At 37.4% G+C, this 72,089-nt stretch overlaps 1 protein-coding gene and 1 long non-coding RNA gene across 2 annotated transcripts; both read right to left on the bottom strand.

Moving 5' to 3' along the window:
- Positions 1-20,558: 20,558 nt before the first annotated feature.
- LOC149186698 (uncharacterized) lies at positions 20,559-23,263 on the bottom strand. Its single transcript, XR_016255709.1, has 3 exons — positions 22,704-23,263; positions 21,080-22,587; positions 20,559-20,939 (listed from the first exon to the last, which is right to left on the bottom strand). It is a non-coding gene; the product is annotated as an uncharacterized LOC149186698 (long non-coding RNA).
- A 16,983-nt stretch (positions 23,264-40,246) lies between these two features.
- LOC149186697 (uncharacterized) lies at positions 40,247-41,097 on the bottom strand. The gene has a single exon (XM_089412664.1). The coding sequence runs from the start codon at positions 40,858-40,860 to the stop codon at positions 40,408-40,410; it is 453 nt and encodes a 150-aa protein (XP_089268790.1). The 5' UTR covers positions 40,861-41,097; the 3' UTR covers positions 40,247-40,407.
- Between the last annotated feature and the right edge of the window lie 30,992 nt (positions 41,098-72,089).

Below are 72,089 nucleotides of genomic sequence, written 5' to 3'. Positions count from 1 at the left end.
CGAGGAAGATCCACCTCTTGAGGAACCGAAGGCGATCGAAGAAGAAAACCAAAAGGAGATTGTATCTGACGAACCCGTTATTTCGCTCAATGCGTTGGCAGGAATCTCTTCCCCTCAAACTCTCAAAATCAGGGGTTTTCTTAAACATCGCCCAGTTATAGTCTTGAATGATAGTGGAAGTACCCATAATTTCATCCATCAAAAAATTGCCGAAGCAGCGCATTGTTTTGTACGGGCAGTTTCTAACTTCCAAGTCCAAATTGCAGATGGGGGCACAATGAAATGTGAAGGCCGCTGTGAAAATGTCAAACTTCAAATGGGGGATTATCAGTTGAAAACCCACATGTTTGCCATACACATGGGGGATGCGACATTGTCCTAGGCGCTGAATGGCTCCACACCCTTGGGCCAATCACAATGGATTTCCAGGAGTTATATATGAGTTTTAAGCAGAACAACTCCACACATACCCTCCGTGGCCTCCAGGCGGGAGCCCCCTCTGTCGTCAGCTCGCATTGAATGGAAAAATTGTTAAAAAAGGGCCATCATGGAGTGGTAGCTCAATTTAATGCCATCCAGGTAGTGGAAACCAGGTCTCTGCCAATTCATCTTGAGATGCAGCAGATTTTAAATAACCATCGGACGGTCTTTGAAAAGCCTCATGAGCTTCACCCTCGCGAGGGGAACATGATCATAGCATCACCTTGGTTCCAGGGGCCCAACCCCCAAATGTGCAGCCATACAGATATCCATTCACTCAAAAGAATGAAATAGAAAAAATCATCAAGGAATTGTTGGAAGCAGGTGTCATTCGTCCCAGCATTAGTCCTTATTCATCCCCAGTGGTCATGGTCCTCAAGAAAGATGGGGAGTGGCGGATGTGTCCCGACTTCAGGGCCCTCAACAAGTTGACAATCAAAGATAAATTTCCCATTCCGGTGGTTGACGATTTGCTGGACGAACTCAATGGGGCTCAATTCTTCACTAAGTTGGATCTTCACTCCGGCTACCACCAAATTCGCATGAAGGAAGTCGACATTCCCAAGACGGCTTTCAGAACTCATGAAGGCCATTATGAGTTCCTAGTCATGCCATTTGGTCTCTGTAATGCCCCTTGTACTTTTCAGAGTCTTATGAATCACATCCCCAAACCATATCTCAGAAAATTTGTCCTTGTCTTCTTCGATGACATTCTCATCTATAGTGGCACTTGGGCAGCACATCTTCAGCATGTAGATCTACTCTTGCAACTGCTCCGCAAGCACAAATTATTTTTCAAGATGTCTAAGTGTTCGTTTGGCATGGAAGAAGTTGAGTATTTGGGCCACATTGTGGGGCGTGAAGGTGTCAAGGTGGACCCCAAAAAGATCGAGGCAATGCAAGAATGGCCTCAACATAAGACTTTGAAGAGCTTGAGAGGATTTTTGGGTCTCACAGGCTATTATCGTAAATTTGTCTGCAACTATGGCCGCATAGCGAAGCCCCTCACTCAACTCCTAAGGAAAAATTCCTTCTTCTGGACCGAGGAAGCACAACAGGCATTTACCGCTCTCAAAAACGCCATGTGTACCACTCCAGTCTTAGCACTACCTGACTTCACCAAATCCTTTGTCATTGAATGTGATGCTTCGGGTACAGGTATTAGGGTGGTCTTAATGTAGGAAGGGCGACCATTGGCCTTCACAAGCCAACAACTCAGTGGGAGGAATCTGGGCCAATCTACCTACGAGAAGGAGATGATGGACATCTTACATGCAGTCGAGACCTGGCGACCTTACTTATTGGGGCGACGTTTCCAAATCTGCACAGATCATCACAGTCTTAAATATTTTTTGGAGCAACGCCTATCCTCCCCACAACAAAATAAATGGTTAGCCAAAATGCTGGGATATGATTATGAGATCATTTACAAGAAAGGGAAAGACAATAGTGTAGCAGATGCATTATCGCGCCAATTTGAGGAGGAGAGTACTCTGCTCGCAATTTCCCTTCCCATTCCAGACTGGATTGAAGAGGCTCGCAGGGAATGGTTTTCACACCCAGGGCTCTCCCAACTCATTTCTCAATTGCAGGTAGATCCTAATTCCAGCAAGGGCTACTCATGGCAGAATGATATTCTTCGCTACAAGGACAGAGTCGTAATATCACCAACATCTACCCTCAAAAGTCGCCTTTTGGCAGATATGCACTCATCTCCCATTGCAGGACATTTGAGCTTTCAGAAGATGTATGCTCGCACCAGAAGATCATTCTTTTGGACAGGCATGAAAAAGGACGTCCTTACTTTCGTAGCCGAATGTGATGTCTGTCAATGCCACAAAGGGGAAACCGTCAACACACCAGGCACCTTACAACCATTGCCCATTCTGGCCTCAATTTGGACGGAGGTTTCTATGGATTTCATTACAGGTCTTCCAAAGTCAGGGAACAAGTCAGTCATCATGGTGGTTGTGGACCGACTGTCGAAGTATGCTCATTTCTGTGCCCTACCCCACCCGTTTACACCAACCTTGGTTGCTCAAACTTTCATGGATCAGATCTTCAAATTACATGGCATGCCCACTTCTATAGTGTCCGACCGCGACCCGATCTTCACCAGCAATTTTTGGCAGGAACTCTCCAGAATACAAGGCACTCAACTCAAACTCGGTACTTCATATCATCTGCAAACAGATGGTCAAACCGAAGCCGTCAACAAATGTCCAGAAACCTACCTTAGGTGTTTCACTTCAGAAAAGCAACACCTTTGGGCACAGTGGTTACCTCTGGCTGAATGGTGGTATCACACCAACTATCATGCCACCACCAAAATGACTCCCTATGAAGCAGTCTATGGTCAACTTCCGCCTTCCCCTACTTCTTATCTCAAGGGATGCTCCAAAGTACAAGCAGTGGATCAACTCCTACAACACCGCGCAATCATGCTCGCCCATCTTCACGAGAATCTTCATCAAGGTCAGAACCGCATGAAGCAACAGGCCGACCAACATCTCTCAGAGCGCCAATTTCAAGAAGGGGATCAGGTCTTTTTGAGGCTGCAACCATATAAGCAAACATCACTCAAAGATAAGGGTTGTCAAAAGCTCTCTCCAAAATTCTACAGACAATACCAAGTACTTCAGCGCATTGGAGAAGTGGCTTACAAGTTGGCTTTGCCACCTACGGCAAAAATCCATCCAGTTTTCCATGTATCGTGCCTCAAGAAAGTGATTGGGAACAATTGCCGAGTTCAAACCAGCCTACCTGAATTAGATGAAGAAGGGTCAATCTGGCTTCAACCCGAACAGGTTCTAGACACACGAGACAAGCACCTGCGCAGCCGCATGATTAAGGAGGTCCTCGTCAAATGGAAAGACACCTCTCCGGAATATGCAACTTGGGAACCAGCCACTATTCTTTAACAGTTTCCGCAGCTTCAGCCTTGAGGACAAGGCTAGTCTTAAGGGGGAGGGCATGTTAGGGTCCCACCATAACCCCCTTATTTATGTCATGGGATCACGTCATAGTCAAGAGTCAATAAAGCCCATATTAATATTTGTAAGTGGTTAACCCGCAATTAATGACGGGACCACAGTTAGTTGCAAATGGGCGATAGTATTAGATAGATGGTATTAATAAAACCCACGGTATTGACCCGTGGTATTGCATGTATGAGTCATATATAAAGGATAGAGACTCCCTGCGAGGAGTATCGTGTCGTGTTTTTGTAATCGAGCTCTGCTCTATTGGAGGTTGCCCCCTCGAAGAGGCCTGTGAACATTTCTCTCTGAATAATAAAATCATTGCTATTCTGTGTTCTGGGTATCTTTTCTTCGCATATTCTGTGTTCTGGGTATCTTTTCTTCGCATATTCTGTGCTTGGGTATTACTTTGCAGGTTAAGAGCATAACACTGTTGAAGATAAAGCAATGGTAGTTTTGTTTCTTTCTTGACCAACAAATGTGGTCATATCCCAAACTAAGTACATAACCGGAGGTGGACTTGGGATCAAGGTTGTCACTAGCCCAATATGAATTTGTGAACCCAATGAGATCCAAAGAAAATTTTATTGCATAATGAATCCTATAGGTGGTTGTCCCCTGGACATATTGAAGGATGCACTTTGCAGCTTTGCAATGTAAGTCATGTGGCTCCTACATGTATTTGGAAATTTCTCCTACGACATATGAGAGATCAAGATGGGAGTGAGTGAGATCAGTAAGACTCCCCACAAACTGATGCTACAATGTACAATCAACCAATGATGTGTCTTTTCCATTCTCAAACGTTATCCCTGATAAGAAGGGTGTGGTTGATGGTTTGCAATAACTCATTTGAAATCATGCAAAAATATCTCTAGCATACTGTGGCTCAGAAATTGTATTCCCATAACCATTTTGATTGATCTCTATTCCAAGGAATAAATCTAGCAAGCCCATATTCATCATAGAAAACCACTTATGAAATGAAATTTCAATACTAGTAATGGAAAAAGTTGAACTACTTGTTATGAAAATATCATCTACGTAGAGTACTATGATCAACAAGGAGTCAATTTTCTTCAACAAATAAACATTTCAATTAGATTTGCAACATACAAAATTTTGAGATAACAAATAGGAATCCATCTTTGCATACCATGGTCTAGGTGCCTACTTGAGGCCATAGAGAGACTTCTTTAGTTTGCATAACAAAGATGAATTTTGCACATATCCCCGGGGCTGCTCCATGTAGATTTCCTCCTTAAGCTCACTGTGAAGAAAGGCATTATTCACATCTATATGATGCACCTCCCATCCTATTTTTGCTACAATGGAGAGATCTAGTTGAATGGAATCTATTTTTGCCACTAGATCAAATGTCTAGTCATAGTCAACACCATGTACCTTCTAAAAACCTTTTTCCAATGTAACACCCTCCTCCCACACTTACCCAAGATTACGAGTCCACTTGGGTAAATATGTGATAAAGAGTTACTATGATATGATTCAACCTCATAGATCACCTAAAGGAACTGGAATGGACCAAATTCAAAAACCTTACTGACCTCCCTCAGGTGCTACAAGACCCCCAAGGGCTAAACCACCCTTATGAGTTCCCGGAATCTGAGTTTAACTTCTATTTTTGTGTCTCGGACTCCCAGACACTTGCATATCACTGCTAGAATTCGACTATAACCTTCCATTCACATGCACAAGGAAGCAATGTAGTGACTGCAGCCTTTTTAACTCAATTCTATGGTGGTTCTATGCGTGTGACCATGAGATTTGAGGCACTTTTTCAATTCTAGTCTCCAAAACACTATCTAGAACCGAATGAAACTCTTAGAAATGATAAATGATATAGCGAAGAATCCTTCTATACAAAACATAGACAATAAATTGACCTAACCAGGCCTAACCATGACAGACATTCCGTCAAACACGTCATAAATATGAAATCCACTGGTCATAAATACACATCTGAACATAGGGGTCTCATATTTATATCAGAATCATCAGGAAAGTCTGATGCCTTCTCACCGTAGCTGCAATATCATTTATTAGGTCATTCATTCATTAGCATTTCATTTACTAACCAAATAATGATGAGATCCATAACTCAAGTCTGTCATAAAACCATGATTATAACCCGCATATAGCTAGAATAGTATCAAGGATAGAACAACCATCAAAGCCACATAATAAAAAATACATTTACTCATGAAATATAAGAGAAAAGAGCTCTTATACCATATACAAAATCGAACCAAGTGAGTGACTTCCACGTAACACTCGACCATAGATTGGGCTGAACAAAATATTTCTTTCAACCAATCACCCCCATGCCATATTCCAAGCATGAATGTGGAACTAAAAAAAAAACCAACAAGGGCTTCCTCATGCTTTACCATGTATCTTGCCATTACTGGTCAAGGGATTCGTAGGCCTAAACAATAAACATACACTACCAAGATTTACCACAATCCCGCCATATACCGGTAAAGGGATCACTAGGCCCTAAACAAGCATGGATGCCTTAAGATCTCTCCACCTAAGCCATGAGGAATTTTTATGTCTCCACCCATAGGATTTATTGTGCATCCCACCATTTACCAGTCAAGGGATTCCTAGACCTTTGGGAATTTTATTGAGACCACCCTACTCAGTTTCAAAACCATCTCACAATCCATCTCAACTAAGTAAAATAACCCCATCACACCATGGCTATCTAGAAATGGAAAGGAAATGCTAAAAATCATTGTCACACATGTAAAAACCCATGCTAATTACAACAAGAGAACCAAGTATAGACAAGCATATACCATGCATGCCAAAACTAGCAAGGAAATCATACATGCAACTGGATAGCTAGAAGTAATCTCTTTGTAGCCTCTTGATCCAACTGTTCCTTACTTGATCTTTTCTTCCCCTTTCCTCCTTGTCCTCTATTTGCCTTTCTTTCTCTGATGCTAGAGTTCTCCAAGATTACTCTAAGTGTATGAGAGTATTAGAGAATAGAGAGGGAACTCCAAAATTAAACTAACAAAAGTCCATGAACTGATCCTCGAAATCCTTTTTACAATTGAGGCCTTTATTTTCTTCAATTTCAACTAATTTTCCTTCAATTTCCTCCTCACATGAAACCTGTGATCTTTCACCTTCCTTTTCTCCTATTCTCCATTATTTTCATAATAAAATGCTAATTAATGCCTCTTGCCTTTCCAAAGCCTTTGTCATTGCCTTTTCCAATTTCCATTATCCATAATAAACCAAATGAACATCCGCCTAGATAACTTTGCCAACATTCAGCTTGGATATGTATCCCATGACCTTGGTCTTATTTTTCCTTTATCAACTTTTATTAAATGAACTGTTATCTCAAGGTTGCTACAGACCTCTCCTCCTTAGGGGAACACTGTTCTCAGCATTTAATGGCACCTACAACCACAAAAACCACTGAAAACAAAACATAGTTCCCATGGAGGTTTATAACACAGCTCGTTGCAGTATTTGCAATAACCACTAAGGAAATAATGACCAATCATGACAAACATATTGCTTACTAGACCTTTATAACACAACCTATTACAGTATTTAAAATAACAACGACATATACACTCATGCACATTTTCTTTGACCAACAAATAACCATACTGGAGCTCTATAAACACGACATGACATAGTATTTACAATAATATACACATATACACATATGCACATTTGATCAACCAAAAAATAAAAGGATATGATACCCACATCAGTAAGAAGGGCATCCAACGGCTCATACTTGTACCCTCAAAGGTAATACCAAGATGCACCTCCTTCCCAAGAACTCCAAAATCCACTGTCAAAGTCAAATTTGCATCTAATCTCTAGCGCTACAATCTTGTGCCACTTGTCCTATGAGTGAACAATTATTGGCTCATGGTTCCATGGCACACTCCCAATGTGCTTATGATTCCATCTAGCAATTCTAATGACCAAAAGCAATGTATTCCCCACCCTTCCCTCTTTGCAACACAGTGCCTCGGGCAATATGGTTACCCTTTCTATGTAGTCAGTCACCTTCCAAGTTCCTCAACATCTCTTTCCCAGGATCCATCCCTTGGAAAGGTTTCCTCACATTGAAATGTCCAAAAAATAAGCCATATACCTGCCTCAAAATCATCATATTGGTAATAGCATTCTCATGTGAATCAATGGACACTATTGGGTACCAGTGTCCCACAATGGCCCTGTTCGTGAATGCTTTGCAAACATATTGCTTCCCGTTCCAATTCCTTTCGCTATTATTACTAATCCTTCCAGTCAGTTTTAACTACCCAAACTAGGTATTTCCATGCTTTCCTGTACCAAGCACATAATTTCTATTAGATTAAAAAAAATTGAAATAAATTCACATCATACCTCATCTGTAGCTTGTCAATAAGGCACACCTATAACCCTGTTTACTTCTTGTCACAACAAGTCAAACCAGATATTTGACCAAATGATCATGTATTAATATATCACATCTGGTTAGCTCAAAACACAACCATCATAAATTAAAATCATACATCACGTGTAGGCATCATTAATCAAAATCATAGATCATGTGCATAATAAAACTGAAATGAAATATCGATACTTATGCTTCAATTGGTACTTTTTCTTCTACCTTTTTTCTTTTTGTACACAGACTGAATTAGTTGCCACAGCCCACAATCACCCAATGCCTTTTATTCTCTTCAATAATGTACACAACACACAGTGTACATTACAACACATATACCCACACACGGCATACAATGCCATACAATACATGCACCTACACCCGGAGTAAAAGATATACACCTAAGCCTGACTTACAACACTTATCGAGGTGGATATTGCTGGTCACCCACCTATTCCACCTAGACCTCCAGTCATTCTCATTAGTTTCATTGATTATAGTAATATTTACTATTTTTAGCAGTTTTTTGGGTCCTAAACTTCCAAAGTTGTTCTTACCTCCTAAACAGAATTTTTTTAAGGTGTTCCGCAAACACATAGACATATCAAAGGACTTTCCACAAATACAATAGTACTCGGATATATATTTATGATGAGGTATATTATGCACCAAACAGAGATCACGTGACCAAGTTATGACCCCAAGAAGTTGGTTGGCCAACTAACCCCAACAGGGCCCACAAGCTCTTGGTGTTCCATCTCATATAGTTATATTTTTGGTTGTTTATGATTCCCTTTGATGTTCAATTATAAAAAATCCCTTGAACCTCATTGTAACACAGTTCAAAGGCATGTAGCCAACACATATCTTATCAGATACAAGCTACCATCACCGGAGCTTGTTTATTTCCATTTTGTATGTAAGCATATTTCAGTTCTTTGATGTTAATGAAGTGAAGTTTTATTTCTGCTGCATCTCTGTGTTTAAGTTTATATTTATTTTCTATTGCATTCCTCCATAAATTTGGATTTGCGGTATCAGAGGAGTCTGTTATTTCTCTATTTTTCTTTGAATGTCCCAAAAAAGGTCAGGGTATAAGGAATTAGGGCTTGAACTTGTTGAACCATTGCAAGGCCATCCTCACAAACACCGACGGACTCCCATGGTGGAAGAAAAGAACAATGAGGAAGCAATATATCCTTTCATATTTCTCAAAGAAGCCCTCGAGCAATAAAGGAATGCGATGATGAACAACTTTTCCCAGATCCATCAACGACAAGGCTAGATAGATGCAGACATCAAAGATAGATAGTTAAATCTATTGGAAGGATATTTTTCAGTTCATGAATTTTCCAATCTGGAAAATATTACGTTTCCACTCCTCAATGATGCCTGCCATGTCAAGGATTGGTGGGAAACCTACTGTGAACCCTCACTGTTTCCAACCGCACCCAGTTGGAATTCTTTCCAAGACACCATCAAGGAACAATATTACCCTATCAAGAGTTATGAAGATATATCCATAAAGGGAACCATGCTATAGTAGGGAATGGACGAAGATGTACCAGAGTTCAAAAATATTTTTCATACCCTTCGCACAAAGTTGGGTATCATGGATTCTAAGTGAAATTTGGTACTCAAGTACTACAGTTGTCTACACAAATACATCCAAGATGAGATGAAGTTCTCAGACATCTCCTCACATCGCGCCGCCTATCGATACACTATCAAGATCAAGTAGAAGTTTAAATAGAAGAAACAAGACATTTGATTTGTGAATCTGAAACAAGGGAAAGGCACCCCCAAACCACAAAACAAAGGAAAAATCTAAGGCAGAGTGACCCAAGACAACCTACCGAAGCCAGAAGAAAAGAACAAAACCATGAAAAAAAATAAAGACATAAGAAAATGTTGTGAGTTCCATAAGGGACCCACTCATAACACAAGTGAGTGTTGAGTCAGGCAATCCCTCGTGGTTGAGCTAAACGCTTCTGAATCGTATGCATGTTCTAACTCTAAGTCAAAACTTGACAAGTGGAAAGACAAAGAGAAGAAGATTATTTATGTAGATCCCAATGCCATTGTTTCCACCAACAAGATTTAGAAGATTGAGCTCGAAGATCCAAGGAGGGGGGGCATTTCTTCCACTCACAGTTGTGGGTGAAGAGTTATGCGTTGCAGTTCATTGTTGACAATGTGATCCAGAAGAAACTCATTTTAGCATAGGTCATGAAGTGGTTGGGCCTACCGACCACACCACACCCACAGTTGTACACCATCGGGTGGCTTCACCAAGGATGAGATATTTGTGTCATCCAAGAGTGTCACCTTCCCTACAACATCAAGCCCTTCATATATGAGGTACGTTGTGATGTTTCTCCTCTTGAATTATTTGATGTATTATTAGGCCAACCATACTTATGGAAGCGTCATGTTGTGTATGAGTCTAGGCTTCACATTGCTATTATTACTTTTTGCAATAAGTTATACAGGATATTAGAGGTAGCACCGCCTACTACCATCTCTTTGATATCTATGAAGCAATGCAGTAAGATCATTTCCCAGACTGGGAAATTTGTCATCCTTATGATTCACCCTTGAGGCAAGAAGAATATTTTGACCACATCCATGACCTCTAGAAAGGGCTCCTTCGCATGGTAGCAGTGGATGGACAAGGTCATGGAGGAGTACATGGAAATATTCACCTCACCCACAAGGGTACCCATACACTTTGAAGTCAGACACTCCATCGATCTGACCCTGGGCATGCCACTACCCAATGAAACAATCTATAAATGCCTTGTTCTTAAGAACAATGAAATCAAGAGGTAGATTCATGATTTGTTGTAGAAAGGGAACATCACGCGAAGTTCATCACCCCGTGGGAGCCTGATTATGTTGGTATAGAAGAATGATGGGACTTAGAGAGTTTGTATTGACTATCGAGCAGTGAATAAGATCAATGTATGGAATATGTATCAAATCCCATGGATTGATGACCTTCTATGCCAGCTCAAAGGGGCCAAATATTTCAATAATATTGACTTGAAGTCTAGTTATCAGCAGGTACCAATCAAAACCCTTCTTGTGTGGAATATTGCCTTCAAATCTAAGGAGGGCTTTCTCGAATCTTTAGTCATGCCTTTCGGGTGGACGAATGCCCCCAAAAACTTCATGAAGTTGATGGACGATATCTTTTGGCCCTTCAACAACTCATTCATGGTAGTTTATTTGTATGACATCCTGATCTTCAACTAGAGTTTGGATGAGCATCTTCACCATATTCAATAAGTCTTCCAAGCCCTATGTCAACAGAAATTTCATGTTAGTTTCGAGAAATGTGCTTTAATATAACCCAGGTTCGATATCTGAGGTATATCATTGATGGGCGAGGTGTGCATGTGGACCCAGCCAAGATACAAGTTATTCAGGATTGGCTAACCCCAACCACAATAACAGAGCTCAACCCCAGTTGTATTGAATGGGCCACAAATGATAGGATCATGGATAGACAAATCAAGAACACTCATGAGCAAAGGATCCAACTATTTCGAGTTTTCAAAGTAGGAAAACTCCTTCACCAAGGAAAGTGGCTCACGAGGGACTAGGTTCAACAAAAATTTCCTCACCTCATGGAGGCTCTACATGCAATGGAGACCATTGCTTCCTAAGGGGGGAGGACTGATCTAGGGGGATATTGGTGGACACCCACATATTCCACCAAAACCTACAACTGGTCTCATCAGTTTCCTTAATTATAGTAGCATTTACTATTTTTAGTAGTTTTTCTAGTCCTAATATTCGAGAGTTGTTTTGACCCCCTAAACGGTTTTTTTTAGATCTTCCACTTGCCCTTGTAGTTAGATAAAATACTATAGTACTTGGAGAGATATCTCTAATGAGGTGTCATATGCTCCAAAAAAAGACCATATGGCCAAGTTATGACCTCAGGAAGTTGGCTGCCTAACAAACCCCAACAGGGCCCACAAACTCTTGGCATTCCATCTCCTAAGGTTAGGTTTTTGGTTGTTTAGGGTTTCCCTTTGTTGTTTAATTATAAAAAAGGCCCTTTAGCCTCATTGTAACAAAATTAAAAGACATGTAGACACCACATCTCTTCTCAAAGATAAGCTACCATCACTCGAGCTAGTTTATTTCCATTCTGTATGTAAACATATTTCGGTTCCTTTATGTTAATGAAATGAAGTTTTATTTCTATTGCATCTTTGTGTTTATGTTTATATCTAGTTTCTGTTGCATTCTTGCATAAGTTTGGATCAATGGTATTAGAGTGGTCTTCTCAGTTCTTTGCTTTTCTTTGCATGTCCCCAACGAGGTCAGGGTTGAAGGAGTTAGTGATCGAATTGGTTGAACCTTTGCATGAGTAGCCTCACTAACTCCAAAGGCCTACTATGGCGAAGGAAAAGAAATATGAGGGTGTAAGATATCCTTTCAAAATATTGCTCAAAGAAACCCTCGAGTGACAAATGAATGCGATGATGGACAAATTTTCCCAAATCCTTCAATGGCTACCCACAAGCGATGCATCGCCATCCAGAAACCACTGTGGGGGCGCCATTCCCTTTAAGGTACAAGTCAAATTTTACATTCCCATATTTGAAGTCTAGCTTAAGGTAGACGTTATAGATAGATGGTTAAATCTATTGGAAGGATATTTTTTGATTCATGACTTTTTTAATTGGGAAAAGATTACTTTTGCACTCCTCAAAGTCGCGCCCCATGTCAAGGACTGATGGTAAACCTACTGTGAATAGAAGGATGAGACAAAACCCTCATTGTATTCAGATGCACCCCCTTGGAATTCTTTCCAAGATGTGTTCAAGGAACAATATGACCCTATCAGGATCTATGAAGATAAATACAAAAATTGGACCACGCTGCTGTAGGGAAGGGACCAAGACATGCTAAAGTTCACAAATATTTTTCATACCCTTCGTACGAAGCTAGGTATTAAATATTCTGAGCTAAATTTTGTACTCAAGTATCACGATTTTCTACACAAGTACATTCGGGACGAGATGGAGTTTTTGGACATTGCCTAGCTTAGTACTGCATATCTATACACTATCAAGATCAAGAAAGATTTAAACAGAATAAGTGAGAATTTTTATCTACGAATCCAAAGCAAGGGAAAGTCACCCCCAAACCACAAAACAAAGGACAAATCCAAGATGGGGTGACCTGGAATAACCCATCAAAGTTGCAAGCAAATAACAACACCACGAAGAAAAAGAAGGGCACATGAAAATTGTGTTAGCTCTATAAGAGCCCCACTCATAACACAATTGAGTGTCGAGCCAAGAAGTCACTAGTGGCTGAGCTGAAGGCTTCTGAATCAAATGCATGTCCCGACTCTGTGTAAGAATCCTATAAGGGGAATGACAAAGTGAAGAAAATTATTTATGTGAATCGCAATTCCACTATTGCAACCACCAACAACCATAAGATTGAGACCAGATCCGCAGGAGGAGGAGCATCTCTTTCACCCACAGATGTGAGTGAAGGGTTCTTTGCTGCAATTCATTGTTGACAACGGGATTCAAAATAACCTCATTTTGGTAGAGGTTATGAAGTGGTTTGGCCTACCCACCACACCACAGCCACAGTCATACACCATCAGGTGGCTCCACTAAGGACGAGATCTTGCTGTCAGCCAGTAGTGTCACCTTCCCTACAACATCAACCCCTTCATAGATGAGGTATTGTGTGATGTTTCTCCTCTTGAAGTGTGTGATGTATTATTATTCCAAACATACTTGTGGAATCCTCAAGCTGTGTATAAGTCTAGGCCTCACACTTTTATTATTACTTCGGGCAATAAGTTATTAGGTTACTGTAGGTAGCACCGAATACTGCTATCCCTTTGATCTTTGCAAAGAAATGTAGTAAGATCATTTCCCAAAATGGGAAATTTGTCTTCCTTATAATTCTCCCTCAAGGCAAGAGTAAGATTGTGGCCACATCCATATCCTCCATGCAAGTCTCCTCTGCACAGTAGAAACAAATGAACAAGGTCATGGAAGAGTATAGGGACATCTTCACCTCACCCACATGGGTGCCCCTACACTATTAGGTCATGCACTCCATTAGTATAAACTCAGGCACTTTGCTACCCAATGGACTGATCTATTGACTCTATGTTCTCGAGAACGATGAAATTAGGAGGAAAATTTGGTAGTTGTTCTTAAAAGGGCACATCAAGCCAATTTCATCACTCTATGAGAGACTAGTCATATTTGCACAGAATAAGGATAGGACTTGGAGACTGTGTATTGACTATTGGGAACAAAATAAGATCATTGTCCGAATTAGGTATCCAATCCCACAAATTGATGACCTTTTGGACCAGCTCAAGGGGGCCAAATATTTTTCCAAGATTGACTTGAAGTCCATTTATCACCAGGCACCAATCAAACCCTCCGACGTGTGAAAGACAACCTTCAAATCCAAGGAGGTCCTTTTCAAATGGTTGGTCATGTATTTCGAGTTGACGAATGCCCCCACAACCTTCATTCGGTTGATGGACGACATCTTACATCCCTTCACTAACTCATTCATGGTAGTGTATTTGGATGACATCCTAATCTTCAACCAGAGTTAGGAAGGGCACCTTCACCACATTTGAGAGGTCCTGTAAACCTCGTGTCAACATAAATTATGTGCTAATTTGGATAAATTCACTTTTGGTATAACCCAAGTTCATTATCTGGGGTATATCATTCATGAAGGGGGTGTGTGTGGGGACCTAACCAAGATACAAGTTATTCAGGATTGCCTAGCCCCAACCACACCAAGAGAGCTCAACCCAATTTGTATCGAATAGGCCACAACTAATAGGATAATGGACACATAAATCAAGAACACTTGCCAACAGAGGATTCAGGTATATCAAGTTGTCAAATTAGGTCAACTCCTTCACTAGGGAAAGTGGCTCACCACGGACCAAGTTCAATAGAAATTTCCTCACCTCATGAAGGATCTGCTCACAATAGGGACCATTGCTTCTTAAGGGAGGAGGGCTAATCTAGGTGGATATTGGTGGCCACCCGCCTATTTCACGTAGACCTACAATCGGGCTCAATAGTTTAATTTCATATGTGTAACTTATGTGTACATAATTATGTGGCAACAAACAACACAATTTACACTCATGATTGATTAATAAGCTGGATAAATAAGAAAAATAAGAGAAAAGAGAAGGAAAAGAATAATAAGAATGTGTGTTATAGGAAAATAAAGAATGTGAGAGTCAACACATGAATTACTTGAGGAACTAGAAAATGTTTACTTGTATATGTACTCTTCTTAGGGAAAACCATATTTTCTCTAATGTATGTAGAATAAATTATGTTGTAGTTTGGTTAGTATTTATGCAATTTATTTTGTATTCTAGTTATTATTCATTTATGTTAGTGGATTTTCCAAGTATTCCATATCTAAGCCATCACATTTCAATGAAATTAGAAAGTTCAACAAGTCGACTAAATATTTTATAACCAATGTAGATTCATATTAACTCTAGATCCATCATGTGCCAAGGGAGATCAAACTGCTTAAGGTGGAAACTTCCTTTTACAGAGAAAAATTTGAGAAAAGGTTTGCACCTTAAGGGATTTTATCCTTCTTTACACATGAAATAGATGGAGTTAATATGGATCTACTGGTTCCGTTCATGAGTAATGGTGTGAATTTTTTATATGATCATCATTATGTATATGTATATTTCATAGAGACTTTTCACAACCATGCTTACATGCATCTTCCATGCACCAATATTCTTCTTTGATTCAACTCCAACTGGATGCATCTTGAATCGGGTTAGTACATGTTTGTATTCAACGAGCTTGAAAAATGTTTCACAAGAAAAACATAACATAGGAAAAATTAGTTTGCTTGTGATGCCTTTGTATTGTTCATTTAAACAACAATTATGAGTGCAAACTATAAACATCAACATCAATTTAGAATTGATATATATTACATATTTTTAAGTTCTTAGATTGATCACACTTTAAGGCAATAACCGAGATTGGTAGAATAATTGATGTGAAACAGTAGCATGTAAAAATGATTGTTCCTATTGAATGAAATTGCCCTTCTCTATCCACAGGCATCGACAGATCATAGTACAGTGGACACAGACATTCCTTACATATTGGGAGGGTTAGCATTTGTAGTTATTCAACTTTTAGGAATTGCAACAATCATCTCTCTGGTTTCTTGGCAAGTTTTAATTGTCCTTATACCAGTCACTACAATTTCCCTTTGGTATCAAGTGAGTAACTCTACTCCATGAAAACCTGCAAATCATAGCTGCATTTTCTTATTTTTAATTTAAAGCCTTTTAATTTTCATGCCATCTTCCTCATGTATCATTTCAACATTTCTTTGACAGTTTTTACTTTTCAAGGGGATAGCCCTCTTTTGATATTTGATTACAATGGTATTTTTTATGTGTTACTACTCTGCAACATTATTACATCTCATCTGCTAGGGAGTTGGCTAGATTGGTGGGAATTAGAAAGGCTCCTATCATACACCATTTTGCGGAGTCTCTTATAGGAGTTTCCATAATAATAAGTTTCAATCAAGAAACTCGCTTCATGAACACAAATCTTTGCTTGACTGATTATTACTCAAAGCTCTCCTTTCACAACAATGCAACAATGGAGTGGCTCTGTCTTCGACTGAATTTTCTATCCAATATTGTATTTCTCGCTATATTCCTATAGGTTTGTAATATATGGTTGTGTCATCCTAGGAGGTTTTCAAAAGGAAAGCTCTTATGAGCACCCATTATGAGTTGCAGTTAAGAGGATAAAATTATTCAATGGAAAGATTATGAATGTAGGTGGCTCTTGTGATGAGGTCTTCATGCATCCAACAAAATCAAGAGTCAAAACAGGGATGGTATTAGAGGAACTATACATTGTTGTAAAGTACCATGAGGCTTTCCTTCATGGAGGGAATGCTCTCATACATTCTACATGTTAATACTTATGGAAGTATTCTTGTTCTACCTGTAAAAGTTCTTTCCACCATAAAGGCCTTGCAAACTAAATTTTTATATTTCACGCATCGTCATAATTCATGTTTCTACTCTTATAATTGATCAAAATTCCAATGAAACATGAACCAGGTGACTTAGATGTCATTCAAAAAAAATTCTGTATAATTATTTCTCTATGCAAGTGTAGAAAAATGTCATTCTCATCCTCATCTTCTTGGCATTTTTATGTTTTGTAAACTTGTAATTGTCTTTTAATATGGAGCATATGATCTAAAGGTAATTATCTCTTGGTATTTTAAGTTCGTGGTCATTATAAATATATCCTTTAAATATTCCTATACATTTGCAATATTCTTGTAGGTTTATGCCCAATGGATGGTTTAGGTTAAATATAAATCCTTGTGGTATTTAGTATGGTTGATTTCCCTTGGCTTTATGTTGAAGCATTAGAGGAGCCCTCTTCTTTTAGCCCAGGTTTGATGAGTTTTAAGTAGGGTTTGGCTTCTTTTTGTCTCAAAGAGAGTCAAAGTCATTGATTTTCTTGGTGATGGCAATATAGTTAGTGGCTTTTTCACACATATGTTACGGAATTAATTCCCTTACATCTAGTGGTGTATATAGTATCTCTTTTGCATCATTCACATTTCCTTTCGTGCATCATTATATTTCTTATTTCTATTGTTATAATTTTTCAAAATTCCAACGGAAAATGAACCAAGTGACTTAGATGTCATTTTAAGAAAACTTTCATATAATTATTTGTCTGTGAAAGAGTGGCCCAATTTTCATTCTGATCGTCATCTATATAGAATTATATTATCCATTACTTATTGTAACTCAATAAGAACTTCCAAAGGAAAACTCGAAGTAAATATCTTGTATTGGATTGTGTGAATAATCAATGTTTTCAACCTTGTAGAGGGTTCTTCACCATTAAACTGTTGCAATGGTCTATTGTAATTGTCAATATAAATCGATGATATATACAGGATGTTATAATACAAATTATAATTTTGTCCACCGGGAGATCTAAATATTGTATTGTTGAGGTGCCAATACAAAATGCTAAAATAGTCTGTTGCTAATGTCACTATAATTCAATATGTTTCTTTAAAATTTCAGAGATGAGGTTCAAAGAGGAAACACTGGAGATATTGAACATCATCAACTACATTGCACTAGAGTTTCCCATCAAAGTTGAAAAATTTTCACCAAAAGTTATGAATAATTCGAATTTGATGTCTGGCTTATTTTCATATAGTATGTGATGATGTCTGAAATTTGTAAGCTTGTGATGTAAATTTAGATTTGGAATGATAGCCATGATATTTTTCATGAATTAATATTATTTTAGTTGGCTTATCTGACGTCATCTACTACCTCTATTTTTTTAAAATATATCATTTTTTTGCTATTGGAATGTGAAATTCTATATCTGAAGATTAAGAGGCAATCTATGCTAGAAATGTTTTAGAATCTGTCAATTTGGCATAATGTAAGTGATTTCTCTTTATCTTCTATCTTTGAATGGAATTTTGTTTACTAATTTTATCTTCAATGGTTTTTGATATGTCACTTTTCTTATTGAATTTATGCCTTATGACTTTTCCTTTGCAACATATGGTGCAATTTCTAGGTATGCCATAAGGGATTCACCTTTGAGAAGAATTTCACCAGCTACCACTCTGCACCCCTATGTACCGTCAGATCCATTGTTACACGATTAAGAGTTATTCCACCATTATATCCCACTATTTTAACTATCAACTGAATCTTTATTTGGGCAAACATTCAATTAGTTTATATTTAAATTAAAATAATTATAACCATACCTTTACATTTTCATTTGGGGAAGGTGTTTACCCCAACTTTTAATGACTTTGTCTCTTGTAATGATCTGGTCGTGGTTAGAAAATTGCCATGAAATATGTTAATCCATGTTTCCAAATTTCTCTGAATTTGATTATTTATGAGTAGTTTTAGGACTATATCTATGCATGGCAGGTTTTGGCAACGAAAGGGAACCAAGTTTTGCTTCCTCCCAACAGGAAAGATCCTCCCAACAAGCGAGTTTCTTTGTCCATCGTTGTTTGTTAGCTTATGATTTTCTGAATGCAAAAGTTTTTTTTGTTCAATATTCAAATGTAACTCTGTGATTACTATTATTTAAGCAAAAAATTGCGTTGGTAACTAATCAATTTCTGATCGTCATAGTTCATTCACTTATAACATTTTACATAGCAATTCAATCCAATTTGTGTCTGAATATTGCTGACCAGAAAAGGCCTGAGATTCCTAAGGAACTCTGATTTATATACTATCATCAATTATTTCTTTAGATGTAATAATATTATGCCCACTACTTATGTAGTACGTTTGACATCTATAATTTCTACAAATATTAATAATTGAGTTGTCTGGACTAGGGATACATAAAACGTTTCAAAATAGAAACAAGGGAAGCTGCGACGCAGCGAGTCCCTGCGTGAAGTTGGGCCTGCCTGACAGTAGCTGCACGCATTTTGTTCATTTTTGTGAACTATTGTATTTGTGTTTTGTATGTTGCGGAATATTTAAGAGAAGCATTGCATTTTATTACAGCCATCCTTGTGAATCTAGGAGATTGGCCCGGGGTTATGCTCTAAATGGCTTTTGAACACTTTTTTGAATGCCAAGATGCATACGATTATATAAGTTTGTTTGGAAAACCAATAAGACCAATAAATTATAATGGAAAGATCCTATTTTCAAAGTTTATGGACGATAGCAGAAATAGCAAGCCTTCATACATAAGCCTTATAACAGCAAGTCTGCTAATGGTTTGTGCTTTGGCATTCAACAAGCTGGAATAATCTATCAACAAGGGTCTGGAACTATTCTAGTAATATAGGCGCTTATAAGCCTGATATATGTAACTGTTTATATGATTTTTTGGGATAGAAACAGACTTGCTATTACATGTATAAAGAAAGGTACAATCGGAGAGCTAATAGCAGGTGGCCTAGAGACTCCCCCATTAGTACATGAATCCAACTGCCTGGAAGAAACGCTGCCAGAAGTGGAGGCCAATCAGATTGTGTCATTTAATCAAGGGGAGGAAACATGCGGGTTTTGATTCCAATTGACAATATATTAAAGAACAAACCATAAATATATTTCAACGACACAAGGGATGATACAAAGCCAGCGTATTCAAAAGACAACATTAAAAGGCCATTTAAAGATGCATTAAGGGATAAAAAGAGTGCATGCATCACAAAATTTATTGAAGGAAGACGAAGCGTCACACATGCATTGTAAAATATAGCATATGTGCGAATACAAAGTGTTGAAACACTACATATTACGGGGCTATGTTAAAATCTCTCACAATGAAATCAATGTGTTTTGCAACGCATGAGATATCAAGATACCGCCATATGCAATAAGAAGCCATGAAACCAACCCTATATTAAATACATTCACACTGATTGTTGATATATTAACGTTGGGATACGCCACAATAGTTGAATATGCACCGCCACAATAGTTGAATATGCACCGTCGACAAGATTATACATCCGCCAATGCAATAGAAGGCAAAATTATTAAAGTCATTATAGAAGTCCGTTATATCAAGATACCGCCATATGCAATAAGAAGCCATGAAACCAACCCTATATTAAATACATTCACACTGATTGTTGATATATTAACGTTGGGATACGCCACAATAGTTGAATATGCACCGCCACAATAGTTGAATATGCACCGTCGACAAGATTATACATCCGCCAATGCAATAGAAGGCAAAATTATTAAAGTCATTATAGAAGTCCGTTAGTATTGGACAACTTATGAGGACCAGCCACTTTCTCTCTCTCCGTTATCACGTGCATTGCATGCAAGCCATGTGCTTGGCAGCAGGGAGGTGATCTGTGACATTAGTATCATTCCAGCGACTATGAGGCTGGTGGTTTGTTGGCATGGCTGTGATGTTGGTACTTTATCCTCCACATGGAAAGCATGAAGCCCTCTGTGCTCATAATTAATAAAACAAAAAAAAAACCAGCAGAGAAAACATGTAAGGTGGCCTTTTCAGTGAATAAATAAGCAACAGCAGGACCATACACCATGCTAATACAAAAAAAACATCCTTAAAAACAAGGAACGAACCTCTGCCATGGCTAGTTCAGTCACTAGTCAGAGTTTGTTGCAACAGGAAGGCTTCTGGTATGCCCAGGCCGAGATGGAAATAATCCAGAGCCTGCAAACAGACTTCCAAGCCAGAGAGATGTTCCAGCATCAAGACGGGGACTACATGGATGAAGGCTCTGATTTTCAGCATTGTCCACCATGAAAGCCCATGGAGCAAAATCAATGGTAACAGTAACGATGATCCTCTGAGAAAATTCAATCCCCATTGTCTGGTTCCCACCATGGAACAACATGACTTGGGGTTCTCTGATAATGCCTCCCTTGTCTCCTCCTACTTATCAAGTCTCCCTTCCCCTCGCCTGCTTCATACCCACATGCCCTACACGGCCCTTCCGCCCTCCATTAAAGCCAAGTGCCCTATAGTTTACATAGCCAGGAACCCTAAGGACACCTTCGTTTCCCTCTGGCATTTCTATAGCAAAATCGAAGGAGGACTGGTTAATAACAATGGTGATTCTATGAAGGACCTGTTCGAATCCTTCTGCTCGGGGAATTTTCATTATGGACCCTTCTTCGACCATGTGCTGAGCTATTGGGTGGAGAGTATGAAGGAGGGTTCGAATGTTTTGTTCTTGATGTATGAAGATCTGCAGAGGGATTGTGATGCCTGCGTGAGGAAGGTGGCCCGGTTTCTGGGCTGTTCTGATGCTGTGAAGGACGAGGAGGCCGTGAATGCCATTGTGGAAAAATGCAGCTTTGGGTCTCTGGCAAATATGGATGTGAATAAGAGTGGGCAAATTAGGATTCCTGCGGCTAATATCAGGAACAGTTATTTTTTCAGGAAGGGGGCAGTGGGGGACTGGAAGAATCACTTGAGTGATGAGATGAGCAGGCGTCTGGATTTGATTGCTGAACAGAAATTAAAGGGCTCAGGCCTCCACTTTGACTATGAATTGGATTTTGTAAGTTCCAGTTCTTAAAATTCTTTTTAATATCCTTCAGGGTCTTAGTATGGGCGGGAAGAAAGCACAGGCGGGGTATACCTGAAAAGCAAAGCTAGGCAGCGAAAGAGGCGTTTGTAGCCCAGCAGGAAGCTCAGGAAGTAATCAAGCGTGCTTATACCAAGCAAAGAGAAGCTCAAGATAAGGCTCGGGCAGCTGCTGAACAGCGGTTTGCACAGCAAGAAGGTGGTAAGCAAGCAGCAACACTAGCCGCTCGTTAGGCAGCGGCTACTGCTGTTGAGGAGCAGAAACAAGCAGTTATTACAGCACAAGTCTTGGGTGCGCAGATAGCAGAGCAAACCGTGGCCTCCAATCAAACCCCTGGTAATTGCGTAACTAAGATAAAATTTCTAAAGAAATAGAATTGAGTAAAGAAATAGAATTAGGTATGAAACATGTACCAGGCTGTTGTTTAGCTGAGAAATTTTCAAACAGATGATTGCAAAATAATTATTGATTGTTGGGTTGTTTTGCAATTTTACCCAGAAGAAGTTACGCAGCTTCTCTGGTTCCAAGCTCGCAACCCTGAGCACATATGAAAAGGGGTAAGTTATAAAATCAATACATAATATATATTTCTGCTAATACAGAAAGAAGTAGAGTGTATTATCATTTTTCTCTTGCTTCCTCCGATGTTGGACCTGCCAGAGTTCCTGATACGCCTTAGATGCTGGACCTGCCAGAGTCCCTGATTCAATTGATTCAATTGCTTGAAGCCTCGGCACCTGAACAAGCGGCCAAAGTGAACTTAGTGCAGGTCGAAGCTAGGTTAAACTGGAATAGGAGGCTCTGAGAAAAACCAGAAGAATGAAACTGTCGAGGGGTTTTGCGCACAGAGGTGTTGATATTGGGGCCTCTGCTGAGCCGGTAGGCGGACACCTCCCGCCATGCAACCCTTTACCATATGGCGGACACCTGCACAACAGCAACCAAACCTTACCATATGTATGCCGTTCGGATATCATACGAAATAACATTAAACATTAGCCAATTAATCTTAGCATTAAGAGCAAACCGCTAACGGTCAGGCCCTGTTCATTGCGCCTAAATAGCAATTTAGGCTATGGTCGGGCCTCTTCCGCCTCGGGAAGAGGCCAAATAAGATGGCGAAGGTAAAGTCAACTCAAGTCAACTCCAAACTTTACAATATAAATGCAAATAACATACGAAAAGTTTGCAAATTAATGCTAACTGGGCTCCGAACGGTTACTATAGTCCCTGCCGGATGCCAGATGGCAGGGACTAATAAGGTTTACCAAATTTCATAAAGTAGAAATAGCGGTATATGTTTTTCGGTATGTAAATGTATTTTTTTATTTTCCAATTTGTAACGTTCGTGGACCAATGTTTACAATTATCACAAGCTTGTTCTCACTCCTTTTATTCAGGCGGATTTCTTGTTATGGAATTAAAAATATCAAAACTCAGTCTCGTTGCACAAATTCTTTGAAAATTTTCATATGCATATTTAAATTTTGTATTCTGGTTTCATGAATTGAATGTCCGTAATTCAATATCAACATCCTTGATTGCACCCCTTCTTTTAATGCCGGTTAATCTACTAATATGTTATGAATATTCCCACGAGTAAAGCGTTTTAAAGCAGCTTCTGGGTTAAAGCGTTTTAAAGCAGCTTCTGGGTTTGAACAAATCTTATGGACAAGCTATTGTCCTTGTAACAACAGATCATGGGGATAAGTGCAAGAGATGCCTGACTTCTTCATGGAATTATTCACATGATGAAGAAGAAGAGGATGCAACTTCTTCTTCTTCAGATGATGATGATACAGAATAGCGAGATGAAAGCATCTTCCAAATAGATTGAATTAGTATTTATGATACTTTTGAAAGCTTTCTTATGATCATTGAGTTGTTATTTTGATTCTTTATGGTCACTGTAAAAGGCAGGTGAAATAGATTGAATTAGTATTTATGATACTTTTGAAAGCTTTCTTATGATCATTGAGTTGTTATTTTGATTCTTTATGGTCACTGTAAAAGGCAGGTTCACCATTAAGTTAATATCTTGATTATGTTCAAGAAGATCACAAATTTGATAGTATGAATGTGTCTTTTAGTCAGTTTCTTTAAGTTTATATCATTATCTATTCAATTCATATATTGAAGAATTTGGATTATTAATAACATTTTCTATTGAAGATTTTGAAATAAGGGTGCTTTGACCTAATTTTAATTATTCTCTAAAATATTTATAGATGATAATTGTTCAGTACGTTCTAGTTCTTTGTATCTTAAACCTAAATCATTGTTCAAAGAAAATTTTCAGAGCTTTAACGATGTCAATGAAATAACTGAATGTGTAGTTTCTATCCTCATGTTAAGATTTAAAAGTATTGAATCATATTTAAGCATTTCGTTGCCTTCTATGATGAAATCTACAATTTCGCTATTTTTAATTTGAATGTTGCAACTTCTATCATGGTTGGGCACTGCATACAATTAAATGCAAGAATATGGTTAGATAAAAATTATGCTCCATGTCATTGTTATAGTTGGAATTTATTCACAAAATTTGTTACTGATAATTCATATTTTGTTGATCCTTGAAAAATCTTTGCATTTGTATAATGTACACCTTGGTTGTGACAATGAGAAGAGCTACAACTTTTCTTCTCCAACTTGACATGTAATTTTCTTTATAGTGTTAATGGTTCAATAATAATTTTTTTTAATATTATTAACAACTTTTTAATGGCTTTGCACCTTTGACCTTATCATAATGAAAGATAATTTGCAAACAAACTTTCCTAAGTAAAAAACATCAAGAGATGTCATGATGATTGTATATTGGAATGAGATGAATGCATATTAGCCTAGATCCATTTTAAGTCTGGATCTACAAAAAATAGAGAGAGATCAAATCTATTTTCACTTTAAAGAAGTTTGTATCTCAAGAGATTTAATATTTCTCATCCCTTAGTAGATCCCGAGTTAAGATGGATCTAAATTGATTTTAAAAATAATATATTTTACAGTTTTTACTTATGACTCAAATATAATTATTAGTGTTTTCTTTGCTAAATATTTTTTTTATAAATAAATATAGACTATCGTATATTAATATTCATTTGTGTTGAAAATTTTGAAAAAAATATAATATATATTTATTATTATTAATAATCTTAGTTGGAATTCAAACTTAAAGTAATAAAATTAATTGTTAACTTAAACTTAATTCAACCTAGTTTAAGTAATGGATGAAATAACCTTTTAGTCTTGATTGTTAGCTTAATTGGCCAAGGTCTTGTTGTTAAAGCACCTTAATCCATCTATAAATTATAGTGTTGAATTTATGATTTATTAATTTATAGTTTCATCTAATAATTAGACTATCCCAAGGTAATTCATTATCTTGATTTAAGAAATGCCATAACCTTTAATTATTGATCTATTTATAAATTGTAATGTTTAATTTTTTATGTATTTATTCATAATTATTGAATTTATTGATTTAAGAAATCCCATAACCTTTAATTATTGACCTATTTATAAATTATAGTGTTTAATTTTTTTATTATTTTATTCATAGTTATTGAATTTCACTTATAAATTGAGATGGACATTTCATATATATTATTTAATGTAATTATTGTCAAAGTATTTAATGGGTGTCTGGTATACATATATTTGCGTTTATTAAATTATTAAATGTCATAATATTTAATTATTAATTTACTTATAAATTAGAGTGTTTAATTCTTGATTTATTTATTCATAATTATTGATTTTGACTTATAAACTGAGATAAACATTCTCATTAAATTCTAGCATTTACAAATATTTTTATTTAGTCAATCATTAATATATAACTAGCAATTGTCCCAAAAGGTACAAAGAGAGGCCGATAGGATTATTAAATTGAAATTGTTGAATTTTTCTAGAAGAGATGTTGGTTCAAGCCTAACGAATGAGCAATTTGAGCTGGCTAAAGGCTTTCTAATTGTTTTTTATTATGATAAAATTATATTGATAATTCATTGGTTTTACTTTCAAAAGCTTGAAGGAATTTGAAGAGCAGGTATAGAATTGCTTTGCGGGATTTGATCCCAAAATCATTGATTTGTAAATACATATTCAATGAAATGTTAATTGGTTAAAACTCTGCATAAATGTTTGATATAAGAAAATAAGCCGAAAAGGTTGAAAGGCTTAGTCCATCTATTTATTTGTGTTGGATGTGCAGTCAAAACAATTTCAATCTCCTGTGACATATAAACTACCAGAATTAGCAGAAAATTTAGAAGGAAATGCAACAAATTTAATTAAAGTTAAGTTGAGATTAGAACCTGCTCACAAACAGCATTGTAGAAATCTTCAGGGGATGTTCCACTCTAAATCATCTTGTTGATTATGTCATCACATGACATTGACAACTGAATAGTATTTTTTATTTTGCATACCCTGTAGAAGAGTATGAATTTGTGCATATTAGGCCAGACTATCCAGATTATAGAATCCCAATTTCCCAGTGGGCAGTTCTGTGTATAGAATTTGTACTTTTGATGACTCCAATGACAATGAACAAGTATAATCATTTGGAAAGCGTCAGGGGAAACGATAGACCAAATCCACATTTTCCCAAATTACAAGTCAAACAACAACCCACATAAGGAAAAAAATTCAACAACCATTACTTACTTCAATTTGAAGGCTACCTTACAGTGTGTATGCAAGATTGCAATGGATTTTGCCCCAAAAAATGCTACTAGATCTAAACAAGCAGAGCCATAAACCTGAAATTTTTTCAATAATAGGACCTGCTTGGGACAAGCATAATCCTTACTCCACTCCAAATAAGAGTTGCAGTATACGGATTAGGATACTATGCAAGAGAGCATGCCTTATGAATAGAAAAGGCAAAAGATAACAATGTTTTAATTTCCATATGCAAAGTCTTCACAGATTGCCCCATGGCAGCATAAAAGGAACTAACAATATAAAACACGCATCCATAACAACAAAGGTAAAAGAGCAGCAAACATGCATTCATCCAAAAAATTGCAGCAGGGAAATAGCCAAACAGTGTATATCTTCTTCCATTAATCATAGAATTTAATAATAGTGTGGTGACATTTAAATGGGGGTTATAGTGGTGGGTATTGCTAAATTCTCTCACCACACTACTATTAATGCATGTCACCACACTATTAGTATTGCTAATTGCAATGGGGGTTATAATTCTGAAATCACACTATTAGTATTGCGAATTGCAATGGGTTAAATTTATGAAATTACTGTATAATAGATTTAAAAAAAATATTAATAATAAAAATCAAGAATATATTATTTTTATGTTTTATTTAAAAAAATAAAAACTAAATAGAATGAAATTGATATTTGATTTAAAAACTCTAAAATGTCCGAACACTCGCTATGGAGATGACTCGCTGTTAATTAAACTCACATCGTGATAGTGATTCATTCGAAATTCAAAAGAGTGTTGAGCTTGGCTTGCGCCCATCCTCGTCTTCTTGACGCCAATTTCACCTAATTTCTTGATTTATTTGATACTATGTCTATTCTCTGACGGCATATTTGAAACAAGGGCGATGCCCATATTCTTGATTCTCATCGAGATTCTCAATTCGAATCCAATGGAAAACCGAGTAGCGGGAGTGAGCTAGGAAGTTGTGAGTGGCGTGAAACTAGGGTATAGTCTGGTGGGAATATTCGGCGTGGTCAAGATTTATAACTTGGTATAAGTTTACACCCAGGAATTAGGCGACATTGCCGTCAGAACGAAGAGGCAATACAAGGCAGAAGTGACAATGTAGAGAAGTAGGCAAGAGCAGAGAGCCGACATGCCTACTGGACCTCTTCTGGAGGGACCCATGGGCTCTGTCGCCAAAACAAAGGACGATAAACCTACGCCATTGCATGTTATGCCCATCAATAGACGGAGTATCAAATAAACCCAGAAATTTGCCATCAAGAAGCCGAGGATGGCGTTGCCGGCGCAAGCCAAGCTCAGCAAATCATTATAGTGATTCATTCGAAGATTGTATGAAGAGAGAAATACTGTCCACTATCTTGAAAATAAAACAATAATTCAATGCATATTAGAAATACCCGAGGCGGTGAATGAAGTTGTGCACCTATGAAAGCAGTAATGGGGCCCACTGAGTAGCAGCATCCATATCCATCCCGACATCTGTCAGTGAGCGTTACTTCATCTCTTCTCAACAAAAAAAGATAATAAAGAAAAACAAAAAACATGATAGAAGATATATTTTTCTTAATGTAGACAGGTGAGTATCTGTTTTCAATACAATCATTAAAAAAAAAATCTAACAATTTTCAACAAAAAAGTTCTAAGATTTTGCATTCTATTTAATTTTAAACTAGTACAAAAACACAGGTAGTTTTTGACATCTTCCATAATGGAATGGGATCAGCCATTGATCATCCATATTGAACAAGACATTGACAACTCGTACACAGAATATTTGAAAGACAATTTCCAAAGACATGCTCCTATCTGTTCTTATTGCAACTATAAAATATCTAAGAATATTCAATAAGAAGGTTATAAGATCTTGAATTCTACTCAATATGGAACTGCTTTATTTAAACTAATATTTGGACAGAGATACTAGTAGTTTTGAGCTTTTCTAGAATGGAATTGGATCAGCTCTGTTGAGCGGGACGCTGACAATTCATGCTCGGAATATTTGAAGCACGAATCCCAAGGAAAAAAAAAGTTACAAACAAAGTAAATATTATGTCTAATTCTTTATCTGCAAGTATTTCCCTTTCTGTTCTAAGCTATTAGAGAGGATCCAAAGGTTAAAAAAAAATCACTAATTTTTACAAGCTTTTTCATTGTGAGCTTTAGTGCTTTCTTGACTTTCTGTGTTTTCTTGATTTTCTGTTGTTTCTTTTTTTAATTCAAATCAATGGTTGAAATTGTCTTACCTGATCGAATGGAGTAGGGTAAAAGTGTTGACAAAGAATTTGATGCATAAAAAGGCCTATCGGCCTAATTATATTTTATATTAATTATTTTAGTGGACAATTGGTATAATTTATATTTTACATTTGTTATTATGTTAAATATTGTTGATAAAATTTGACTACTGGACATTTTTTTTTATTAACCTTTATTAATTTTAAAAATATTATTAAATTATAAATCTTTTAATTTCGATTAAATTATGTCAAGGCTAAAGAAAGATTAAGCAACCAATGCGGGAGAAAAGCAACTCTAAGGAATCAAATTTACAAAAACCATGTGAAAGTTACTAAAAACTACATAAAAGTTCGGGTTGTTAAAGAAGTGACAATTGAACAACTTGTGCAGGAATTTTTCCACCTGTTTGAATACCTCAATAGGTGACATGAAATTGCTTAACATACTAAACTTCTAGTCTCTCAAAGGAACTGAGATGGCTACCAGCGCAAGTATTGATGAACAATTGGTCTACTGTTGTATAATTTCGTATTGAGGAAATAAAGATATCTTTGTGCATTTATGGGAAAGGAGTTCGACAAAATAAAATTAAGCAGATATCGATCTGTGTTTTCGAAAAATGGTTTGTAGTGTTGAAAGATGTGGTTTAAAATGGGGTTCATTTTGAGTTGTAAGTAAAAGTGTCCTGTGCATTTAAATATAAATGATTTAAAATCCCCTGACGAGAGCCTCTTGGTTTTTCTAGAATAGGGGATTCCCATGTTATTCTTTGATGAATTCAAAGTCTAGAAGTTTCTCAACAATGCGGTCTATTGTTATAGGAATTTTTATTGAGAACATACAAGATTTGTTTGTGCATTTACTGGCAATAAGTTCAACAGATTGCCAACCTGGGTTTCGGAAAATGAGTTTTTAAACTGTTGGAGATCAGATGCACAGGTAACAATAAAACATAAACACAGCAATTAAAATCATGCACAGGAACACAACTTTTTAACATGGTTCACCCAACCAATCTGGGCTACGTCCACCAAACTAAGGCATCGGCAATTTTATTAATTAAACAGGAGATTAGATCAATAAAACTCTCACACTCACCCACCCAGCTATCCGTATGACCACCTCTTTTATAGTAGGGAGAATCTAACTGCCTCTCACATCAAATTTAGGAAGCATTAATTTTCACCCAACAACCTGGAGCTAATCCAGCAACAGATATCTATTGTTGTCACACACTGGGATTCTTTCCTATTTTATCTAAAACAAAAAAATCTCAACAATCTCCACCTTGACAACAATTAGCCTGATGCCCTGTTTGTTTATTATTTTTATCTTTTTTGCAAGCCAAGAGAAGCCAAACACCAACGTAGCTTCTCTAACAAAACTGGTTTCATGAACATTTCTGCACAGTTTTCCTTTGTATGCACCTTTTCAATGGAAACGCCCCTTTCAGTGATAACCTGTCTTACAAAATGGTACTTAATTGGAATATGCTTTGATTTACTATGATAGGCTGGATTCTTAGCCAAATGTATTGCACTTTGACTATCACAAAGTAACCTGATGTTGTCCTGTAACCTACCAAACTCACCAAGCAAACCTTTCAACCAAACCGCCTCTTTGCAAGCATGCGAAGCAGCAATGTATTCTGCTTCAGTAGTGGATAAAGCAACAATGTTTTGTAGCTTTGACATCCAGCTAATAGCTCCACCTGCAAGAGTAAAAACATATCCTGAAGTTGACCTTCTCTTATCCAAATCTCCTGCAAAATCAGAATCAACATATCCGCAAACAGATTCACTACTCTTATTGTAAGTTATACAATAACTACTTGTGCCTCTCAAATACCGAAGCACCCATTTTACTGCTGACCAGTGTTCTTTACCCGGATTTGCCATATACCTGCCGACAACCCCAACTGCATGTGAAATATCTGGTCGCGTACACACCATCACATACATCAAACATCCTACTACATTGGCATACGGAATTCGAGACATATAATCCTTTTCTTCATCTGTATTAGGACATAAACTGGAAGAAAGCTTGAAATGGGAAGCTAAAGGGACTGACATAGGCTTCACATTATTCATACCAAACCTCAAAAGTATTTTCTCAACATACTTCTATTGTGACAACCACAGCTTACCATTACTCCTGTCTCTGAAAATCTCCATGCCCAAAATTTCTCTTGCTGCTCCTAGATCTTTCATATCAAACGTCCTTGCCATCTGAGTCTTCAACCTGCTGATTTCTTCAATGCTTTTGCTTGCTAAAAGCATATCATCAACATACAACACTAAGATAATGAACATGCCATTATTTAACTGCTTAAAGTAAACACAATGATCATATTCACTTCTTACATATTTCTGACTCAACATGAAAGAATCAAACTTCTTATACCACTGCCGAGGTGACTACTTCAGGCCATATAATGACTTCTTGAGCCTGCAGACAAATTTCTCATTGCGATGCTGAATAAACCCTTCCGGTTGTTCCATATATATTTCCTCATCTAAGTCACCATGTAGAAATGCAGTCTTAACATCTAATTGCTGCAACTCTAAATCAAGCAAAGCCACTAATGCTAACACAATTCTAATTGAAACAATTTTAACCACTGGTGAAAATATCTCATGAAAGTCTATGCCAGCTTTCTGAGAAAAACCTTTTGCAACCAGCCTCGCTTTGTACCTGTCTTCCGTATCATTCACACCCCGTTTTACCTTGAAAACCCATTTACATCCCACAGTTTTCCTGCCTTTGGGAAGTTCAACCAGATCCCACGTGCCATTCTTACCTAAGGCCATCATTTCGTCCTTCATGGCTGCTTTCCACTTGTCACTATTTGAACCTTCTACAGCTTCCTGATAACACAAAGGTTCATCATCATTAGTGGTCAAAACAACTGAAGTAACATGATCATCATACCTTCTCGGAGGGCATTTGATCCTTGTAGACCTCCTTAAGAATGTTTCTGGTGCTTCCACAATTGGCTATCTATCATTTGTAGGAACTTCTTCATGATCGCCATCTGAGACTTGTTCATGACCTCCATCTGAACCCTGTTCATAATCTGATTCTGAAACTTGTTCATGACTAGAATCTGAACTATGGTCGTTATGACTATCATTAGAAATGCTGTCAAACTGAATGTGCTGGAAATCAAATACATCATCTTGTTTCAATCTTCTATCTACATCTAACTGTACAAGAGAGGATTCATTAAACTTTACATCTCTGTTGATGATGATTTTGCGGGTAGTAGGATCCCACAATCTATATCCCTTTGTTCCATCACCATACCGAACAAAGATATACCTTTTAGACTTTGGATCTAATTTAGTTCGCTGATGTTTAGGCACTAGAGCATATGCTTCACAACCAAACACTCTGAGTTTAGAATAATCACAAGGGTGTCCTTTCCATACCTCTTGCGGAACCTTGCAGCCTATCGCCGTTGATGGAGACCAGTTTATCACATAACAAGCTGTTGCCACTGCTTCCATCCACAACTCCTTTTGCAACCCGGCGTTACTCAGCATACACCTTGCTCTCTCTAGAAGAGTCCTGTTCATGCGTTCAGCAACTCCATTCTGTTGAGGAGTATAAACCATGGTCTTATGTCTCTCGATCCCTGCATCCTTGCAATAGCTGTCAAACTCCTTGGAGGAAAACTCACCACCATCGTCAGTTCTTAAACATTTAATAGTTCTACCAGTGCTGTTTTCTACCAATGCTCTAAACTGCTTGAAAACTGTAAAAACATCAGACTTTCTTTTCAACATGTAGACCCACACTTTCCTAGAAAAGTCATCAATAAACGATACAAAATATGACGAGCCACCATATGACGCTGTAGGGGCTGGACCCCAAACATCTGAATGGATATAATCAAGTATGCCTTTACTAGTATGTTTGCCTGTTTTAAACTTTTGCTTACTTTGTTTACCAAATAGACAATGTTTACAGAAATCTAACTTTCCAGATCTTAGATTAGGAAGTAACATGCGGTCAGCCAAAATTTTCAGCCCTCGTTCGCTCATATGGCCCAACCTTTGATGCCATAGGCGAATTGAACTATTGTCCTGTTCAGACACTGACACATGATCTGACCCAGTTCTACCTTCTAATTGAAAAAGATTTCCTACCTTCTTAGCCTTCATCACTAGTAAGATACCTTTATAGATTTTCATAACTCCACCTTGAATTATAGTTTTATATCCATTCGTATCCAGTGCTCCTAATGAAATTAGATTTTTTCTTAGATCTGGTACATGTCTCACATCAGTTAACAATTTGGTTGTGCCATCTAACATTTGCAGTTGTATACTTCCTATTCCAACAATACTGCAAGTGACATCATTACCCATGTACACGACTCCATCATCAACTGATCTATATGTCTTAAACCAATCTTTATGAATACACATGTGGTTAGATGCCCCGGAATCTAACAACCAATGTTAATCATGTTTTGAAACATTAACAGACAATACCTCATCACTCATACCTAAACCAGATACTGAACCTGTATCTGTGGTGTTGGCTTCTTTCTTTTCTGTCGAAGAGCCTTCTTTAGCAGCCTGCTTTCGCTTCCAGCAATCCTTTTTCAGATGTCCAACCTTGCCACAATGCCAGCATTTCACCTTTGTCTTCTTTCCTTTGGACTTTGAACGAGAGTCGCTATGCTTTGCCCCGGAGTGTCTCTCTCTTGAGCGACCTCTGGCCATCATTACCTCTGACGTAGAGGTGTTTGCATTCGACCTCTTCCTCGTATCCTCAGACAACAAGGCTCCAACAACATCGTCAAACTCAAGAATGTCTGTTGTACTAAAGCTTAGGAAGTAACAAAGTGATCCCAGGATTCGGGCAATGAACACAATAGAGTTATTGCCTTATCCTCTGAATCAAATTTCACATCTAGACTGTCTAATTGCACGAGTAAGGTATTAAAAACATTCAGGTGATCATTGATCGAGGTACCTTCTTTCATCCGCAAACCGTAAAGCTGCCGTTTCAGGAGAATCCGATTTGTCAAGGATTTCGTCATATATAGCTTCTCCAGCTTCGTCCACAAATCAGCTGCAGTCTTCTCTGACACGATGTTAAATAAAACATCATCAGCCAAACACAACCGAATTCCGCTCAAGGCTCTGCCATCCAATTCACTCCACTCATCATCTGTCACGGGGGAAGGCAGTTTAGACCTGCCCAACAATGCCTTTGCCACGCCCTGCTGTACCAACAGTTCATGCATTTTTACCTTCCAGATCTCAAAATTATTTTTCTCATTAAACTTCTCGATTTCGAACCGGGCACTTTGAGTTTTCGCCATTTGTATCAATCAAAAAACAATAATCTCCAAAAAACCATCTTTTAAAAAAGTTTGTGATTAAATACCAGTAATTAGCAAAACCAACTGCCTATGCCTTTCTGTCTTTGCCTTTAAATAAAACAAAAAACAATATTCTACTATGTGAATCACAATGTACCAATTCTGCAATTTATAAAAAAGTTCGAATCACCAATGTAAGGATTGATCCGCTCCACCAAAAAAAAACTACTCCACCATATGCTTTCACCCACTTTAATATTAATCCACCATTAACAAACGTTCACACTTTCCATTACGTTAACATGGTTTATACAATATGTGTAACATATGGTTTGTAACATGGTATATATCATATGCTTTTCAACCTTTTATGTTAACATATATATGTAAAACACACCGCATGTATTTGATCTATCCACGCCATTTTTTAAAATATAAATCCACGCTGTTTCAAATACATACCCACGCTGTAAACTCACAGCAAAAGAGTGTTTTACCAGCGCGCAGGGCAATGGACAGCTCCAACAATCAACAATGGACGGCTCCAGCAATACGCCAATACAGAATCCACGCTTCCGCAGGCTTCCCACAAAACGAAGTTCTCTAAACCGGGCGTCCTTTACACTGATATCCAACTGTTCGGTTCCGCATACAATCGCTGTTTCGGGCGGAGAAGTATCTGATGGCAGATCGCAGAGTTTGAAACACCAAACGCCTCGCGCCTCTGAGAGTCCACAGACAAACGCCCGCGCTGATTATGCCACACAGCTCCACGCTGAACATTAACGCACCAGGATTGGAGACGTTCCACGCTTAGCTTGACTTTACTCAGGCGCGCGCACTCAGCAGCAACTATAACGCACCAGCACCAGATCAGCTCTCAAACGCACCAGCACCAGATCAGCTTTCAAACGCACTTCAGTTCTGCTACAAAAAACGACCTCCTCCGCTGCGCCAGGCCTCCAACATTGCTCTGATACCAATTGTTGGAGATCAGGCCTCCAACATTGCTCTGATACCAATTGTTGGAGATCAGATGCACAGGTAACAATAAAACATAAACACAGCAATTAAAATCATGCATAGGAACACATCTTTTTAACGTGGTTCACCCAACCAATCTGGGCTACGTCCACCAAACTAAGGCATTGGCAATTTTATTAATTAAACAGGAGATTACATCAATAAAACTCTCACACTCACCCACCCAGCTATGCGTATGACCACCTTTTTTATAGCAGGGAGAATCTAACTGCCTCTCACATCAAATTTAAGAAGCATTAATTTTCACCCAACAACCTGGAGCTAATCCAGCAATAGATATCTATTGTTGTCACACACTGTTATTCTTTCCTATTTTATCTAAAACAGAAAAATCTCAACATAAACTAGTAAGATATATTTCAGAATGGGATTTATTTTGAGCTCAAGCGGTTCTGTAACATTTAGTGAAAGACGAATGATATGAAATCCCTTCACAAAAAATCCTTGGGTTTTTCAGATTAGTAAACTCTCATGTTCTTGTTATATTTCCTTACATATTCTTCTTTGGCTATATTTCCTTACTTTCTTGATGAATTCAGACTCTGGGAGTTCCTTAACAATATTGTGTTAGTCTTTTGTATGATTTTAAAGATAGATCTCTAAAGAAAACATAGATGGATAAGAAAATATGTTCAAATATATAAAAGATAATCTAAAATAATTATTCACATTCTGAAAGTTAATCAATGTAATGAGAAAACAAAGAAAACTATAAATGCATAAGGCTACAATTTGTTACATTACGGGTCATTCGGGAAAGAATTATCAGACCTTCAACAACTACAATATTCTCTTGAAGAACTTGATAGAAGATAGAATGTAATATGTCAAACAGCACGGCCTATTGGAGAGAAGCAGTTTAGGTAGATTGTCCAACCTCCAATGGACCCCCGTATTGGAGATGTTGGAGCTGGAAAAAAGGTTAGGAAAACCAATTCCAGTGATGGATTTGAGGATCAATCATGGTCCAACAAAAGATAGCATGGAGAGAACAGATTTAGGGCAAGGCAGTGACACTAAGGGGAAAGCCAATGAAGGTATGGAATTTAAGATACATTCAATTGTGCGATCACTGAATTGATGTTGAAGAGCATTCAAGAAAACACCCTTTAGGAAAAGCTCAATCCAAGGATTTCATCTTGAGTAACTAGGAGTTACAGTTGGAAGCATTAGACTTCACCAGCGAAAAGTTGAAGTTAAGAATAAGGCAGCAGTTATTATTGTCCACCAAGTTAGTATTCTGGTTCCGCTGGATTGGAATCTACAAACACTTACACTTTATTTTAATGTGAGGAAACTGAAATAATCCTATTGTGGGAAACATTTAGAAGTAGGAATTACATAAACATGGAAGCCAATGCTAGTAGCTCTTACTAAACACAGAAACCACAACATTAAATTGGTGAAGATAAATCGGCAAGGATTGAGTTTCAGCATCTCAATGTGTAACATATAATTGAAAACTGTCATAGTTCTGTGCTGGGAAGAAAGAAGTACTAGGTGATCAGAAGCATATCGAAATGATAGTTGACATTTGACCATTTTTAGGATGCATATACAAGAAGTAAATTATGTGGATACATTTTATTTATTGAACTATCTCTTCTTAATGGCTGACCTAATTTTGAAATGTGGAAATATTTTGATGTACATGAAGGTAATCCTCCATGACATTAAATAATTTAATTCTTTCTATCTGTACTCTGAAAACCCTTTAAAAGATGATATATTCTTCAAGTGATTCAATTTCAATCTCTAAATAAACCCAGATAGTTAAGTCAGAAACTATTACGCTCGTGTAAAGAGAGATTATAGATCGTTAGCAAATTAAAAGAAAATGTAATTAATAAAATAAAAGAGACACGGGACCTTTTGTCTATTGATTGGATTATGAATTATAGAAACCTAAAAGATACAGATAAAAATCCTCCACCAGTTACTAGGAATAAACAGAAATATCCTTCCCTTTTGGTGGAAGATTTGGGATTTAGAATCCCAAGGGAAGACTTAGAATCCCAAGTCATATCTGTTTTGAAAACTCATATCCAAAAGTCCTTAAATGAAGAAACTGATATCAGAACTCAACACCATTGAATACCATTCCTCTCACAGCCACTCCTCAGACTTTCAAACTTAACTGTTGAAAAGGTAGCTTAAATTGAACTAGCTTATCTTCCGATAAGCTTCTTTAAATTAAAAGGTGTTATCAAGAATTAGGATTCTTAGGCATTGGAGTAAAACCACAATATATGAAGATGATGAAATTTGTTATTCCCACTCAGCTTTTCGGTGGAAGATTTAGAATCCAAAGGGAAGACTTAGAATCCCAAGCCATATCAGTTTTGAAAACTCATATCCAAAAGTCCTTAAATGAAGAAAGTGATATCAGAACTCAACACCATTGAATACCATTCCTCTCAGAGCCACTGCTTAGACTTTCAAACTTAACTGTTGAGAAGGTATCTTAAATAGAAGTAGCTTATCTTCCAATAAGCTTCTTAAAATTAAAAGATGTTATCAAGAATTAGGCGTTGGAGTAAAACCACAATATATGATGAAATTTGTTATTCCCACTCAGCTATTCTTATGTTTTTAGCAAAGATTAATTGCAATAGATTTATGCAGCCCCTGTTATTGTTTCTTTTTACAGTAAATCTGCAAAATACATATATTTGTATTTTTATGGTCTTTTCAGCTGGGTAGAGTCTATAATTTCTATGGTCTTAATTTTTATACTTTATATTTTATAACCAAGTTTAGATGATATTTTCAAAATTCCAATCTTTATCACAAGTAGCACAACCTTCCATGGAAATCAATTTCACAACTTTCCATGGACGTCAATTTCACTGTTTAAAAGGAACACCAGAATGAAAACGAAGACAAAAGTGATGGATCTGATAAATGAAAACATGACCTAAACTGAATTACTCTTTCTAACTGAACAATTTTTAGCTGAGTTAACTAAGACAAGCCTGATGTGTCTTGGAGTGTAGCAAGCTTAAAATTGTGATTGAAAATTATCAGAACCTTCAATTTATACATTGATTGTATAAATAGTGAATCAAAATATTCACTTGCAAAAAAGTTTAAAGTAAGACCCTGGACATTTCCAAAGTTCATATAACACCAATCCTTCTCCTCCATGATTTTATATCTCACTATTCTTTCGATCATCTTACATCAATCCTTCTCCTCTGTGATTTTTATATGTCACTCTTTCTTTACAACATCTAATGCCATTGCTCGTGTTAATTAATTATTAAATTTAAATATATGTCACTAACGCGAAATCACATTTTCAAATAAACGGTTTGAACATCGATCAGATCTGCTTCAAATACCGTAGCAATTAATGAGCCTGAATATCGATGAGATCTCATTTGAATAAAGTGGTGATTATTTTAAGTTTAGATGACATTGCAAGCAATCCGCTGACATTATTGGTTTGAATATATCAAACAGATTTACCCTTAATAACGTAGTGACTATTTTATATTTCGGCTTACTGGCCTCCCAATTAACGTATTCATTTCTTCTTGTTTCTTATTGCTGCGAAACATTTCAAAATTGGCATATTGAAAAACCAGGGGCTAACACCTTCCTTTCCAAAACCAGAAAGACAAACTAGTACATAATGATTACTAGGCACCAGGATAACCACGCTATCGTTCTGCAATGACCAAATTAGGTGTGGATCTTAACATATTTCCTATTACTCAAAAGATAGAGGAATGTAACTTTGGATCAAATTTGCCTCTATTAATACTTCGTTTCAGGAGTTTTACGATGGAAAGTAGTGGGTTTAAACGCTAATTTAAATATGGGGATTTTCTTTTTCTCAACTATAGTTCCGGTCATACTTACCTTTCTTTAAATATCCATTGGTGATATACTTAGTAGACCTGAGGCTGCACCCCAACTCCACCGAATCAAACGACCTGTAGGCAGACGGTTACCATGGACCTGGACACTTTTAAAAATCCATTGGTGATATATATAGTAGAACTGAGGCTACACCGCAACTCCACCGAATCAAACGACCTGTAGCCAGACGGTTACCATGGACCTGGACACTTCTAAAAATTTTCGGATATTTATATTGGCTTGACTCATCGGCTTAGTATTGTAAAGGTTTTGGAATTTCTTTTCCAAATAGCTTAATATACTCATCATTACTTTAAATATGTTTTTGAAAGCATAAATTGATTTATTTTGTGAAAAAAAAATTGGTTTTAGAATTTTGCAGATTATACAACTTAAACTTAGTCTGAGTCTTAGAATTCTGCAGATTACATATTTCAAATTTATAATTCAAAAATATTTATCAAAAAATTTGGGAAAAATCTTTCTTCACTAAAATCCTGCTAATTACACAACTCAAACTTATAATTCTAAAATACCTATACATTTTAAACAAAATTAACCCAAAATTAAAAGAAAAATGCAATACACTTATGCTTTTCTTCACATAGGTCTGCAAATTCCGGATCGGAGGGAACCCTAAGTCCTAAGGAGAAACAAACGTACCATAATAATAAGAAATTAAATCACGGAAAGTGCGAACTGACAAGTTCCCTAAGATACAGAATCTTCCTGTCAGAGGAAACGATCTTTCAATTGCAATCAAGACTATAAATTTTCAAATGCAAATGGGTTGCATCCCATACTGTTTTCCACAGTCATAAACTTGGAGGACAATAAAAATTTATTCTTATAAGAAATCAAATTTGTTTAACAAATAAAATTTTCCAAGTTACAAAGCCCTTTAAAAATTTCTGCATTTCCTTTAAAGAATGCATTTAGGATAAATCTTCAAAAATTAATAGCCAAATTCCAAATCATTGCAATCATATACTTATTCTAAATTCAATAAAAAACATTTGATTCCACAATTACTAAAGCTTAATCCAAATATTACATATTTTCTTATTATACAACAGATTATAACAACAGTTTGAAGAATAACACTCAATTGCTAATGTAGCATACTATACAAAGTGGCCTCAATATTGTTTTCTTCATAAGATCAAACCCTACCTTCTATGTTAAGAGATTTTTGGAGGACGTTTCTTTTCAGATGCTGGTCACCGATCTGAGCATGATCTGAACCAAACAACGAATGTAGATCAGAATCAGAAAGAACGTAAAATCCTTGTGGAGGACTTGCAGGTAACTTTCTCTTTCTCAGCTTCGATCTGGGTTTGATTGGTGCAGGAGGACAGCAGAGCACCGGAGGTATCTTGTGCTCCTCTGACTTAGGAGTCTGGCATTCTACTTCCCCTTCTCCATTATCCACTAACGAATCCAGGCATTTTTTGGAATACCCAACATTAGTGGTCAACTTCAAACCACCTTGAACAGCTGCCACTCGTGCCAAAGCAGCCGTGCTTCCTGTTACAAGAAATGAATCTACCTCTGGAATGACAGAACCCCTCGTCTTTACTTTTGCCAGCGTAGATGATCTATTAGCAGGAGCCATAATATCAATAACTGCAACTTTCTTTTATTTTTATTAATTCGAGCAAAGATCTAAACATTCTCAGGATAGCAATCCAGTATTCATTATCAGAGAGGACAACATCTCCTTCTTTAATTCCTATCAAATAAAATCCTTGGAGCAATTCAGAGGCAGAGCAAATATTCTGTAGACAGAATAAGCAGCTTCAACCATTTTTTCACTAAACTATATGCAGCTTCAAGCAGACGAAGAAACTTATTATAACTGGCTTATGGCAAGGCTCAGAGATAATGTATGAACGAATTATGGTCCAAGAGAGGTTTTGACAAGGACGGCTCAACAACTGTTAGAAGCGTGCTGAAGTAGAAAACAATAAAGTCGTTGGAATTGTTCCTAATCTCCGATAATTTTGAATAAAACAAATAAGTAAAACAAAAAATTATATGTATAGTGTACAGATGATCGTAATATACTGGATGAAAAAAGAAACATTCCACCTGCACTGTAAATCACAAGGTTACATTTATGCCAATCGCCAATCATCTGAGGTTAGTAAATTCAAATGGTTATTTTTGTCATGGTAAGCACATTTACAAAAGTGGTAATGTAATTATTTTATAGTTTTGAATTTAACAGGGATATACTCAGCTAAATTTATCTCGAATATGATAAAAATTGGTTAGAATCACAAATTTAATCCGTAAACTATACACAATCTAAATTACCCAAAATCTGCGAAACATATACTCTCACTGCAACTCCATAAAAGTAACCATCCTTATAATGCGCCAACCGAAAGAGAATCCCAATCACAGATATTGTCGTTCTGGCCATCCACTACGTTGGCATTTCATGGTTATGTAGAACACGGGTTTCGATTTTGTTCAGCTAATGCTACCTTACAAGTACCCAAAGTGCACGTGCATTAGGAAGCATTAACTAAACCGAGAAGCAACTTTTCAACTAACATTAATCACACACCCTCTCCCATTTTATGCGAAAAGTGAGATTTTTCTAATTCTAATTGATCTAGACTGACGTCTAATATTCATCTAGGATCCTCGTCCATATCATTATATTTTTCTTTGTTTCCCCTGAGACCGCGGTGCTGTGCCACTGGTCTTTGCTGTCAACGTCGCTCAACAACTTTTATTTACCTGATCCGCAGGCTGGCACATGGGAACTCGATTAAAATGGCAACAACCTATGTTATAAACTAGGCTTGTTAATTGACATATTTTGTTAAAGGCAATAACATATAACAACTTTTATTTACCTGATCCGCAGGCTGGCTCGTGGGAACTCGATTAAAATGGCAGCAACCTATGTTATAAACTGGGCTTCTTAATTGGCATATTTTGTTAAAGGTAATAATTGGCAATAATTGTTGGAAATAATAATGCCAACTACTATCTAAAACAAATTGAAAAACACGATTTTGTTTGCAAATGAAAGCATTGAAGTTAGAGCACAAGTACTGCACTAATTATTCCGCAACATATTATAGAGTTTAAAGCATTTAATAAATTTTGGTAAATAGATATGGGCAAGTAGTCACTGGGACAATGTTGTCCACACTCCACAACACCTGCAAGTTTAGAAAACCAATTACTATGTAAAATTGCCAGGTTGTGTATTAATTATTTGCTCTGCGTGCATTAATGTCAAATTTGTATGTTGAGATAAATGGAGAATGGTTTTCGAGAACTAGCAGATATAGTAGCGTACAATGCCTTGCCTCAAGTAGAAAGGGTTATGTTGAAGGACAACAGGAAGAAGGATACAAAAGCCCTATTCTACATTTTTCAAGCAGATCATGAAAGTGTTTTCCCAAGGGTTGCAGGAACAACGAAGTCCAAGAAATCATGGGACACCCTCCAGACAGCCTACAAGGCATAGAAAAAGTCAAGACAACAAAACTGCAAATGTTGAGAAGAGATTTTGAAACACTTTATACGAAAGAGTCTGAGAATGTGGACTCATTTTTTACATATATAATTGGGTTGGTTACTCAAATCGAGTCTCATGGTGAGACACTTGAGGAAAGGAGAATAGCTGAGAAAATTTTGAGAAGTTTGCCAGCAAGGTTTGATGTCATTGTTGTGGACATAGAAGAGACTAAGGATCTCTCACAGTTCTCAATGGATGAGCTTCATGCATCACTGATTTCTCATGAACATAGACTGCATAGAGCAACAAGCTCCTCAATGGAGCATGCTTTCAAGACACAAGTTTCATTTGGTTAAGGTTGAGGCAGAGGAAGATCATATGCTATAGGAAGAGGCATAAGCCCACATAGAGGTGGAAGAAGTAACCCTTGAAGCTCAAGTGGAAGAGGCAGCGATCAAAATCCAAGTCAACGCCCAAGCCAAAATCAAGCACAAGGTTAGAGGTATGATAAATCTCAAGTCCAATGTCATCACTGTAAGAAGTATGGTCATTATGCAAATGAATGTAGAAAGACACAATATGACATTAGTAACAAACCAAGTGTAAATTTCACAAAAGAAAATCAAAACCATGATAGCATGTTTTTAGCTTGTAATGTAGCACAAGAAAAACAAAGTGATATATGGTATCTATATTGAAGGTGTAGCAACCACATGTGAAGGAACACGGAAATGTTTTCCAATCTAGATGAAATTGTGAAATCTGAAGTGACATTAGGGACTGATAGCAAAATCTTTGTCATGGAAAAATGAAGAGTTAATATCCTAAAAAATAAGAGGGAGAAGAAGTACATCTCAGATGCTTACTTTGTCCCTAGTTTAAATCATAACCTCATAAGCATTGGATAGCTCATGCAAAAGGGCTACAATGTCTTCTTCAAAAATGATGTGTGCACAATTTTGGATATGGCTCCACGCAGACAGCTGATTACAAAGGTTCAAATGAAAAAAAATAGAATGTTTCCCCTAAATATAAGATGAAATTTGAAGGAAGAAGGTGCAAAAGCACAATTATTAGTTAACTCACAAGAGGATGGACGAAAAGATGCAGTTGTCACACAAGTAAAATTCCAAGCAAAAGTTAAAGATGAAAATTGGTTATGGCATTTGAGATTTGGACATCTCAATTTTGGAGGTTTGAATTTGCTGCATAGAAAAAGCATGGTGAAGGGACTGCCGCTCATTGAAAACCCAGACAACCTATGTGAAGGATGTATCTTGGGCAAGCAACATAGCGAGACATTTGTAGTGGGAAGGTCAGTAAGGGCAAAGGCACCATTGGAAATTATCCACTGAGATTTATGTGGACCAATGCAGACACCATCAATTGGTGGAAGCCACTATGTGTTGACCTTCATAGATGACTACACAAGGAAGACATGGGTCTATCTCCTAAAACAGAAAAGTGAAGTGTTTGAGCAATTTTGTCAATACAAAGCTCTTGTTAAGAAGGAAAGTGGACACTATATCAAAGTCCTTAGAACTGATAGAGGTGATGAATACATCTGAAATGATTTCCTACGATTTTGCAGGGAGCATGGAATTCACAAGAAATTTACAACAAGATATACACCTGAGCAAAATGGCATAGCGGAAAGGAAGAATAGGACCATTACAGAAATGGAAAGGAGTATGTTGAAGGCAAAGCATTTGCCAAATGATTATTGGGCTATAGTTGTTGCTTGTGCAACATATATCTTAAATAGATGTCCAACCAAAAGCGTCTAAAACGTAGTTCCTAAAGAAGCATGGAGTGGAAAAAAGCATAGTGTCACACACATGAGAGTTTTTGGATGTGTGGCTTATGCACATGTCCCGGATGAGTTGAGGCAGAAGTTCAAGAGCAAGGGGGATAAATGCATATTTATTGGATACAATGATGAATCCAAAGAATACAAACCTTACAATCCATTAACCAAGAAAGTCATAATCAGCAGAGATGTGCAGTTCATATAAGAGGAAGCGTGGGATGGAATTTTAGAGAAGACAATCAATGTGAAAGCATGTATACCACATGAGAACAAAGAAGAATTGACAGCAATAGGGAATTCCTCCACAGTGACTCCCTCTACTCCTATTCACGCAGTCAAGCAAGTGCTTCTCTAAGCATGCCACAAAGCGCAACACCAAGTGACATATCAAGCCCATCTTTAGCAAACACAAGAAGACCAAAATTTAAAAGTTTAAATGAAATTTATGAGCAAGAGGAAATTGATAGAAGCATTGGTCTAAATTCCTTATTTGCATTTTTTTGTCATGTAGATGACCCAATCCACTTTGAAGATGCAGTCAAAGAAGAAAAATGGGTTGCGGCAATGGACGAAGAAATCGAAGCAATAGAAAAGAATGACACATGGAAGTTAGTGAACCTTCTGAAAGGAAAATAAGTCATTGGAGTGAAGTGGGTCTATAAGACCAAAAGCAATGTCGATGGGAAGATTGAAAGACATAAATCAAGCTAGTTGTCAAAGGATACAAGAAGCGGCATGGATGAGATTATGCAGAGACATTTACATCAGTCGCGAGGATGGAGACAGTGCACACAGTTGTGGCGATTGTCACGCAACATAAATGGAAAGTGTATCAGATGGATGTAAAATCAACGTTCTTGAATGGAGTGCTGAAAGAGGAAGTGTATGTTGTGCAACTGCCTAGTTATGAAGTAGAAGGCCAAGAAGAGAAAGTGTATCGGTTCAGGAAAGCTCTTTATGCATTGAAACAAGCACCGCGTGCATGGTATAGCATGATAGATGCCTACTTGTTGGACAATGATTTCGACAAATGTGACAGAGAGCCTACCCTCTACATCGAAGAGAGCAATGGTAAGATTATTATTGTCCTCTTATATGTAGATGACTTGAGTTTTACAGGCAGTGATGATTTCCTCATTGTTGATTTCAAACAAGTCATGAAGAATGAATTTGAAATGACTAACTTGGGGTTGTTAAGATATTTTTTGGGCAAATAAGTGAAGAAACAAAAAATGACATTTTTACTTCTTAAGCAAAGTATGTGTTGGCAATTTTGGAGAGGTTTAAGATGCAGAAGAACAAGCCCGCACCAACTCCAACTATCATGGGGTTGAAATTAAGCAAAGAAGATTGCAGTAGCAATGTCAATCCGACATCGTACAAAAGCATGATAGGCAGCATGATGTATTTGACTGCCACTAGGCTAGATATAATGTATGTAATGAGTTTGGTGTCGAGGTTCATGGAAACACCCAAGGAAACACATTGGCAAGCAGCGAAAAGGATTCTAAGGTATGTCAATGGGACAAAACAGTACGACTTTTTGTACACCGTAATAGATGATTTCGGGTTGGTTGGTTACACTGACAGTGATTGGGCAGGAAGTGTTAATGACAGAAAGAACACGTTAGGATATGTTTTTCATTTGTGTTTTGGAGCCATTTCATGGGCCTCCAAGAAGCAGCCAATAGTGTTACTGTCAACAACAAAAGTTGAATATGTCACCGCAACAGAAGCAACATGTCAGGCAATTTGTATGAGAAGGATGTTCAGAGATATTTGCCACGACCAAGAGGGAACGACAACTATTTTCTGCGACAACACATCCACAATTGCATAGTCAAAGAATTATGTTTTTCACAAGAGGACCAAGCATATTGATGATAAATATCATTTTTCAGAGAGTTGATTAATAATGATGAAATTATGTTGCAGCACTACAGATCACATGAACAGATTGCTCATATTTTCACAAAGCCACTGGCGCATGAAAGTTTTGTTTATCTTAGAAATTGTTTGGGAATTTTCAATGGCAGTAGTTGCGATTAAGGGGGAGTATTGGAAATAATAATCCCCACCGTCTTAAACAAACTAACAACCACCATGCTTGCCCAATCAACTACTGCACGGTTGCGATTTTGTTTGCAGGCGAAAGGACAGAAGTCAGAGAGAAGTACGACGCTGACCATTACGCAACATAGCAGAGAGTTTAGAGCATTTAATAATTTTTGGTAAATAGATATGGCCAAGCATTCATTTAATAAATCTTGGTACATAGATATGTGAAGCATTCACTCCACGGAAGTCAGAGAGAAGTACTACGCTCACCATTACACAACATAGCGGAGAGTTTAAGGTATTTAATAAATTTTGGTAAATAGATATGAGAAAACATTCATTTAATAAATCTTGGTAAATAGATATGTGAAGCATTCACTCCACGACTATTGCCGACACTCAACAACACGTGCAAGTTCATAAAACCAATTACTATGTAAAATCCATTAATTATTTATTGTGTCATGTATTAATGTCAAATTTTGTATGTTGAGAAAAATATGGATGTAAAAGTCATTTGTAAAGTAGGGCAAGTTAGAGAGGGAGAGTCCGACGTAGTGAAGAGAAAATCGTAGAAGAAATCTTGGTGGGCACGTGAAAACCAGTTTTATACACATGCAAGGGATCCTTAAATCACAGTAAGTCTTTTGTATTTTCATTTGGAGCTACAGCCTCCATTTACCGCAAAACTTTTTGTTTTTACTCTGTTTTTCCATTAGTTATGTGTTTTATTAAGCTTCTGTGTAGTTGCAATTTCCATTTTTGCGCAACGGAATTCTGAGTGAGACTCCTCTCCTCTCGGCCTGTAAAATTTTTCTAACAATAATATATAACAACTTTTATTTACCTGATCCGGAGGCTGACTTAAGGCAACGTATGTTATAAACTGGGCTTGTTAATTGACATATTTTGTTAAAGGCAATAATATATGTTGTTAACTTTATGTGAAAATGATATGTTCATAGTTTAATAATGTGTTTGGGGATATCATTACGATATGTCAACATGACCCCTCTTTGGGGATGTCGTCCCACTCTGTGTCACTGAAACGCTAGTAGTATCGTGGTAAGATGAGGTATATCTGAGTTTCTGTTAATTGCTGACTTGTTTTTCTCTTCACCATGTATCAAAATTAGGTGGAAAACATGTAGTTTCTGTGAGTTGTAAATTTAAATATCCCATATTCACTCTGCTCCAAACTCATTAAGTATACAAAATCTAACTAAAACTTATTCAAACCCTAGATGTTCTTATATCAATAAAATACTGATCATACATATATCTGAATTTCTGCTAGTGGCAAATTTGGGTATCCGATATTGACTTTGGTCCGTGCTTATGCACACAGAAGCCAGCTAAAACGTAATCCATTAATCATCACAGGTTCACAATGCTGAGTCAATCAACTCAACAACGCAGTCTTTATTTCACCGACCTCTGCTCTCCTTTCAGGTTTGTATGATTCCTCTCTATGCCAAGGCGAGATTTGACATTCATCAAACCTTCCTCTCTATGCCAACGCGAGATTTGACATTCATGAAACCTCTCGCTATTTCGCCGCTCCTTCAGTCGATCTGGCCCACAGTAGAAGGTAAATTTTATGCTGGATTTCTTTATTCATGCCATCGTTGTTACGATGATAGTGAAGTGTTGAGGCTATTCTCATGCAAACCAGGCGGCATAATATTCGGTAGGGTTAATTTTTTTTAATACGTTAGTTTTAGTTTTTAATCAGTAAAGGAAATAATTATTATAATAGTTGTTATTGATAAATGTAAGTTGATGATGAATCATTATCATTCAAAGAAAATAAAATTACTCAAAATAATCTACTTAATTCTTTGTCGAATCTTTTTAGAGTTGACAAGTAAACCTAGTTTTTAAATGGGTTTTCATTCTTGTTAATTTTTTTTAAATTTGACATTTACATTTATTTTTTAAATTCTAAAACAATGAAATCTTATGTAAGATTAAGTTCATCTACACTTTGTAATATTTATTTTATTTTTTTTAATAATTTAGTAAATTCAAATTGAAATTTAAACATGATATTGACATAAGCAAAATCAGATTTATCCATACTCTAATTTTAGATCTGGCATTAAAAGTTCCCAATGCCAATTTGTTGCATAATCAACTCAAGGGTATTTATTTTTAATGGCAAATATCTTTATTTTGTATATTTTTCAAGTTAATACCTGAAATGATATTATTATCCTTTAACACATAAAAGATTTAATGTGTTGGTTTAACTGGTTTATAATTCTCCATACTTTCATCTTTATGTTTCTGCCTCTTCTTCGTCAAATCAACTTCACATTTTCTCTTTTTCCTCTTTCTCTTTGTGTCAGGTAACTCATGAACTAAGTTTTACAACCCTTCAACTCACACTTCAATTCACTATCTTTGCCTTCCAAAAGCACATCATTTTATAAATATAGATTATTGATTGTTATATTCCAAGCAAGAATATGAAGTGAAAATGTTTCCTCTTTGTATTCATCCTATTTGTTTCACATTTTTTTTCCAGATTTTGAATATCATAACAAATTAATGATCTTCTAAATAATATTGAAAGATTAACATCAATCACCATAATGATTGCATAAGCCAAGGAAAAAAGCTTTCACATTTTTTTCCAGATTTTGAATATCATAACAAAGTAATGATCTTCTAAATAATATTGAAAGATTAACATCAATCACCATAATGATTGAATAAGCCAAGGAAAAAAGCTTTAACATCTGCACTTGACGTGTCAACATGTTTTTCCATTTATAACAACTTCCCAACAAATATATTGCTTCATTAACTGAATCTTAACCAAAATTAAGTTTATGTACTGTTGGAATTTAATTCCAACTGCAACATAAACAACTGGACAAAAATCTGATTTGCTGTAGATATTCCAGATCGCTGAATGCCTAAAAGTCGTGCTTGATATTTTGCACATTAATATGCATTAAATTCTCAGCATTAAATTCCCCTGCAACAGCTGACTTCATTTCTTCAAAAGGCATCATCGCTTGCTGCATCCAATATGCAGATAAACTTTAGAAGATATTTGTATTATTTTATTGTTTAAAGTCAGATATGTTTTAACATATAAATGTAATGAACAACAGTTTTGTTTCATGTTAGAAGAATCATACAGAGTCTTTTCTGTAACGCACAGCGGTGCTGAAAATGTAATTTTCTCAGATGGAGAAATTGGTTTGTGGAACTGAAGCGTTCCTGTTGTAATCCCTCTATCAAGAGGAAGATACTTTTCAGCATAGACTCGTGAATCCCTCTGTCAAGAGGAAGATGCTTTTCAGCATAAACTCATGAATCACTCTGTCAAGAGGAAGATGTTTTTCAGCATAGACATGTGAATCCCTCTGTTAAGAGGAAGATGTTTTTGTATTAGTTGGTTTACTGTTTATAAATATAAGTTTTATTTGTGCAGAAAATAGTTTCTCGTTGTTGTTACACCGTAATCAGAAAATAGTCTTGACGTCAAAATAGAGTGTTGTTGTTACACCAGTTTTAGTGTTGCTGAAACACTGTTGCTGATACACTGCAAACAGCAACTGACGAAACTGCGTTGCTGAAACACCCGTTTCAATGTTGCTGAAACACCGTATTCCGCAAACGATTTTTATTTCCGCTATGTTAAAAGAGAGTATTGTTCTATTTTTCAGTTTTGTTTAGAATTATCAGAAATTCCAACATGGTATCAGAGCTTGTCTAGGCTCTTTGAAGACGTCAAAGAAGCTGAAAGAAGGTTTCTTGCTGCAGCAAATTATCCAGCAGAGTGAAGACTCAGTCAAGAAAGATTCAAAGGTATTTCTCAAATTTTTTTTTCTGTGTTACTATTGAAGACAGTCAGTTATTTTAATACACAGTCAAGTATTTTTGAAGAGTGCAAGAATGGCCAGCACCAGCACTAGCATGGGTATTTTTAATACTCAGCTCCCACTACTTAATGGGAAAAATTATGACTATTGGGCAATAGTTATGAGAGCTTTGCTTTTCTCAGAAGATTTATGGGAATTTGTTGAAGATGGTTTTGAAGAACCAGCAAATGAAAATGAGTTTAATAGCTTAACTCAGGTAGAGAAAGAGCGGTTGAAGAATTATAAGAAGGAGGATGCTAAGGCCCTCTACTTCTTGTATCGAGCAGTGGATGAGAGTATGTTTCCAAGGATAGCAGCAGCCAAGACATCCAGAGAAGCATGGAAAACTCTCAAGACAGCCTATCAAGGCATAGAGAAAGTGAAGACAGTCAAACCTCGGTTCATTGAGGAGGAAGCTTGTGATAAAAGCTTAGAGAAGACAGTGAATGTGAAGACAATTGTGTCTCACGAAGAATAAGAGGAAGGGACATCAGCAAATAATCCTTCCTTGGTGGCTCCTCCTCCACCACAGCAAGTACAACAATCCACACCACAAGTTGGAATTCGAATAGCCTTCAGAAGTCAAGGAAGTTCTTCTCCAAGCACACCACAGGGATTAGAAATACCCTCAAATTCAGATGGAACTCCAAGCACACCAAGAAGACCAAGATTCAGAAATCTGAATGAGATTTATGAACAAGGAGAGGTAAGTAACAATACCGGTCTGAATTCATTATTCGCTTTGTATTGTCATGTTGATGACCCAGTTCATTCTGAAGATGTTGTAAATGTAGATAAATGGATTGAAGCAATGAATGAAGAAATTGGTGCAATTGAGAAGAGTAAAACATGGGAGTTAGTGGACATCCCAGAAGGCAAAGATGCCATTGGAGTTAAGTGGGTCTATAAGACCAAAAGCAATGTTGAAGGCAAGAATGACAGGCACAAAGCAAGGTTTGTTGTGAAAGGCTACAAGCAGCAACAAGGCAAATACTATGATGAAACCTTTGCACCAGTAGCAAGGATGGAAACAGTCATAACAGTGTTGTCTATTGCAGCACAAAACAAATGGAAGATTTATCAGATGGATGTTAAATCTGCATTCCTGAATGGAGTGTTAAAAGAAGAGGTTTATGTTGAACAACCTCCAGGTTACGAAGTTGAAGGCCAAGAGCATAAAGTCTATAGACTGAAGAAGGCTTTTTATGGGCTGAAGCAAGCTCCAAGAGCATGGTACAGCAGAATAACAACTTATCTAATTGAGAATGGGTTTGATAAGTGTGATGGTGAACCCACACTCTACATAAAGGAGAATGACGGTAAGATGCTTATTGTTGTTTTATATGTAGATGATTTGATTTTTACTAGCAATGATACTTCTCTCATTGCTGATTTTAAAGCAGTGATGAAAAGTGAATTTGAAATGATTGACTTAGGCTTCTTAAGATATTTTCTTGGAATTGAAGTAGACCAAAGTGAAAATTGTGTTTTCATTTCTCAAGTTAAATATGTAGAAGCAGTGTTGAAGAGATTTAACATGCAGAACAACCAGGTAGCTGTGACTCAAACTATAGTGGGGTTGAAACTGACCAAAGAAGACAACATCAAGGATTTTGACCCAAAATTGTACAAGAGCATAGTTGGCAGCCTTATGTACTTGATTGCAACTAGGTCGGACATTATGCACGTTGTGAGTTTAATCTCCAAATTTATGGAAAGACCGAAAGAGACTCATTGGCATGCAACCACAAGGATTATAAGGTATGTGAATGGAACGAAGGGGTTTGGTATTTTATACTCCTCCTCTGAAAGTTTCATGTTGACAGGTTACACTGACAGTGATTGGGCTGGAAGTGTTGATGATAGGAAAAGCACATCGGGGTATGTGTTTCATATGGGTTCGGGAGCCATCTCATGGGCTTCCAAGAAGCAACTAGTTGTGTCTTTGTTAACAGTAGAGGCAGAGTATGTGGCAGCGACAACAACAACATGCCAAGTAGTGTGGATGAGAAGAGTTCCCAGAGATTTGTATCATGAAAAAGAAAAGGGCACAACCATTTACTGTGACAATAGCTCAACAATAACATTGTCTAAAAACTCTATTTTTCTTAAAAGGACAAAGCACATAGACACCAAATTTCACTTCATACGTGAATTGGTTAACAATGGTGAGATTGTTTTGCAGCACTGCAGAACAGAGGATCAATTCGATGACATCTTGACCAAACCATTGGGAAAGAAAAGTTTTGATCATTTCAGGAAATGCCTGGGTATGCAGAAGAAACCCAGCAGTTGAAATTAAGGGGGAGTGTTGGAATTTAATTCCAACTGCAACATAAACAGCTGGACAGAAATCTGATTTGCTGTAGATATTCCAGACTGCTGGATGCCTCAAATTCATGCTTGATATTTTGCACATTAATATGCATTAAATTCTCAGCATTAAATTCCCCTGCAACATCCGACTTCATTTCTTCAAAAGGCATCACCGCTTGCTGCATTCAATACGCAGATAAGCTTTAGAAGATATTTGTATTATTTTATTGTTTAAAGTCAAATATGTTTTAACATATAAATGTAATGAACAACAGTTCTGTTTCATGTTAGAAGAATCATACAGAGTCTTTTGTGTAACGCACAACAGTGCTGAAAATGTAATTTTCTCAGATAGAGAAATTGGTTTGTGGAACTGAAGCGTTCCTGTTGTAATCCCTCTGTCAAGAGGAAGATGCTCTTTAGCATAGACTCGTGAATCCCTCTGTCAAGTGGAAGATGCTTTTCAGCATAGACTCGTGAATCCCTCTGTCAAGAGGAAGATGCTTTTCAGCATAGACTCGTGAATCCCTCTGTCAAGAGGAAGATGCTTTTCAGCATAGACTGGTGAATCCCTCTGTTAAGAGGAAGATGTTTTTGTATCAGTTGGTTTACTGTTTATAAATATAAGTTTTATTTGCACGTTGTTGTTACACCGTAAGCAGAAAATAGTTTCTCGTTGTTGTTACACCGTAATCAAAAAATAGTCTTGACGTCAAAACAGAGTGTTGTTGTTACACCAGTTTTAGTGTTGCTGAAACACTGTTGCTGACACACTGAAAACAACAACTGACGAAACTGCGTTGCTGAAACACCCGTTTCAGTGTTGCTGAAACACCGTATTCCGCAAACGATTTTTATTTCCGCTGTGTTAAAATAGAGTATTGTTCTATTTTTCAGTTTTGTTTAGAATTATCAGAAATTCCAACATGGTATCAGAGCTTGTCCAGGCTCTTTGAAGACGTCAAAGAAGCTGAAGGAAGGTTTTTTGCTGCAGCAAATTATCCAGCAGAGTGAAGACTCAGTCAAGAAAGATTCAAAGGTATTTCTCAATTTTTTTTTATTTTTTTTTTCTGTGTTACTATTGAAGACAGTCAATTATTTTAGTACACAGTCAAGTATTTTTGAAGAGTGCAAGAATGGCCAGCACCAGCACTAACATGGGTATTTTTAATACTCAGCTCCCACTACTTAATGGGAAAAATTATGACTATTGGGCAATAGTTATGAGAGCTTTGCTTTTATCATAAGATTTATGGGAATTTGTTGAAGATGGTTTTGAAGAACCAGCGAATGAAAATGAGTTTAATAGCTTAACTCAGGTAGAGAAAGAGCGGTTGAATAATTATAAGAAGGAGGATGCTAAGGCCCTCTACTTCTTGTACCGAGCAGTGGATGAGAGTATGTTTCCAAGGATAGCAGTAGCCAAGACATCCAGAGAAGCATGGCAAACTCTGAAGACAGCCTATCAAGGCATGGAGAAATTGAAGACAGTGAAACCTCGGTTCATTGAGGAGGAAGCTTGTGATAAAAGCTTAGAGAAGACAGTGAATGTGAAGACAATTATGTCTCACGAAGAAGAAGAGGAAGGGACAACAACAAATAATCCTTCCTTGGTGGCTCCTCCTCCACCACAGCAAGTATAACAAACCACACCACAAGCTAGAATTCGAACAGCCTTCAGAAGTCAAGGAAGTGCTTCTCCAAGCACACCACAGGGATCAGAAATACCCTCAAGTTCAGATGGAACTCCAAGCACACCAAGAAGACCAAGATTCAGAAATTTGAACGAAATTTATGAACAAGGAGAGGTAAGTAACAATACCGGTCTGAATTCATTATTTGCTTTGTATAGTCATGTTGATGACCCAGTTCATTTTGAAGATGTTGTAAATGAAGATAAATGGATTGAAGCAATGAATGAAGAAATTGGTGCAATTGAGAAGAGTAAAACATGGGAGTTAGTGGACCTCCCTGAAGGCAAAGATGCCATTGGAGTTAAGTGGGTCTATAAGACCAAAAGTAATGTTGAAGGCAAGATTGACAGGCACAAAGCAAGACTTGTCGTGAAAGGCTACAAGCAGCAACAAGGCAAAGACTATGATGAAACCTTTGCACCAGTAGTAAGGATGGAAATAGTCAAAACAGTGTTGTCTATTGCAGCACAACACAAATGGAAGATTTATTAGATCGATGTTAAATCTGCATTCCTGAATGGAGTGTCAAAAGAAGAGGTTTATGTTGAACAACCTCCAGGCTATGAAGTTGAAGGCCAAGATCATAAAGTCTGCAAACTGAAGAAGGCTCTTTATGGGCAGAAGCAAGCTCCAAGAGCATGGTACAGTATAATAGATGCTTATCTAATTGAGAATGGGTTTGATAAGTGTGATGGTGAACCCACACTCTACATAAAGGAGAATGACGGTAAGATGCTTATTGTTGTTTTATATGTAGATGATTTGATTTTTACTAGCAGTGATGCTTCTCTCATTGCTGATTTTAAAGCAGTGATCAAAAGTGAATTTGAAATGACTGACTTAGGCTTCTTAAGATATTTTCTTGGAATTGAAGTAGACCAAAGTGAAAATGGTGTTTTCATTTCTCAAGTTAAATATGTAGAAGTAGTGTTGAAGAGATTTAACATGCAGAACAACAAGGTAGCTGTGACTCCAACTATAATGGGGTTGAAATTAACCAAAGAAGACAACGGCAGGCATTTTGATCCAAAATTGTACAAGAGCATAGTTGGTAGCCTTATGTACTTGACTGCAACTAGGCCAGACATTATGCACGCTGTGAGTTTAATCTCCAGATTTATGAAAAGACCGAAAGAGACTCATTGGCAGGCAGCCAAGAGGATTCTAAGGTATGTGAATGGAACGAAGGGGTTTGGTATTTTATACTCCTCTTCTGAAAGTTTCATGTTGACAAGTTACACTGACTGTGATTGGGCTGGAAGTGTTGATGATAGGAAAAGTACAGCGGGGTATGTGTTTCATATGGGTTCGGCAGCCATCTCATGGGCTTCCAAGAAGCAACCACTTGTGTCTTTGTTAACAGTAGAGGCAGAGTATGTGGCAGCGATAGCAGCAACATGCCAAGCAATGTGGCTGAGAAGAGTTCTCAGAGATTTGTGTCATGAAAAAGAAAAGGGCACAACCATTTACTGTGACAATAGCTAAACAATAGCATTGTCTAAAAACTCTGTTTTTCATAAAAGGACAAAGCACATAGACACCAAATTTCACTTCATACGTGAATTGTTTAACAATGGTGAGATTGTTTTGCAGCACTGCAGAACAGATGATCAATTCACTGACATCTTGATAAAACCATTAGGAAAGAAAAGTTTTGATCATTTCAGGAAATGCCTGGGTATGCAGAAAAAACCCAGCAATTGAAATTAAGGGGGAGTGTTGGAATTTAATTCCAACTACAACATAAACAGCTGGACAAAAATCTGATTTTCTGTAGATATTCCAGACTGCTGGATGCCTCAAAGTCATGCTTGATATTTTGCACATTAATATGCATTAAATTCTCAGCATTAAATTCCCCTGCAACAGCCGACTTCATTTCTTCAGAAGGCATCATCGCTTGCTGCATTGAATACGCAAATAAGCTTTAGAAGATATTTGTATTATTTTATTGTTTAAAGTCAGATATGTTTTAACATATAAATGTAATGAACGGCAGTTCTGTTTCATGTTAGAATAATCATACAGAGTCTTTTCTGTAATGCATAGTAGTGTTGAAAATGTAATTTTATTAGATAGAGAAATTGGTTTGTGGAACTGAAGCGTTCCTGTTGTAATCCCTCTGTCAAGAGGAAGATGCTCTTTAGCATAGACTCGTGAATCCCTCTGTCAAGACGAAGATGCTTTTCAGCATAGACTCGTGAATCCCGTTGTCAAGAGGAAGATGCTTTTCAGCATAGACTCGTGAATCGCTCTGTCAAGACGAAGATGCTTTTTAGCATAGACTGGTGAATCCCTTTGTTAAGAGGAAGATGTTTTTGTATCAGTTGGTTTACTGTTTATAAATATAAGTTTTATTTGTGCGTTGCTGTTACATCGTAAGTAAAAAATAGTTTCTCGTTGTTGTTACACCGTAACTAGAAAATAGTCTTGACGTCAAAACAGAGTGTTGTTGTTACACTAGTTTCAGTGTTGCTGAAACACTGTTGCTGATACACTGCAAACAGCAACTGACGAAACTGCGTTGCTGAAACACCAGTTTCAGCGTTGCTGAAACACCGTATTCCGCAAACGATTTTTATTTCCGCTGTGTTAAAATAGATTATTGTTCTATTTTTCAGTTTTGTTTAGAATTATCAGAAATTCCAACATGGTATCAGAGCTTGTCCATGCTCTTTGAAGACGTCAAAGAAGCTGAAGGAAGGTTTCATGCTGCAGCAAATTATTCAGCAGAGTGAAGACTCAGTCGAGAAAGATTCAAAGGTATTTCTCCAAGTTTTTTTTTTTTTTTTTTTTTTTTTTTTTTTTTTTCTGTGTTACTATTGAAGACAGACAGTTATTTTAGTACACAGTCAAGTATTTTTGAAGAGTGCAAGAATGGCCAGCACCAGCACTAGCATGGGTATTTTTAATACTCAGCTCCCACTACTTAATGGGAAAAATTATGACTATTAGGCAATAGTTATGAGAGCTTTGCTTTTCTCAGAAGATTTATGGGAATTTGTTGAAGATGGTTTTGAAGAACCAACAAATGAAAATGAGTTTAATAGCTTAACTCAGGTAGAGAAAGAGAGGTTGAAGAATTATAAGAAGGAGGATGCTAAGGCCCTCTACTTCTTGTATCGAGTAGTGGATGAGAGTATGTTTCCAAGGATAGCACCAGCCAAGACATCCAGAGAAGCATGGCAAACTCTCAAGATAGCCTATCAAGGCATGGAGAAAGTGAAGACAGTGAAACCTTGGTTCATTAAGGAGGAAGCTTGTGATAAAAGCTTAGAGAAGACAGTGAATGTGAAGACAATTGTGTCTCACGAATAAGAAGAGGAAGGGACAACAGCAAATAATCCTTCCTTGGTGGCTCCTCCTCCACCACAGCAAGTACAACAAACCACACCACAAGCTGGAATTCGAACAGCCTTCAGAAGTCAAGGAAGTGCTTCTCCAAGCACGCCATAGGGATCAGAAATACCCTCAAGTTTAGATGGAACTCCAAGCACACCAAGAAGACCAAGATTCAGAAATCTGAATGAGATTTATGAACAAGGAGAGGTAAGTAACAATACCGGTCTAAATTCATTATTCGCTTTGTATTGTCATGTTGATGATCCAGTTCATTTTGAAGATGTTGTAAATGAAGATAAATGGATTGAAGTAATGAATGAAGAAATTGGTGCAATTGAGAAGAGTAAAACATGGGAGTTAGTGGACCTCCCTGAAGGCAAAGATGCCATTGGAGTTAAGTGGGTCTATAAGACCAAAAGTAATGTTGAAGGCAAGATTGACAGGCACAAAGCAAGACTTGTCATGAAAGGCTACAAGCAGCAACAAAGAAAAGACTATGGTGAAACCTTTGCACCAGTAGCAAGGATGGAAATAGTCAGAACAGTGTTGTTTATTGCAGCACAACACAAATGGAAGATTTATTAGATGGATGTTAAATCTGCATTCCTGAATGGAGTGTCAAAAGAAGAGGTTTATGTTGAACAACCTCCAGGCTATGAAGTTGAAGGCCAAGAGCATAAAGTCTGCAAACTGAAGAAGGTTCTTTATGGGCTGAAGCAAGCTCCAAGAGCATGGTACAGCAGAATAGATGCTTATCTAATTGAGAATGGGTTTGATAATTGTGATGGTGAATCCACACTCTACATTAAGGAGAATGACGGTAAGATGATGTTTGTTGTTTTATATGTAGATGATTTGATTTTTACTAGCAATGATGCTTCTCTCATTGCTGATTTTAAAGCAGTGATGAAAAGTGAATTTGAAATGACTGACTTAGGCTTCTTAAGATATTTTCTTGTAAATTAAGTAGACCAAAGTGAAAATGGTATTTTCATTTCTCAAGTTAAATATGTAGAAGCAGTGTTGAAGAGATTTAACATGCAGAATAGCAACGTAGCTATGACTCCAATTATAATGGAGTTGAAATTGACCAAAGAAGACAGCAGCAAGCATTTTGATCCAAAATTGTACAAGAGCATAGTTGGCAGCCTTATGTACTTGACTGCAACTAGGCCAGACATTATGCACGCTGTGAGTTTAATCTCCAGATTTATGGAAAGACCGAAAGAGACTCATTGGCAGGCAGCCAAGAGGATTGTAAGGTATGTGAATGGAACGAAGGGGTTTGGTATTTTATACTCCTCTTCTGAAAGTTTCATGTTGACAGGTTACACTGATAGTGATTGGGCTGTAAGTGTTGATGATAGGAAAAGCACATTGGGGTATGTGTTTCATATGGGTTCGGGAGCCATCTCATGGGCTTCCAAGAAGCAACCAGTTGTGTCTTTGTTAACAGCAGAGGCAGAGTATGTGGCAGCGACAACAGCAGCATGCCAAGCAGTGTGGTTGAGAAGAGTTCTAAAAGATTTATGTCATGAAAAAGAAAAGGGCACAACCATTTACTGTGACAATAGCTCAACAATAGCATTGTCTAAAAACTCTATTTTTCATAAAAGAACAAAGCACATAGACACCAAATTTCACTTCATACATGAATTGGTTAACAATGGTGAGATTTTTTTGCAGCACTGCAGAACAGAGGATCAATTCGCTGACATCTTGACAAAACCATTGGGAAAGAAAAGTTTTGATCATTTCAGGAAATGCCTGGGTATGCAGAAAAAACCCAGCAGTTGAAATTAAGGGGGAGTGTTGGAATTTAATTCCAACTACAACATAAACAGCTGGACAAAAATCTGATTTGTTGTAGATATTCCATACTGCTGGATGCCTCAAAGTCATGCTTGATATTTTGCACATTAATATGCATTAAATTCTCAGCATTAAATTCCCCTGCAACAGCCGACTTCATTTCTTCAAAAGGCATCACCGCTTGCTGCATTGAATACGCAGATAAGCTTTAGAAGATATTTGTATTATTTTATTGTTTAAAGTCAGATATGTTTTAACATATAAATGTAATGAACAACAGTTTTGTTTCATGTTAGAATAATCATATAGAGTCTTTTCTATAACGCACAACAGTGCTGAAAATGTAATTTTCTCAGATAGAGAAATTGGTTTGTGGAACTGAAGCGTTCCTATTGTAATCCCTCTGTCAAGAGGAAGATGCTCTTTAGCATAGACTCGTGAATCCCTCTGTCAAGAGGAAGATGCTTTTCAGCATAGACTCGTGAATCCCTCTGTCAAGAGGAAGATGCTTTTCAGCATAGACTCGTGAATCCCTCTGTCAAGAGGAAGATGCTTTTCAGCATAGACTGGTGAATCCCTTTGTTAAGAGGAAGATGTTTTTGTATCAGTTGGTGTACTGTTTATAAATATAAGTTTTATTTGCGCATTGTTGTTACACCGTAAGCAAAAAATAGTTTCTCGTTGTTGTTACACCGTAACTAGAAAATAGTCTTGACGTCAAAACAAAGTGTTGCTGTTACACCAGTTTCAGTGTTGCTGAAACACTATTGCTGATACACTGCAAACAACAACTGACGAAACTGCGTTGCTGAAACACCAGTTTCAGCGTTGCTGAAACACCGTATTCTGCAAACGATTTTTATTTCCGCTGTGTTAAAACACAGGATTGTTATTTTTTTCAGTTTTGTTTAGAATTATCAGAAATTCCAACATCTACTTTGCGATATTTTATCTTCTTTTTTTTATAATTTAATAGATTCAAAAAGTAAATTTTGAAATCAAACAATTGGATAATTTATTACATTCAAAAAACAGATTTAGAAATCCAATAATCAGATGGTAATTCGGAACCGAGATGACGATACCCAATACCAATGATCAACCCTCTCTAATGTGTAAATTAAGCCTCATCCATTAATAAGAGGTTGAATATGTTCCATCATCCACTAAAAACAGTCTTTATTACATTAGACACATATTTCCATTCGTGGTAATGTGGAAACTCTATCAAGGTTGTATGATTCCTTACTCTGTCGAGGCAATCTTTAAACATCGTGAATCCTTGTGTTATATTGTAGCTCATTACTCAATGTAAAAAACGATAATCAAAACCTAATTATGTTGTAAGGTGTTCCCCTCAGGGGTGAACATACCTCCCATTGTCATTTTGGGCAATTTGATTATTTGTTACACGATTGAAAGGTATTCTGCCATTGGATGCCACTACCCAAACTATCAACTGACTTTGGCTTCTGCTATTGGATCTCACTCCATCAACTGAACTGTCAATGGAATCCTTGCTTTATGCCAAGTCACTCTTTGTAAAATAATTGCATTGTTCTACTGGTTAATTGTTCCATGTGCTATGGTTTTGTTGGACAACTAATAGGTTAAGGGTTGGTGTGGAATGTGAACAATCACTTGAGTCCAAGAGACCACTTCATATGTGAATGCCAAAAGTCACAACTAAATGTACAAATGTGTATCTTTGTGAATAGAAATACAACTAATGATTTATCTTATCTGCTTTCCACATTCCATATGTATTTATCATTGTATCAGAGCTTCAGGAAAATACCTACACTACTCAAAGTGTGAGACACTAGTTTTGTTCTTGTAAGCTCTGCCCTAACTCCTTGTCAGAACTAAGCTTTTTATTCCTCATTGTGCGGTTGTCCATATGGATCTTAATGCTCCACTAATTGGGTGTAACTCCTCTGACGTAAATTACAAGTCTGAGAAGTAGAGAACTTGCAGAATATGCCCATAATGGGAAATCTAGACAAGGGTGTGCTGACTGTTTGATTGTTAGTGCATATCATTTATGTCCCTATCCCGCATGTTACTCAAATGCACTTAGTCTCTTGTTGAGCATCCTTTGCATGGACCTACGTGATGGAAACACAATCAAAGGCCCTTGTAGTGACAAAGTCCACAGTGGTTGTTGTATGTTTTTCCTCAATGATTTCTCCAGGAAATGGAACTTTTGCGACAGATGTATCTGTAGTGTGATGTAGTATTGCATTCCATTTTCATTTCAGGCATTTCTTTTTTAACTATGTGTTTGATTAAAGTAAATCTAAGTGTTTCCATTCAAAAGAATTGTCAATTCCCTGCAACGAATGCTTGTCCTGAAACTGGACACTTGTTTGTTGGAATGGTGCACGTGGTAATGATTTAACTGTTGATTTATCTCCTTGACTTCCTTTCTCCACATCCTTCATTGATGAGATTGTTACTGAGAAGACTTGGTCGCTGCTAGTGGTGAATGCAGTGATAGGAATTGACTACATTGGTGGGGTCATGAGGGCGTTTCTCCTTGTGCTTGAGAGACAAGGCTCTGTCTCCCCATTCAAAACAACATCTGCACATTAAAAAAATATGGGAGATCCTATTAAGAAGAAGTTATAAAGCTAAATCTTTGCTGCTTAAGGGAAGCCTATCAGCTATTGACCATCGTGGGTTCCCTCATGCACGTATTCGAATCGCCATTACTTTCATTTCTATCCAAAAATAAAAGATGACAGGAGACGAGGGCTAATGGAGTATTGTTCGCCCATTCGAATGAACTCCATTAGGGTTATCCTTTTTGGAATTTTAAGGTGCGGAATCTACTCAAATGGCCCTTTTGTGATGTAAGATGGAAATGATGTGTTTAAATGTCAACTGATCATGACTCATGGAAGTTGTCTCGAAAATATGTATTTGGAGCTATGGGGCTTACATTGAACGTTGAATGACGTAATTTTCATCGGTGGTCATGGACAAAATAAGTCACCTTTGAAGTCATAATCGATTATTAGAAGGATTTGCATGTGACCAGAAGTTGTTGGACAAATGAAATTTGAAGCGTATAGAGTTCCTTTGAAGCCATGTATTTTTAGTGTAAATAAGTTCATTAAGGATTCAGAGCAGTTATTTTAATCTACAAAACTACGCTGGGAGTTGTAGTTGCAAAATTGTATTGTATGTAATATAAGTAATATTCGATATTTGATATTTTTAAATGTGCATTATGGAATGGATAAATTTTAAAGAAAATTAAGATATTTTGATGTTCTAGGCATGTACTTTAAACACGTTTTATTTAAAGGTTCAAAATATTATACTAGAGAGTTTTCTTTTTGTATTAAGCTTGCTGTGGGAAACTTTTGCTCATAGAAAAGCCTTATTTGCTAGATAAAATGGCCGAAATTTCTAAGGTATTAGAGTTTCTCGAAACTTTGATACATTTTTTTATGTAGATTTATCCCTCTTGCAGATAAGAGCGATCTCGCTAGACCTCAGATAAATATAGTACCAAATAACCAGAAACTTCTACCTTTCCCTAGACTACGATTGACTGAAACAAACACAATTATAGAGATCTCTTACCGTTTAATTGTAATTCCTAATGAAGTCCCTTTTAGAGATTTCAACCATCCACTTATCCTTGATGCTTTAGAGATCTTGTTATCGCTTCCCATAGCTTCTTTATGATGTCGTGAAGGAGATCTACATAGGCAGAAACATACACAAGATCAAAGCATCCAATAAAAAGCATAAGAGATAAATGAACTATTTAACTCAATCATATATCATAAATTGATCAATATGCAATCATAATTTATGTAGGTGATCAAGGAATACCACAAATTGTATCATGAAAGACATAATTGAGAAGGAATAGTTGCCTTTATATTAATAAAATGAAGAATAGACTTACAACCTTGAAGCCTTGATGTTGCAAGTCCCTTCCCACAATATCCAACCCTCTCCTTGGATGAATAGCCTTCCAACCTTATTTATGCATCATAAGCCTACTTCAAATAGTCATTTTTGATTCTTGGGCTTGTGTTGGATTTATAGGTCATGGAGGGGAATTTTGGGATCCATTTCCCAAGGGATGAGATCCACCAATGGTGGGATAGGGGTTTCAAAATGAGAGGGACTAGCTCCATGATGGGAGGGATCAAGGCTGAATGGATGCTTAATAGGCATCTATTCGAAGCTTGTTAGTTGAGAAAGATACAACTAACAATGCTTTTAGAATTTACTTTCTATTTTTACATGTGTTAAGTCGTGTGTGTATGCCACAGTGTAAGATAGTGCGCACTTCTACGCAGTTTCTAATGGACTCTTCTGCATATGTGCAAAGATTGAATATGGAACTACATAGGGAGCCAAAAACAGGGTTTTGAACCATGGGATTCAGGAATTTCATTCTCTTTGGGATAATTTGGTTTCTTGCCTTGCAAGGGGATGCTTTGAAACACATTTATGGATAGTGAAAGATCGAAATCGACGATCATTTGCCTAATGTGACAAAATGACGTGTAACAGATTGCCCCATAAAGTGCAAAGTTAGAAGAGATGTTCGATGACTGAAGCACTTTATTGTGCCAAGGTTTGGGTTAGAGATTATTGTTGGAGACCTGAAACAATCAATTAAGTGTTACAATGCAATATATAATCATCACCGAGGTATGAATTCCCGTACTTAGAGTATAAATGTCTCAAATAACTAGTATCGAAATACATATGAAGGTCCATGTCAATAGAAGACATATTATGGATGCAACGATCAATGGATCTATGTTTATAATCATGAATACTGAATAACTCCACGTAGCCTGGATGGTTGAAACTAGATGTAGGATCTTGATCTTCATCTCTCGATCTGTAGTACAAATCTAGCCATGTCACTGAATGTCTCATAGTTGAACATGGTAGAAACCACTTGATTACTGGTCAATGATGTGAACAGTTAACAAGTACAAGAGATACCACCAATAATTAAAATGGTTCTTGAGGTACTTCAAGAACAATCTATGAAGTGTGAATAAATGTGTTGATGTTGAACACTCATAGAATCATTTGATCAACTGTCAATGATGACAACCTATCGTTGAAGGTGAGAAATTTGCCATTAAGGAATGCAGGGTCCATGGTACTAAAGATTTCTAGATAAAATTCCTAGATAATGAGTTGAATTCAATATGAAACGACCCATCCCCGGAGGTCCTACGACACAAAAATCATGTCGAGTCTTGAAGAATAGGAGTTTGGAGGAATCCAGGACTGACTCATGGATGGTAAACATGATTGAAGACTATGAATCGTGAAGTAATTTGAACTGAGGTTGGACTCCTCTTAAACATATCGGTGACATGAAATTCTGACTTGGAAACATTTGACTCAAAAAAATATCCAAAACCAATTGAATACTTTCAATTAGGTATGGTGAATTAGGAGACTATTGACAATATTGGACCCGCCAACATGTCAAGGGATCTCCCAGGTATGAAGTCTCAACTAAACCTCAGATCATTTGGTGTAGGAATCCCGACAGTGGGTTGCATGGTATCGCCTTGACCACGGTTGTGCGCATAGGCAAGTAAGATGTCCATGTTCGTAGCAACAGTGTGACATGTGCAACAAGCCAACGAAGATGCATCAACAATTCTAACACATGGAAAGTTGGGTGAGTGAGCCCCTTAGAAACCTATGAAAGCACGTGACTTGGAAGGGAACACATGAGTGAAGATGCGTCACAAACTGGAAAGAAAGTAAGCTAACAATGCAAAGTGATGGTTAAACGAACACCACATTTCAATAAGATTCATACATACATATACGGAAAGAGTCTATACACACATGCGTAAGTAAACATATACATATATCATTATAGTAAACAAGTTAGCTGAAATAAAATAACAACATATGCATGAAAGGTGGTGGCTCTATTATATTAAGAAGTGAAATTTCCAATCATATATTTCAATCATGCCCAAAAACTAGCCCCAATAGCAGAATGTTACAGTCACTCCCGCCTCCTCTTCCAAAGAGATGTACTAGCTTTGCTCTGTGGAGAAGCTAAGTCTAGCTACAATACTCTCCAATATTTCTCTAAGATACTCCTGTCGGAAGCTTGGCTGACCAAAAACCTATACAATGAGTTATGAGCTACTATATATAGCAAAGGGTGGGGTGACCCTTGACATTCCCTTTTGTGATTGTTCATCTATCCTCATGACTATTCAACTACTCTATGATTGTTACATTCAACTATCCACACTTGAACTTCCACTGGACAAGACGTTACATACAATCTACACATGTACCCATGTGAGACAAACTAGAGTTGAGCAATCCATGAAAGCTATCACTATGACTTGGATAACTATGGGAAGACCAACTCTTCGATATCCTCATGATGGTCGAGGATGGTGAATTGATGCCAAGCTTGATAGTCTGCGGTGGTGTCCATGTACTCTCTAGTGACATCTTTCTAGAAATGAACTCTTGCCTCTGTTGCATACAGGTACACCGTTTTGGCTCTTCTTTCCAACTTGTCTGATAACATGGGCATCATTGTCTTGAGTGTGGCCAGACCAGCAACATACTGATGCATGGTGTCTGCACTGATTTCCAAGTCTACACTAGTGGCTATGTGCATCAGCTCCTCAAAGTACGAGTCTAGCTCTAGTCAGACTTGTGCCTTTGTCTTTGCCTTATTGATTGTCCCGATAGATGGGATCACATGTACCCACACAACAACATCCAATCTTCTGAATACCCATGCATGGGAAGCTTGCAAACTAGTGATGAGCTATGGGAGCTCTTCATAGTTCCGGATCTCCTAACATGTTGGGATGTCCAACACCATCAACGTTTCTGGCACTAGAAGGAGGGCCAGATGACAAGTTGTGTCCTCACATTTTGTTTTGAACCTTTTCACGTCTATCATGGATACAGTCACACTCACCCCTCCACGATGTTTTTTGCATGCCGAACTTCTCAACATCATGAGGGAGTTTTTTGATCTCTTGTCCGAATTCACGTATGATGGTGAAGGTGAAGTGGCCCGACCTGTGGACGTATGAGACTTCTTTGCAATGCTTGACAAGGAATATGAATGCTCTGATGAAGAGGCCAACCTACTGCTTGCATACACACTTTGCAAATCCCCACTACAATGGTGCTGGAGTCTGCCTCTTGGCAGCATGCACTTACTTGAGCAGTTCTATGATCTCATTGAATCTACTTTCCATCATTTTGATCTAGAACCTCTTGAGCAAAAACTGCTGCAACAATGGAAGACTCCGCGTGATTCACTTATGGAATTTTGGGACCACTTCTGTGTATTGCAATTTCAAGCTCCAAAAATTCAGATGAAATTCCAGTATCTCATGGACAGATTTGAGTACAGCCTTACCAAATCTGTCAATCCTAAAAGAAATTTTAAGCCCAAGCCCTGCTTAGCATACCTCAGTGATGGAGGTGCGTAATCACAGAATGACACGGTCACTATCACAAGTGACTATCCATTGTCCCCTCATGAAAAAGATCCACAATGTGTAGTTATGTGGGAGAATAAGCACACACATCCGTTCAACTGCCACATCCTCCCAACATCACTACTCTCATTTTTCATGTAGATTTGGTTGCGAAGCCCATGTATTGTCACATGTCTATTTTACCTTAACCTTCGTCTTTGTGTTATGTTGATCCTTTGAATTGCACTGTCATTTGTTCTTCCATTTCAGACTCTACACTCTTTGTGAACGAGGATCAATCTATTGATGGAGTTGGTGTGTCACAACCAACCTATGATATCATTCATTAAGAGTATGACTATGAGATTGAGCATCAACCCTCCGTGAAGGATGACTCCCTTCTGCCTGAGCCTCCTTCGTTTTTTCCTGATATCTTTGGTTATTCTTCCATCCATGATTTCACATGTGTATCTCTGTCTATTGATGCACCCATTTTTTATCATTTGCAGAACACACCAGATGTCAATCCATCATCTGACAATGGAGAGGATAAATTATTCATTGAAGATCCACTTGATTTTTCATTTGTCTTTTCCAGAAACATAGATGGTGAATTTTTCTGCTTCTCATCTACCCCTCTGTTTGATTCATCAGATCATGAGGATGCCGATGAAATCATTGATTTTTTTGATCATATTTGTCATGATATATTTAACCCTGTATTCGATCACGATGATGATTCTATTGCAGTTTATTTTTCGAAGCCACCTATTTATGATAATCTATCTGTCAAAAAAGTCATAACCCCCCAGACTGTCGAGGCACTTTAGCCCGAGCTGATGGTTATGTCAAGCCCTTGCTGTCCTGAGGTTGGTTTCACTTCCGATCAGGAAATTGTTGAAACACCCAAGGCTTCTCATCACTCATCTATATGCATTAAATACCGATCTCACACACAGGTTATGCTTCCTCCACTCGAACTACACAATCCCATCGCTCACGCGTTGGAGGAATCTTACATAGCAATCACACGTGCACGATGCAATTTGTCTTTGTTCCTTTTGTTTTATTGCATGTCACAGTCAAGAGTATGTGTGTGCTTAACATTTGCACGTAATTTTGTACAACATTATGGTAAGTCCATGCATTGCATGTCATGCACTTGCACTCGCTTATGTTCTGTTGACACATTTAAACTCGGAGTGTGTTTGTCTTCATTGTTATATCTTTCATGCTTGATGGTTCGCACAGCTATCTTGTTCGCAAACCATGCCTTCACCAACATGGGTCGACCAATGCGTCGATGCCTACATTGGAAGTATCAATTCACGTGAACAAACCCATGCATCATTAGCTTAGGAGTAGGAGTAGTTTTTGCTTTTGGTTTTTTTTCTTGCATGCTTGTTTGCTTCCGACTTTGTTCATTTGTTTGCTTGCATGCTTGTTTGCATCTTACTTTATTCGTTTGTTTGCTTGCCTGCTTGTTTGCTTACTTTATTTTCTTACGCATTCACTTTTGCTTTTGCTTTGTTTTGTTGTTTGTTTGTTTGTTTATGTTCGTAGGTTAGTTTGTCATGGAAACATGTGTGACTCTTGAAACAAGTTGGGTAAAGTACAAGAGGACTTGTGCAGTTATCAATATTTGGTTATTTGTCGTCCTACCTCTGTATGAAGAACTTATTATCTTTAGTCCATGATACGTCGATGGAAAATGCGTATTGTTCGAAGTGAGCCTTGGTGAAAACATAACGCTTGCATTCTAACTAGGGTCACCTACTCTAGTCAGTTATTTTTGGGTTAATCCTTGTGAGCTCAGTGAAGTAGAGTAAGGTCAAGGGGAAAACCTTAACAAGCACGTCAGAGGTATATATATAAACTACTTCTCTGAAGGAATAACCTATTTTTATCTCAATAAGTTGGGATCCCTCTTACACCTATGAAATGAATAAGTGTTATGCGCAATTAAGAAAAATGAAAAATGTGAAAATTTTCGAAAAAAAATGAAAAATGAATAAGGTGAAAGAAGAGAAAGGCTTCCTATGTAGAGAGGTGATTCAAGTAACTCCGTCGGGGTACTGACTAGGCTCCGTGATAGCAAAGAAATGCTTGTGTTCCTTCGTGACTCCATCGGGGTACTCTCCAGGCCTACTAGCATCAGAGCAACAACAGAGATGAAACTTAAACTCAGACGACCATAAAGCTTGTGCATCAATATACCCCTCATACCTAACGGAAACAACTGTGTTTGCTTGGCCTGGAATGTGTGTTGACCAACCAAGAGCTTAGGAGATTCTACATCTTAAAATCAAGCAAGTGTGGAAACCAAGACGAACAAAGAACTGAACAATACTTCCAGAGGTGTTAGACTTGCTTTTCACGAATAGGGTCTGTTTAGAGAGCTGGAATTCTATCAGTGTGTCACCAAGTATTGTAGTATCTACAATCACCCTCAAAATTTTTTCCTTAGCTTCGTTTTGGAGCCTCCCTACCAACCATCCTTAGCAGCATGTATCGCATTGTCAAGTACATAAGCTTCATTGGTTTTTCAACAACTTGCCAGCCTGTGCATGATAATTTGTTGCACTCCCCTCACAGGCTGACACTCCGGACTTGGGCCAGTTGCTGGCTGAGCAGTTACCTCATAAAATTCCACAATTTTGGAGGGTAACCAGCCTTCCCTCCAGAAATTGTGCAAATCTGTTGGGCAGCCTGTTGGGCCTAGAAATTGTGCAATGCAATCAAACATCCTTCCTTGCAAAAATTGCGCAATCTGGCCCAGCAGTGTAGCTCAGCCCAGAAATTGTGAAATTCTAAGAAACAGTCAACTACTCCTCCCAGAAATTGTACAATCCCTCTAGATAGCTAGCATGGCTCCTCCCAGAAATTGCGCAAAAATCCCTCTCAGTCAAGCAAGATGTTGCATGTACCTTCAAGTTGACTGGTTCCACTCGGGACCTAAAAATTTGACTTGCATGGATGGGCTACCTTTTCTCGAAATAGAAAAAAGCAACATGAAGAAAGCATCGCTAGATTTTAGGGATCAATTTTTAACAGTTGGAGGTTACATGAAAATATCATGTTAGAAACTTTCCTCTAAGTGTCACTTTTTCCTATATTTGTGGCATTCGTTTCATGAGCCTCAAACTTATTTATTTGACACTTCAGAGCTCATTCTTCACATCATCTTGGAGCTCTGACATACCATAGTACATCTAGGAGTCTTCGACACATCCAGGTGAGCTATTTACAGTTAAGTTAGTTTTATTTCTATTTTGTAGCATTTCTGTCGCTTTTTGTAATTTGGCTTGTGCGAGTGTTGTCTTTTTTATTTCTGTGAATGCTTGCTTTCTTTTGCATGTATGTTAGCATGTACAAGCACCATTTTATTTTTCATTTTCATCTCAATATTGTCGCATGCATGACATCGTTTTTCATGAATGGTCATCGATTCGATGACTTGTATCACACACATGCATGTTTTTCCATTTTCTAAATCTTGCATTTGCTCTTTACATGCATGATCATTCAATCCTAATTACACTCTAGATTGCCATGCATTCACATCTTCATATGCTTTCAGTTTCCTGTCAGCAGGTCTGGGAAATCTTGGCGCGGACTCTGCCTTGCCCGGACTCTCAGAGGGAAGGCTCTTCCTTCCTCTCAGAAAATGCACGAATCTAGCTAGCCAATTCCCTCCAATCTTGGTTTGTACAATTCTGAGACGTAGTGTTTGCTGGCCCAGAAAATTGCACAATGCAGTCCTTGGGCCTGCATCACTTGTCAGTTGAAATTGCGCATTGCGCAATATCAACACCCAACAAGAAAGTCTAGATTCCGCATTGTTCTAGTAGCCAACCAGCCTCCCAATAGTCCTAACTGCCTTTTGCACAGTTTTGGCAGTCACTCTCCCGGCCTCCTAGTGAAAATTGTGCAGTCCTTGCCAGCAGTTCCCCGGGTATGTTGCATATCAGTCCTCAATTTTTCTTTGGTTTTAAATAACATATTTCTTGCCATGCATGTTGCCATGTCTCTAGATATAGCAGGTGTTTATCCTTGTCTCAACAACTCAGGATCAATGGCCTCCAAGAGGGCAGGGTCAAAGGACACTGACAGAAGCACAACTAGAGAAGCAGTTGAGCGAGTGTCTATCAGTTTGCCGATATAAAAAGACACCAAGTTGATCGTAGACAAATATATCAAGTTGAAATGGCAAGAGGTAAATTATGTATTCTTAGGCACATTTGGGTAATGTCTTGAAGACCGCCAAATCTATGTGAACATTCACAAGTTCGGCTTGTACCGAATTGCATGCAAGTATCCTACATTACCATGTGCGGACATGATACATTAGATCGTCTTACACACCAATCATGAGATGATGGTGTTAAGAAGTGTCAGTGGGAAAGAGATTGTTACCTTCAGAGCACATGATTATCAGTAGATGTACCACTTGCCGAAGCTAGTGATCACCATGGAGACACCCTTTAGTATACCCAGTAGTAATGGCAACTCTAGGGATATCTTGAATAATTGGGTGAAGGAGCCATCCAAATTCAAGATGAAAACCAACTAGATTTACAAGACAAAGATACTGCAGAAGGAATATCAGTACTTGGTCATCTTTGCATGTTGTTTGTATGGCTAAGAGAGCACTGAGACCTTCTCGCAGAGTTGGGTGATCGTATTGGACCAACTGTCTAGTGAAGGCAAAGCATTGTTACATAGCATTTTGTCATTGTCCATGTAATCCGCTTTCCTTGATCCTAGAGGACCTCTACAGTGAAGCCTACATGCTTTCCCTTCACGATGAAACTCCCATTATGTCCCTTTTCATGAGGAGATCAATTCCTTTTTGCACCATTTCTCTTAAAACTTTCTATTTTTCCCAGTTTACAAGACTAGCGCTAATCGCCTTTGTCTTCCTCACACCAATATGTAGGGATTAGAACTATCCCTAGCACTGACTGGAGTG

Source organism: Pinus tabuliformis, chromosome 3_1 (assembly GCF_031772625.1).
Source record: "Pinus tabuliformis cultivar Carrire ecotype Pingquan chromosome 3_1, CPIR1, whole genome shotgun sequence".
NCBI classification, from domain to species: Eukaryota; Viridiplantae; Streptophyta; class Pinopsida; order Pinales; family Pinaceae; genus Pinus; species Pinus tabuliformis.
This window is presented reverse-complemented; position numbering and strand designations above follow the sequence as displayed.

Excerpts from the sequence above, each read along its gene's own strand:
- LOC149186697 (XM_089412664.1), bottom strand. The coding sequence starts at position 40,860 with ATGGCTCCTGCTAATAGATCATCTACGCTGGCAAAAGTAAAGACGAGG.